The 72089-nt window shown below is 35.0% G+C and overlaps 1 protein-coding gene, 1 non-coding gene and 1 pseudogene across 2 annotated transcripts; all 3 read right to left on the reverse strand.

Annotated features, from left to right (window-relative positions):
• Window positions 1-29951: 29951 nt before the first annotated feature.
• Window positions 29952-30059, reverse strand: LOC112739466 (small nucleolar RNA R71). The gene has a single exon (XR_003170402.1). It is a non-coding gene; the product is annotated as a small nucleolar RNA R71 (small nucleolar RNA).
• Window positions 30060-37636: 7577 nt separating this feature from the next.
• Window positions 37637-42127, reverse strand: LOC112738404 (pectinesterase/pectinesterase inhibitor PPE8B). Its single transcript, XM_025788855.3, has 3 exons — window positions 41655-42127; window positions 40671-41213; window positions 37637-38467 (listed from the first exon to the last, which is right to left on the reverse strand). The coding sequence occupies exons 1-3, from the start codon at window positions 42004-42006 to the stop codon at window positions 37770-37772; spliced, it is 1593 nt and encodes a 530-aa protein (XP_025644640.1). The 5' UTR covers window positions 42007-42127; the 3' UTR covers window positions 37637-37769.
• Window positions 42128-43139: 1012 nt separating this feature from the next.
• On the reverse strand, window positions 43140-43876 carry LOC112738405 (probable NAD(P)H dehydrogenase (quinone) FQR1-like 1; annotated as a pseudogene).
• Window positions 43877-72089: the final 28213 nt, after the last annotated feature.

The raw sequence follows: 72089 nt of genomic DNA on the forward strand, positions 1-72089 counted from the left end.
CTTAAATTCTGCTAACTGCCTTGTTATAGAAGATAGTTGCTGATTGAGTTCAGCAACTTGTTCTTGAGGAGTAAAGTCAGTTGATACTGCCTTAGTTTCTTCTTTCATGGAGGACTCATTACTTATGTACAGATGATGATTTCTAGCAACTATATCGATAAGCTCTTGAGCCTCTTCAATAGTCTTTCTCATGTGTATAGATCCACCAGCTGAGTGGTCTAGAGATACTTGAGCTTTTTCTGTAAGCTCGTAGTAGAAGATGTCTAACTGCACCCACTCTGAAAATATTTCAGAGGGGCTTTTCGTTAGCATCCCTCTGTACCTCTCCCAGGCATTATAAAGTGATTCATCATCCTCTTATTTAAAGCCTTGGATGTCCAGCCTTAGCTGTGTCATCTTTTTTGGAGGAAAATATTGATTCAAGAATTTGTCTGATAACTGTTTCCATGTTCTTATGCTTGCTGTAGGTTGGTTATTTAACCACCTCTTAGCTTGACCTTTTACAGCAAATGGAAACAGTAATAATCTGTAGACATCCTGATCTACTTCCTTGTCACGTACTGTGTCAGCAATATACAAGAACTGTGCCAAAACTCAGTAGGTTCTTCCTGTGGAAGACCGGAATACTGGCAATTTTGCTGCACCATGATAATAAGCTGAGGATTTAGCTCAAAACTGCTTACTCTGATGGGAGGTATACAGATGCTGCTCCCATATGCAGCAGTAATGGGGTTAGCATAGGACCCCAGAGTCCTTCTGGACTGTTCATTTCCCTTTAGGTCCATGATGGATAAAAGGGAATTAATATGAATTGAAAATAAAATATATATTTTTTTATTTTATTTAAATAGAAACAAACCGAATAATTAAAATTAAATAAAAATAATAAGATAAAATAAAATAATTAGAAATTAAAATGTAAATTTCGAAAACTAAGAGAAAAATAAATTTGAAAACTAAAATAATTACTTAATTAAGAATATTTGAAAAACTTTGGATATGATTTTTGAAAAAGATTTTGAATTTTGAAATTTCAAAACTAAGATAAGATAGAATAGAAAGTTTTAAAATAAAAATATGAATTTTTAAAGAAAAATTCGAAAATTAATTAAAATAAAGAGAAAAGATATTTTTGAATTTAATGAAGAAAGAGAAAAACAGTAAAAATGACACCAAACTTAAATTTTTATATCAAAACAAAGGAAACAAACAGGAAAACTTTGAATATCACGATGAACGCTAAGAACAACTTTTGAAAAATTTTTAAGAAAACAGAAACACAAAGGACACCAAACTTAAAAATTTTTATATTCTGAGCACAAATAATTCGAAAAAAATTGAAAGAAAAATAAAATCATGCAATTGACACCAAACTTAAAATATGAAACTAAACTCAAACAGAAAAATTCAATTATTAGTTTATAAAAATTTTTGAAAAAAATTGAAAAAGAAAATAAGGATTCTGAAAAAAAAAGTTTCAACCAAAAACAATAATAGAAGACACAATTTTAGTGACTCTAAACAAAAAAAGATAAATTTTTCCTAATCTAAGCAAAAAAAATAAACCGTCAGTTGTTCAAACTCGAACAATCCCCGACAACGGCGCCAAAAACTTGGTGCACGAAATCACAATCACACATTTGCAATTCCGCATAACTAACCAGCAAGTGCACTGGGTCGTCCAAGTAATACCTTACGTGAGTAAGGGTCGATCCCACGGAGATTGTCGGCTTGAAGCAAGCTATGGTTATCTTATAATTCTTAGTCAGGATATCAGTAATGATTCTTAGTTTTAATTGTAAAAAGTAAATGAACATGAAATAAATACTTGTTATGCAGTAATGGAGAACAGGTTGAGGTTTTGGAGATGCTCTGTCTTCTGAATCTCTACTTTTCTACTGTCTTCTTCTTCACGCACGCAAGGCTCCTTCCATGGCAAGCTGTATGTTGGTGGATCACTGTTGTCACTGGCTACCATCCATCCTATCAGTGAAAATGGTCCAAATGTGCTGTCACCGCACGGCTAATCATTTGTTGGTTCTCACTCATGTTGGAATAGGATCCATCGATCCTTTTGCGTCTGTCACTACGCCCAGCACTCGTGAGTTTGAAGCTCGTCACAATCATCCCATCCCAGATCCTACTCGGAATACCACAGACAAGGTTTAGACTTTCCGGATCTCAGGAATGGCCGCCAATAATTCTAGCCTATACCACGAAGACTCTGATCTCACGAATTTGAATGCTCTGTTGTTAGGAGATGCAATCAAACACGTGAACCAGGAATCAAAGAGATACACACTCAATCTAAGGTAGAAAGGAAGGAGTTGTCACGCACGCGTTCATAGGTTGAGAATGGTGATAAGTGTCACGGATCATCACATTCACCATGGTTAAGTACGAGCGAGTATCTTAGAACAGAAACAAGCGTGATTGAATAGAAAATAGAAGTAATTGCATTAATCCATCGAGACACAGCAGAGCTCCTCACCCCCAACCATGGAGTTTAGAGACTCATGCCATAGAGGATACAAAATTCAGATGTGAAATGTCATGAGGTATAAAATAAATCTCTAAAAGTAGTTTTTATACTAAACTAGTAGCTAGGATTACAGAAAATAAGTAACTAAGTGCAAATAGTGCAGAAATCCACTTCTGGGGCCCACTTGGTGTGTGCTTGGGCTGAGCATTGAGATTTACACGTGTAGAGACTTCTCTTGGAGTTAAACGCCAGGTTGCAGCCTGTTTCTGGCGTTTAACTCTGGTTTGCAACCTGTTTCTGGTGTTTAACTTCGGAATAGGGCAGGAAGTTGGCGTTTGAACGCCAGTTTGCATCGTCAAAACTCAGAAAAAGTATGGAGTATTATATATTGCTGGAAAGCCCTGGATGTATAATTTCCAACGCAATTGAGAACACGCCAATTGAATTTCTGTAGCTCCAGAAAATTTACTTCGAGTGCAGGAGGGTCAGAATCCAACAGCATCTGCAGTCCTTTTTCAGCCTCTGAATCAGATTTTTACTCAGGTCCCTCAATTTCAGCCATAAAATACCTGAAATCACAAAAAAACACACAAACTCATAGTAAAGTCCAAAATGTGAATTTTGTATAAAAAATTAATAAAAACATAGTAAAGACTAACTAAATCATACTAAAAACTACCTAAAAACAATGCCAAAAAGCGTATAAATTATCCGTTCATCACTTTCCATGGCGACGCGTGCGCGTCCCTGACGCGTACGTGAGAAAAGCGAAGTTGCTCAGCGACGCGTGTGCGTACCTGACGCGTACGCGTGACACGCGAAGAAGACTATCGATGCGTACGTATGACTGACGCGTACGCATGACATGCGCCACGTGCAGAAAACGCAGAAAATGCTAGGGGCAATTTCTGGGCTGGTTTTGACCCAGTTTTCGGCCCAGAAAACATAGATTAGAGGCTACAGAATGGAGGAATCAGGCGAACACTTCTCATTACTTCCCAAGTTAAGCGTGGACCCTACGAAGCAAGTGGTCTCCATCCATCAATTGAAAACTTGCTCATTACTATAATTAATTCTGATTTAAACTTTATTTTTAACTTTAAAATAGGAAAAGATATTATTTTAGTTTTAGAAATTAGATTTTAAATTAATTAGTATTAAATATAAAAGGGAAAAGAAACTTCCCTGAAAGGGATCCCAACATTAGTTAACTTTTCATTCCACCTCAGCCAATTTTCAATCCTAGTTTTCTTTTCTAAATCATGAGCAACTAAACCTCCATTGTTAAGGTTAGGAGCTCTGTCTATTTGTATGGATTGATTCTATTGCTTTTCTATTTTAATTCATGTACTGATTTATAATTTAAGAATTATTTTCGCTCTTTATCTTATGAATTTGGGTGGAACGGAAGTATGACCCTCTTTCTAATTGAGTTCTTGTATAACTTGAAAAAGCTCTTTACTTGAACAACATCTTAAAAACAATTTCTTCTAAATTCTAATTATCAGGATTTAACAGGATACGTGACATATAATTCCCTTATATTTGGATAATTAGGATTTTTGTGGCATAATAACTAGAATTAAACTTCACCCTCTAATTGGAATTAATTGACCAAGGAATTGGAAGTTAATGAGAATTAGAGGAGACTAGAAAGGTCTAAGGAATTATGGTCTAGTCACATATAGTTTGCCATGAATTAAATCTTACATGATTAAAATAGTTAGTAAGAAAAGTTAATCCAGAAAAATAGATAACTCTGAAACCTTAACTGTTTCTCTATATTTTATTCCCAACTTATTTACCTGCCTGTCTTCAAACTCTGAATTTACTGTTTAATGCTCTTTGAAAACCAAAACACTCTTTTACTGTTTAATTCACCTGAGGTATTACTTGGTACGTCCTGGTGCACTTGCCGGTTAGTTTGTGGAATATAAATTCCGCACCAATGTACATACAGGTCCTAACCTCCGCACCTACTACAAAAAACCTATGCTGTACAATATCCTCGTATATATAGGGAGGGTCCATCTCGTAAAATATAACTCCGGTCTCCATCTGAAGGGGAGGAAGAAAAGGGGTAAGAACTGGGGGGTTCTTAGTAGGGTCGAGGGTAGTTAGTTTAGTCAGGGTTACCACAGTTCAAGTAATTCACTATGAAATATTTAAGAATCACAGAGAAGTATCTAATTACCACAATTCAGAGTAACAGTAATGAATGCATAAACACAGGAAGTGTTCCGAGGGTTACCTGAAACTGTAGGTCGATCTCGGATGAGATCTTCTGTGCTGGTCGGAGATGACGTGTCCGACTTGTGGATGGTGGCCGGAGATGTCGCGTCCGACTTGTTGGACTGGCAATGCGGCTGTTCCTTCGTCACCGGAGGGTGGTGGTACCTGCAAGGGACTCCGATGCTTAAGTTAGCAAGGGTATTAAGCAGGTTTTTAGTAGAATCAGAGTATGAGTTATACCTGGGTGCTCCAGTGTATTTATAATGTTATAAAGTGATCTTTTCTGGAGATAAGATAGCTATCTTATCTTATCTTTGAGTGGAGTTATCTTATCTTTAAGGGAACTGCCCTTATCTTTCTAGGCTTGGGCTACCTTTGGACTTGGGTCGTGTTCCTCTGTTTGGGCCCTTTTTGGGCTTCTCCTTGTGATTTGGCCGAACTCTTTAAGAAGAGGTCGGGTAATCCTGACCTGAAGAGGTCGGTTGACTTGTCGTCAATCAGCCCGGGTCATACAGCTCGACCCAGGGCATGAACAGTGCCCCTGCTCGAGCGTGGTCTTCCTTTTTGAGGTCGAGTCCTTTTTTAGGACTTCGATCCTTCTTTGGATAAGCCGAGCTCGAGCATTTTCGATCCCCTTTTTGTAGAGCTTCCATTTGAATGCAAAGCGTTTCTTCTCACTCATTTAATTTTGAAAAATGGACGCTTCTTGCTTTGGGAACGTGCGAAGGTTTTTAATAACCCATTAACTCCTCTTTTTTCCGTTTTTTCCTTTTTTTCATTTTGAATTGCCAAAAAAGAACTTTGCTTTCAGTTTTCTCTCTTTGCTTCCTAAAACCCTTCTGTTTTCTGGCTCGCTTGGGACTCTTCATTTTCGCTTGCCTCCCAGTTTTCACGTCTTCGCGCTTCTCCTTGTTTCAGGAGGTGACTGTTGGTGCTTCGCTTCTTTTGAAAGGTGATCGTCTGGTGTGGCCTCATTGTTGTTTTTAATCTCTCCGTTTTTTTTGTCTCCTCCCATTTGCAGGTTGGTTTTCTTTCTTCTTCTTTCTTTCTTCTTTTACTTCCTACGATGTTCTTTTTCATGCTTGCATTGTTCTGTTTTTTGGAAAAGTTTTGATCTTGCTTGAATTTATGTTGGAAAACTTGAATTTTTTCTGTGTCGTCGTGCTTGATTGTTGCTGTGATGCATGTTTTTGGAGTTCCTTCGACTTATGTACGATCCTTTTCGCCTTTTCTGATGATTGATGTTTTTAAGACTTTGCGTGTTGTTACTGTTTCTGATCGTATTCTTTGATTGCTGAAGCTTTTGGAATAATGTCTTGTTTCTGAAAAAGATTGCGCCTTTACTTGACCTGTTTGATGTTTGATAGTTTCCATTGATGACCTTTTGATTTGTGACTTTCTTCACGGAATGTATTTTGTTAAAAGAAGGTATTTTCTTGCTGAGAGATGTTGGGATGTAGTCTTTGTATCTTTTTTCTGAGTCTTTGATCTGTTACTGCCTCCAAAGGATTCCCCTGGACCTTAGGTTGCTACTGTCCTGTATGCCTTAGATCAAGTTATATCCGTTTTGTCCGAGCTGTTTTCTTGATGTGCTCGAGCTGATTGATTAGTAACCATTTTTTTTCCTACTGTAGGACTACTTAACCCATGTCTTCTCACAAAAATATTGTTGAGACCTCCTCTAAAGTTCCTGAGGGCATGTCTGACTAGCTGGACTCCCTCATCTTGATGTGCGTCTCGGTGGTCAATTTTGAATATTGTATGGAGCTTAGGAAACATCATCGGATTTGTAGTAGTAGGGATCAGGAGAAGAACTATGAGCTGATAGCTCCAGACTCTGATGAGAGGGTTTGCTTCCCTTCTCTGACCCAGGGGGAATGCCCCTTCTTTTATGCTTACGACTACTTTTTTAGCCAAATGAACATTACCCTTCCTTTTACTTCTTTTGAGACCGATTTGCTGTGGTCATGCAAAGTAGCTCCGTCCCAGCTCCATCCGAACTCATGGGGATTTATTAAGATTTTTCAATTGCTTTGCCAAGAATTGGATGTCAAGCCTTCTCAAACTCTCTTTATGTACCTCTTTGTTTTGACTAAGCCTAGGATCTCCTCAAAAAAGAAAGCCTCTTGGGTTTCCTTCTGATCTGCCCAGGGAAAGAAAGTTTTTTCCATGTATGATGAGTCCTTTAGGGACTTTAAGAATTATTACTTTAAGGTCCGAGCTGTTGAAGGAGCTCGGCCATTTTTCTTGGAGTCGAATAATGAACTTGCCTTCCCCTTATGTTGGCAAAAGAATATTGTAGTCTCTAGATACTCGTGGGAGATGCTGGATGAGGTCGAACAGGCCTTTGTGAATGTGTTGGAGGAGAATTGGGGGCAACTTCCTCATCTCGATACTAAGAGGTTTTTAAGGGATCCCTCACTTCTCCGAGCTGAGCTAGGTAATGGTCAACTTTATTTGTACTTGTTTGTCTTTGTTAATTTGCTTCTTTTCTTTCGATCTGTAACTTGTCTTTTGCTAATCCCCTTTTGTTTTTTTAGAGATGGCGAAGACTAATGATTCCATGAAGGCCTTTAGGAAGGCGAAGAAAGCTACAGCTGCCCAGAACATCTCGGCTAAGGCTGCTAGGGAAGGATCTTCTCAGGTTCCTCCTAAGAAGCCGATATCGAGCACTTCTGGGCCGAGGAGGATGATTCCTACTCCTCAGGTCCACTTGGTTAATCCTCCCCAGGCCTCTGCTGCTACCTCTTCTCCTACTACCGTCCCTCCTCTAAAAAGACAGAGGACTGTTGAGCCTTTCAATCTGGATGCCCCCGACTTTGATGCTGTCGGATTTGTTGATCAACAAATTGCTCCTTATAGTGTTGTTCTTACTAATGATGTATCCATTCTTCGTAATTTGGACTTCATTACCCAGAGCAGTATTAAAATGGCACACATGGGGGCAGCTTTATTTCGAACTGCCCAGGATCTTCCAGTTCGTGCGACAAAGGCTTTTATGGAGAAGGCCAAGTCGGAATATGATAGGATCAAGGGGTTAAAGGAGGAGCTCGAGGTAAAGGTGGCTAAGCTGGAAAAGGAGTTGAAAGATGAGAAGACTCGGGCTACTGCTACGGTGGCTTCTGCAAATCTAGCTAAGGAAATGGCGCAAAAGCATAAGAAGAGCTATGTCCTGACTTATGACGAGATGGTAGAGCTCAGGGAGAGGTTGGAGTCTGCTCAGGCTAATTATGCCAAACTTCAGGGCCATCTCGTGGGCAGTGTGACTTCTGCTTATGAGAATTTGAAGGATCAAGTTTGAGTTCTTGCTCCCGAGCTCGACCTGTCTCTCTTCAGTTTGGACAATATTGTGGAAAATGGGAAGATTGTCCCTTCCCCGGATGAAGATGATGATGATGTGGATCCACCTCCCGTGCCATCCACCAAGGCTTCTGCTGTCCCGACTTCTCCAACTCCTGCAGCTGAGGTCGACCACCCTGAGTCGGATCCTGATGTCCAGATCCTGAACTGTTCGGATGGGACCGTTGATGTTGTCCCCCTCCAGACTCGTCCTCCTTCACCTCGAGATGCCGCCACAGGAGAATCTTTGAAGCCTTTGTAGTTTTGCTTATGTATCTTAATGTGTATAGCCCGGTCTGTGGGCTTTTGAACTCTTATTTTGATAATTTGTGTTTGACTGTGACTTTGTAGTTGCTTTTTCTTTAGCAACTTTTATTGGAAAAACAAATGCTTTTTGAACTCTTGAGGTCAATCTTCGGGTAGCCTTCTGAGTGTTAATGATAGTAGCTTTTCTTTTCTTCTTGATGTATTTTGTTTACAATCTTTTGGCATTTCCAGGAATCTTTAAGAGTATTGGAGCTTTTGGTCTGAGCTCTTTTTTTATTTCCTTAGTGTTGGTTTCTTTCCAGTTTTGGTCGAAGTGATTTTTTAGGCAAGACTTATTTGACCGTTCTTTTTAGTATTCTCATAGAACACTTGTAATTTGATTTTGGGAGAGGTTGTAGCTTTCTTTGGGTTGAGATGTGTCCTTTCTAGCGCATGCCTTCTACCTATCGACTTCTTTCGTTGAGTTGTACGAGTTATTTTTAGTAATCCATTTTTAATTTGGATCTAACCGGATCTCTTTTTTATGGATTTACTACTTATAACTCTTGTAGCTTTAATCGCCTTGGGCCGACTTCTCCACGTCGGTCATTTCTAAGTTATTTCTAGTAATTCACTTGTGATAAGGGCTGATCAGGCCTCTTTCTATGAATTACTTTTTATAACTTTTTTGTCATTTTGATCGGTCTGGTCTGATTTCTTCATGTCGGTCCATCCCAAGTTATAACAATCCATTTTTTCTCAGACCTCGTCAGGCTTCTTTCTATGGATTGTTTTTTATAACTTTTTGTTTGCTTTGGTAGATTGGTCCGACTTCTTCATGTCGGTCCATTCTTAAGTTATTAGTAATCCATTTTTTAGTCAGGGCTGGCCAGGCCTCAGCTTATGGATTACTTTTTTTATAACTTTGTCGATTTTATCATGATCAGGCGATGAGTTTGATTGTCACCTTGCCGATCTGTAGCTTTACCTTTGATCAAGCAGTGAATTTAGTTTTCACTTTGTCGACCTTTGTCGATATCAAACAATGAATTCGATTTTCATCGTAGTCGGGCGATGAATTTATTTTTCACCTTGCCGACTTGTAGAGAGGCTTTGTAGAAAGAATCTGAAAAGTTTTATTCCAAATAGAAAGTAGACAAATAGGAAAACTATATACATGTGGGTGTTTACCCTTCTAGGTCAGGCAGTTTATAGATCTTGGCTTGGCGCCTCGTTAAAAAACTTTTTCAGGAAAAAGAGTGCACCTTGACCTAAGATCTTTATTACCTCCTAACTATAATAACTTCTTAGGTTACAGGCATGCCATGACCTTAGTAGCTCTTGCCCTCGAGTTCGGACACCCTGTAGTAGCCTTTTCCCAATACCTCTATGACTCGGTAAGGTCCTTTCCAGTTAGCCGCCAGTTTTACCTCTCCAGGTTGACTTGTTCCGATATCATTTTGGATTAGGATGAGGTCGTTATTTGCAAAATTTTGCTGTACTACCTTTTGATTGTATCTTGAGGCCATTCGACGTTTTAACGCCTCCTCCCTGATCCGAGCTCTTTTCCGTATTTCTGGAAGGAAGTCGAGCTCTTCCTTTCGAAGTTGGGGGTTAGCCTCTTCATTGTAGAAATTTGTTTTGGGGGACTCTTCTTCGACTTCCACTGGGATCATTGCCTCCATTTCGTAAGCTAGTCAGAAGGGTGATTCCCTCGTTGTTGAGTGTGGAGTGGTCCGATATGCCCATAGGACTTATGGGAGTTCTTCAGCCCAGGCTCTCTTTGCGTCCTGTAGTCTTCGTTTTAATCCAGCTAATATGACTTTATTGGCGGCCTCTGCCTGTCCATGAGCCTGGGGGTGTTCTACGGAAGTGAATTGGTACTTTATTTTCAAGTCGACCACCAATCTTCTAAAGCCTGCATCTGTGAATTGAGTACCATTGTCTGTGGTAATGGAGTAAGAAACCCCAAACCTTGTGACGATGTTTCTATATAGGAATTTTTGACTTCTTTGAGCAGTGGCGTTAGCTAAGGGTTCTGCCTCAATCCACTTTGTGAAATAGTCTATCCCTACGATGAGGAACTTCACTTGTCCTAATCCTTGAGGGAAGGGCCCAAGGAGGTCGAGTCCCCACTTTGCGAATGGCCAGGGTGAGATTATGCTGATGAGTTCCTCTGGTGGGGCGATGTAGAAATTACCATGTTTCTGAAATGGTGAACACGTCTTTACGAACTCTGTTGCTTCTTTTTGTAAAGTTGGCCAATAGAATCCAGCTCGGGGTACTTTTTTGGCGAGAGCTCGTGCTCTGAGATGGTTGCCACAGATGCCACTGTGTACTTCTTCTAAAACTTCCTTTGTGTTGGAAGTCGGCACACATTTTAACAGTGGTGTTGAAATTCCTCTCTTGTATAGAGTATTGTTTATGATGGTGTAGTATTGTGCCTCCCGTTTTAACCTCTTCGCCGTCTTCTTATCTGTAGGGAGTGTTTCTGTTTTGAGGTAGTTAATTATAGGAGTCATCCATCCTTGATCCAGACCTGTTATGGCTAGGACCTTTTCTTCTTCCGAGATTGATGGGTTCTGTAGTATTTCCTGGATGAGGCTTCTATTGTTTCCCCCTGATTTGGTGTTGGCTAGTTTTGAGAGTGCATCAGCTTGAGCATTCTGCTCCCGAGGGATGTGGCGGACCTGATATTCCCCAAGATGTCCGAGCTGTTTCCTGGTTTTGTCCAAGTACTTTTTCATGGTGGGATCCTTGGCTTGGTAGCTTCCTGCTATTTGTGAGGTGACTACTTGTGAATCGTTGAAGATGATAAGCTTTTGAGCTCCAACCTCCTTAGCCAGCTTCAAACCAGCTAGTAATGCCTCATATTTGGCTTGGTTGTTTAAAGCATGGAACCCGAATTTGAGGAAAAGTTCGATTTGGGTTCCCTGGTCGCTTTCTATTATCACACCTGCGCCACTTTTGGTTTTGTTCAAGGAGTCGTCTACATAGAGATTCCATTCTGTGGCAGTTCCCAGAGTGTCCGTGTACTCAGCAATGAAGTCGGCTAGATATTGGGACTTGATGGTCGTTTGAGTTTCGTATTGGAGATCGAACTCTAATAGCTCGACTGCCCATTGTAAAATTCTTCCGGCTAGATCCTTTTTCTGTAGGATACCTTTTATGGGCTAGTTAGTCCGAACCTTGATGGTGTGAGCTTGAAAGTAGGGAGGAAGCCATCGAGAAGTTAGTATGAGGGCATAGGCGAACTTCTCTAACTTTTGATAGTTCAGTTCTGCCCCTTGGAGAGCTTTACTAATGAAGTAGATGGGTTGTTGCCCATTCCCGTCTTCTCAGACTAGTGCTGAGGCTATCACCCGACTTCCTACTGCGAGGTACAATACAAGTGGATCTCCTTCCCATGGTCGAGTTAGAATAGGTGGTTGTCCCAAGAACTTTTTGAAATCCCGGAAAGCCTGCTCGCACTCCATTGTCCATTCGAACCTCTTTCACTTCCTTAAAGTGGCGTAGAAAGGGAGAGATCTTATGGCCGATCCGGCTAGAAATCTGGACAAGGCTGCCAGTCTTCCGTTGAGTTGTCGTACCTCTTTGACGCAGGTCAGACTTTTCATGTTGAGTATTGCCCGACATTTATCCGGGTTTGCTTCAATTCCTCTTTGTGTGAGCATGAAGCCCAAGAACTTACCAACTTCTACTGCAAAGGTGCATTTTGCTGGATTGAGTCGCATACCGTGCTTTCTTATAGTATCGAACACTTTGGTGAGGTTGGATAGTAGCAACTCTTCACTCTGTGTTTTTACCAACATGTCATCTATATATACCTCCATAAGTTTCCCGATCTGGTCTACGAAGACTTTGTTCATTAATCTTTGGTAAGTAGCTCCTGCGTTTTTAAGTCCGAATGGCATGACGACATAACAATAATTTGCTTTGGGAGTTAAGAATGAGGTTTTTTCCTGATCGGGTGGATACATTGAGATTTGATTGTATCCTGAATAAGCATCCATGAACGAGAGGTACTTGTATCCGGAGGAGGCATCCACTAGAGTATCGATATTTGGGAGTGGATAGGGATCTTTTGGGCAAGCTTTGTTGAGGTCGGTGTAATCAGTGCACATCTGCCATTTCCCATTTGACTTTTTCACCAAGATAACATTGGCTAACCATAGGGGGTACTTGACTTCTCTTATGAATCCTGCCTCCAGTAGAGCTTGTACCTGTTCTTCCGCAGCTTGGGATCTTTCTGGTCCGAGCTTCATACGCTTCTACTGTACTGGCCGAGATCCTGGGTATACTGCCAATTTATAGCACATTAGCTTGGGGTCTATTCCCGGCATGTCTGCGGCCTTCCATGTGAAGAGGTCGACATTATCTCTTAGAAACTGTATCAGGGGCTCCTTCACCTCTTTCTTTAGGGTTGCCCCGATATTTGTTGTTTTGTCCAGGGTATCTCCGATATGGACTTCTTTGATTTCGCCTTCAGGTTGTGGGCGAAGTTCTTCCCGATCTCGAACTCCCCCGAGTTTGATGGTGTGGATTTCTTCCCCTTTGCCTCTGAGGTTCAGACTTTCATTGTAACAGCATCGCGCTATTTTTTGGTCTCCTTTTATTGTAGCAATCCCTTTTAGAGTTGGGAATTTTATGCATAGATGTGGAGTTAAAACTACTGCTGCGAGCTGATTTAATATTGTCCGACATATCAGGGCGTTGTAGGCTGAGCTTACGTCGACTGCAATGTAGTCTATGGTGAGTGTCCTTGATCAGGTTCCTTTTCTGAAGGTTGTGTGTAGTGAGATGTATCCAAGCAGTTGGATTGGGGTATCTCCTAGTCCAAACAAGCTGTTCGGATATGCTTTAAGTTCTTTTTCCTGTAGGCCGAGTTTATCAAAAGCGGATTTAAACAAGATATCAGCCGAGCTTCCTTGGTCTACCAATGTGCGGTGAAGGCTTGCATTGGCCACTATGATAGTGATGACCATAGGGTTGTCATGCCCCAGGATGATGCCTGCCGGGTCGTCTTGGGAGAAAGTAATAGTAGGGAGGTTGGGCGATCCTTCTCCTCCCTCAACATGATATATCTCTTTGAGGTGCCTTTTGCAAGATGATTTTGAGATCCCTCTTCCTGCGAATCCTCCATTTATCATGTGAATATGTCTCTCTGGGGTGTGAGGTGGTCGTTCTCTTCGTCTAACTTCTTCGTCCCTTCTTCTTTTCCGAGGCTCATCCGATTTGCTAGCTAAACACCGATCTAGTCGTCCTTCTCTTACCAATTTCTCAATAACATTTTTCAACTCTAAGCATTCATTGGTAGGATGTCCGTAGATTCGGTGATATTCACAGTATTCTATTTGATTTCCTCCTCCTTTCTTACTTTTGAGTGGACGAGGTGGCGGGATCTTTTCAGTATGGCATACTTTTTGGTAAACATCCACAAGAGACACCCGGAGAGGGTTATAGTTGTTGTATTTTTTAGGCTTCTCGCCATATTGATCTTCTTTTTTCTTGGATTCTTTATCCTTATCCCGGGAGGAGTAGAAGAATCCAGATTTTGAGGTTTTTCCTAGCCGAGAGTTTTTCTCCATGTTAATGTGCTTCTCAGCTTGTTCCTGTACTTCATTTAGAGATGTTGGATGTTTCTTTGATATGGAGTGACTAAAAGGTCCTTCTCGTAGGCCATTGATGAGACCCATAATGACTGATTCTCTTGGTAAGCTTTGTATGTCCAGGCACGCTTTGTTGAACCTCTCCATGTAGCTGCGAAGACTCTCCCGATCTCCTTGCTTGATCCCTAGTAGGCTCGGGGCATGTTTGGTTTTGACCTTCTGGATGAAAAATCTGGCAAGAAATTTCTTGGCCAGGTCGTCAAAACTTGTGATGGATCTGGGGGGTAGAGTGTCAAACCATTTAATGACTGTCTTTGTCAGGGTTGTTGGGAAGGCTTTGCATCGAATGGCATCAGAGGCGTCCGTTAGATACATTCTACTTCTGAAACTACTGAGATGATGGCTGGGATCTGATGTGCCGTCGTACGGAGTCATGTCAGGGGGTTTAAAGTCTTTTGGGATTTTGGCCTTCATGATCTCTTTAGTGAATGGGTCTTGGTCCTTGCGGGGTTATCTTCATGGCTGGATCGGGTAGTATTAGCTTTGAGATCGGCTTTAAGCTTTAGGAGCTTGTCCTCTAATTCTTGGCGTCACCTAGCTTCCCTTCGTAGGTCTCTCTCGGCTTTCCGTTGATATTCAACCTCTTTTTCGAGTTGTTTGAGGTGATATTGTTGAGCTTGAAGTGCCTCCATGACTCCTGTGCTTGGTAAATTCTTGTCTTTATTAGGCTGAGAAGTATCGTCTGGTGTAACATCCGCGTTCTTGTGTGGCATTCTGTTCTCTAAATCAGAGTTGTGGTCGTTGTCAAGGTTGTTCGCCATGATGATGGGATAACTTCCAGGTTCCCCGACAATGGCGCTAATGTTCCGAGGGTTACCTAAAACTGTAGGTCGATATCGGATGAGATCTTCTGTGTTGGTCGGAGATGACGTGTCCGACTTGTGGATGGTGGCCGGAGCTATCGCGTCCGACTTGTTGGACTGGCAATGCGGCTGATCCTTCGTCACCGGAGGGTGGTGGTACCTGCAAGGGACTCTGATGCTTAAGTTAGCAAGGGTATTAAGCAGGTTTTTAGTAGAATCAAAGTATGAGTTATACTTGGGTGCTCCAGTGTATTTATAATGTTGTAGAGTGATCTTTTCTGGAGATAAGATAGCTATCTTATCTTATCTTTGAGTGGAGTTATCTTATCTTTAAGGGAAACGCCCTTATCTTTCTAGGCTTGGGCTGCCTTTGGACTTGGGTCGTGTTCCTCTATTTGGGCCCTTTTTGGGCTTCTCCTTGTGATTTGGCCGAACTCTTTAAGAAGAGGTCGGGTAATCCTGACCTGAAGAGGTCGATCGACTTGTCATCAATCAACTCGGGTCATACAGCTCGACCTAGGGCATGAACAGGAAGACAATCAGAAATAATTTCACCATATCAAGTAAAATGCAAATGCACAACAAGGATGATGCATGTCTAGTCCTATCGCAGGTGATGAGCTCATTTGTCGGTTTCGACCCGCACCCGACGCAATCCGACTCGCAAGTCAGATAAGGCATTTCAGCGGCATAACCTCTGTAAGGTCTCAACCTCTTGCAGGCGCTGATTCTCCAGCTGAAGTATGCCGAACATGACCTCTGCAAGTACTTGCAGGCGCTGATTCTCCAGTTGAAGCATGTGCCACTTTCTCCTAGAAGCCATTCCATATACACGAGCATTCCCATACAATTACTCACACATCAAGCCCACGGCTTAACATTTTCACATCAACACTATAACTATTTACTATCCATCACCCTCTTGTGACCTTTTAATTATTTCATAATTACACATGCCGGTTTGTCTTCTCTCTTTCTTTTTAAACCAAAACTAATCCCGCTTTTATTTTTAACACAAATTCTTTAACATTTTTCGAGATGTCGCCAAACGGAATCCTTCAATAAAAACTCAATTACTTTTGAAGTTCACTAAAACTCCTCCAAATAAAATTCTTGAGTCAAATTCAAAACATCAGCCCCTTTTTATTTTCAAATCAAACTTAAACATAGTACCTTTCTTAAATAATTTAAAATCATAAAATAATTCTTTTCTAAATAAATCGAACTCAAAATATATACTTTTCTTAGATAAATTAAATCCGACATAAAACTATTTTCTGAATAAATCGAAAATCAATTAATACAATTTCTCAAATCCAATCTTTTCCTTCTAAATAAAATTTCAAATAAATTCTTAAGGTTTATAACAAAATTTTGGCGGCACCTCCCCTAAAATCTGGATTCTGCCACCCTTCTCGGGTTCCATCCAAACTATTTTTCACACTTTTTTCAAATCATTTCCAATAAATCAAACCGGAAACTTTTAACATTTTCAAATTATCCTACCGTAATCTAGAAATCACAATCATCAGAATAACTCATTTCTTGGCTGCACTTAAACCCTCCAAACCTCAAACTTTTCACAAATATCAATATAAATTCAACCGACAAGTAACCACGACATCAATTCACTTATCAAATACCAATTTAACCGGTGGAAATTTATCAAAACCCTACCTTCGTACGAAATCAAAATATGCAAAGTTTCAGAGGAGCCTTCTAACCGAGCTGCTGAAGGGAAAAACGTCCGGAATCCTCCGTGCCTCCTAGAACTCCAGTTGGCCAAACTCAAGAGGTAGGGGAGCTACATCACCGTCAACTTCTACCGGACAAAAGTAACGCTAACACGTAGAGGAGGAAGATACAAACACTTTACCTGATTAGATTTTTTATTGGGATTATGAATTAAGTGAAATCAATGGAAGAAAATGGTGGAGGGTTACGGTTTCTTTGATGAAAGCTCTCGGTCACTTTCCCCTTTCTTAATGCAATATGTTTAACAAATTAAGGGAAGTGTTTTTGATCTTAATGGAAGGGTGAGTTGTCAATAAGAAGGATTATGTGTCAATGTTATATTACTAGGTGATTTTGGATTGAAATCTCTCTTTTCTTTCTTTCTCCGGTTCGGTCATATTGAATTAGAAGAAAGGCATGTTAATCATTAATGGGATAACATTGCTTAATGTAATTCACGTTTCTATTCCTTCTTTTCTTTTTTTCTTTTTTCCGGTCATTAATAATAATAATAATAATAATAATAATAATAATAATAATAAGTTAAATATGTATAAGTTACTAACATAAATGACATTAGTAACTTAGGAATTAAAAGATATTTAATGGAGCTTTAGTAACTCTAAGCTCATCAAAAATTAACAATAATTAATCTTTTTATTGGTAAAAATTAGACTTGATAATAATAATATCAATATTATTATCTATGCTTCATATAATTAGAGCAAGTAAAATAAATAAATAACATAATAATAAAATTATATTACCATTTATTTTACTTCGGGGTTCGAAGTCGACTCGTCAAAATAAAACTAATCGCTTTAAAATATTATTTTAAGAAAAACTCGCATTAGTGCAAAAATTAGAGTTGTTACACGGCGTATCTCTGGAAAGCAAATCTCGGTGACTCACTACCATATCTCTGCTTATCTTTCTTTCTTTTTGTATTTTCTTTCTTTCTTTCTTTCTTTCTTTCTTTCTTTCTTTCTTTCTTATCATTCTACAATATAAATTGTCTTCGCATTCTTCCCTCGCCTTTCCCTAAGTGTCTTATGAAAAAGAATTATAAAGTTCTTTAATTAAGTCTACATTCTCTAAAGCTTTTAAGATTACTCTGCTTGCTTGTTCTAACATATAATAATATTACTAATATCTTTATTAGATAATATTATTAATAAAAAATAATAACAATAATATAAATAAGATATTTTAAATAGTAAATAAATAATATATATATATATATATATATATATTTTCTTAAAACTGGATTTATAAAATCTTACTTTTAAACTTTGAGTAAATACACAATCCGGTCCTTGTCCATTTTCATGAAGGACAAAGCGATCCCTGTCCAAAAAAAAGGGACATTTTGACCCTCAACCTTTTTATTTTGGGACAATACGATCCTTCTGTTAAAAAGTCCGTTAAAAATAATAACAAAAATTAGTTTTTGTGGAGGGTTTTATTCTTATTTTGTGGGGGTTTTAAACCTCCTCAAAATTTTTTTCAACAATTTAACCAATTACTACCACTACCTGCTTCATCCTCATTATTATCACTCTTACATCTATTATTTTTATTGCTTTATCATCATCATTATCTTCTCTACCGTCATCATCACCAATACCAATATTATCAATATTAAAGTTCTCTTCTTTTATTTCTTATTCGATGTTCTTTTTTTCTTTGAAAGGTATTTGTACTACAATTACTTTTTTTTTGCGACATCATTTTTATCAATGGTTTTTCTTCACTTAATCACCATCGGTGAATGAATTTTTCAAAAACAAACTTATTAATAGTTTGTGGAGGTTTAAAACCCCCACAAAATACAAATAAAACCCCCATAAAACTAATTTTTGTTATTATTTAACGGATTTTTTAACAGGAAAATCATATTGTCCCAAAATAAAAAGGTTGAGGGTCGAAGTGTCCCTTTTTTTTTGGACAAGGATCGCTTTGTCCTTCGTGAAAATGGACAAGGACCGAATTGGGTATTTACCCTAATATTTATAAAAATACCATTTAATTATCAGCTTGTAATTTATTTTCAAATAAATACTAATTCAATGAAAATCAGAGTTAATTAAATTAATTCTTCTTTATTTATAAAATAAAGTTCAAAATCAAAATATTTAAAATATAATATATAAAATTCTTATTATTTTTCAATTAATAAAACCTCAAATTATAATTAACAAATTATCCAATTTAATATAAAGATCTCTAAAAATACAATTCTGAATAAATATAATAACTTATAAATAACTTTTGATTCAATTTTTAAAAATCCGGAGTCTTATAATTTCTACATCAATCACATTCATAATCATGCATACACATGCTTATATATCTTCACATCATAAATTCAATTTATCATTCAACCAAACATCCAACATATCACAATTTTCACTGCACCAAACAATCAACCGCAATAATTCAACAATAATCCTAAGTTCACTAGCCTAGGACTTCATGTCACATTACATATTATTTACCCAAAACTTAAATTCATACCTTAATGTCACAAATTTTAAGCTCCCAAACTTTTCCTTCCAAATTTTCAAGCCTCAATTCCATAATTCTACCAAGTCAAGCTCCGATTACTCAATGTAACACCATATCATACAATTTGGTACAATGTCAATTCTAGGGCTCATATAAATTGATGAACCAAGAGGAAAAAAGGGGTCTTAAAGATTTAGTTGTTTGTTAGCATTTTTATTAGGGATTTAAATGTCCTATCACTAACTTGTAATGGGTTTAGTGGTCATACTATTAAAATGGTTAATCGATTATTTAGATGCTTAGTCTGATATTGGAGCAATGATACAAAAAAATTTATTTCCGCATAACTATCGTATACCAGGTTGTATCAAGTAATAAAACTCACAAGAGTGAGGTCAATCCCACGAGGATTAAAGGATTAAGCAATCAATAGTCAATTGATTATTCTAGTTAGACAAGCATAATTGGAGTGATGAACAACAAGAAATGGAAATGACATAAAATTAAAAGAAAGCAATAAAGAGCAAGAAAGTAAAGAACATAAAAGTAAAGTGCAGGAAAATAAAATGATAGAAAGTAGTTACAAGGAATGAAAAATACAAGAAAGTAAAGTGTAAGAAAGTAAATAACGGAATGGTAAATTACTAGAAGTAAAAATAAAAAGAAAATCATTGGGATCAAGAGATAGTGCATTCTCAAGATCAACAATTCTCATTTCCTCTTCAATCATTGCAATTATTAATCTCTTGGCAAATCATAAGTAATCAAACTCCAATCTCTTGGTGATTTAATTTCTCTTAACTTGATCAATTGCCAATCTCTTGATCTAATTGGTCATGAGAAGAGATGAAGAATGGTCTCTGATTTAGAGCCACAGAAATTTCATGAATCAGGTATTGGAAAGGTCATATGTCACGTACCAATCCCAAACCCAATTTTATAACCATTGTGAGAAAGAACTTCAAGCACAATTCTATGTTCTCTCTCTCGAGGCTCCCATAGAATCCAAGTTAGATTCAATTTCTTTCTCAAGATAATTGAACCCTTGTGATGAAGAACGAAGATTCTTTCTAAAGAAACAATAAAAGAAGAATTGAAGATGAAGAATGAAAATAAATCAACGCATTAAATTGCAATAGAGCTCTCTTTCCCAATGGAAAGAGTTAGTGACTCATAACTAAATATTTACAGTGTAAGAAAGTGGAGGAGAAGAGAAATGTGGAGAGAGAGTCTGAAGGCCCCTCCAAAATGTGTTTCTAGCCAAGAGTTCTCCTCTTCTATGATGAACTAAAGCCTATTTATAAGCTAGCCTAAATTATAAATTGAAATTAAAAAAATTACAATCAAATGAAAATTAATTATTCTAGATGTTTCTTGAGGCCTTGATTGGTTAAAAATTGTGGACTTTGCTTGCTTGAAATTTGAGTGCACTTGAAGTGAGTTTAATTGATGCTCCAGGGTCCTTTAGCATTATTTGCACTAACGCCTTCAGTAATTGGCGTTACTAACGCTTGTCACGCATACACGTCGCCCAAACGTGAGCGTCGTTACTGTTTTTGGCACTTATCACACGTACGCGTGGCCTGCAAAATTTTCCAATCTTTTTATCGCGGATGTTAGTGGTGATAACGCCTTCATATTCTAGCATTGGCAACACCTTTACAAACCCTCCAGGAGTTAAAATTTCTTGGCATTGCTAACTTGAATCCCAAGTTGCCAACTCCTTTATAGTTCAAATAAGGAAGGCATTACTAACTTAAAAATTAAGTTGGCAACGCCTTCAATGTTGAAAGAAGGAAGGAGTTGTTAACGCCCAAGACTAAGTTGCCAACGCCTTTATTATTCTCCAAGGTTGAAGTTGCTGAATGAAGGAAGCATGGCGTTATCAATGCTATTCTCAAGTTGCTAACGCCTTTGTTTTCTTTGTTGAGTGTTTTTGGGCCATATATGGTTGGAAAGCTCTTGATTCCTACTTTCCAATGCCACTGAAATCACCTCATTTGGAGCTTTGTAACTCCATTTATCCTTGATGGAGTATGAGGGGTCAAGGTTGCAAATCTGAAGCTGAAGAACAAGTTGCCAACTTCAATTCCAAGTTAGCAACTCCTTTGTATTTTTTTAGTCCTTCAATCTTGGCTTAGGCATTGCCAACTCTAACAACTTCAAGGCTCTGCTTTTGAGCTTATTTTGTACTTTTTGCTTCTTTCTCTACTATTTTTCTACAAAATTAATCAATTCAAAGAGATCAAAGTAATATATGACTTAAGCACAAAATATTCCATAATTAAGCTTCATTTATTAATTTTTTATGTGAAAACGCATAGAAAAATACAACATGATGCACATGCATCAAGCAATTGTTTCATTCATATCTATTTAGCTAAATCCAGTCCAAGCAGAAAATCCTAGCCCCAATGTCACTACTCAAAATGTGGAACCAACTGGGACTGTGACTAATGGAGCTGTCACTAATACAAATATTGCAAATAATTCTGATGATGCTGTTCAACATGGGACTGAAACAAATTGATCTGACACTAATGTAACTGATGCAACTATAAGTTCTTTGTGGAGGATATTGTGCCTACTGTATTTGTTTGTTTAATATCAAATGGATGTGGATCGTAGTGAATTTTTTTGTGAACATTGCAGGACCAATTGGATGATGTTGTAAAAGAGAAAAAGGGAGGACAAGAAGGTCCATAGGGTTCAGACCTTCTGGTCAAGTCCAATCCCAGTTCAAGCCTCCTAGACAAACCCAAGTCCAATATAGACCTCCTGCTCTAATTCAGAACCAAATTAGGCTTCCAGCCCAATCTCAAGGCCATAGTAAGCCCCTTTCAACAACTGCCCAAGAAAAAAATTCAACTCAAGTCCAGTCAATCTCCTTTATTACTAAGCCACTAAATCCAGCCTTATTCAGAAAAAAGCAATCAATTATAAGACCTGAACAACCTCTACCACAATAATCAACAAGCTCAATTGATGGTATTTCTGCAGAAACTCTGGCTGCAACAAGTTCAGGAACAACTTCAAGAATATTTCACTTTATTCCCACCCCTAGATTTAAGCCTTAGTTGAAGTCTTTAATGGATGAAACTGTAGTATTTTGGATATGATCGATTAGTATTTTGGATATACTTTCTTTGGACGTAAATCCTATTTTGAATTAGGCACAATATATTGTGCAATTATGATAATGTTGTTATGTAGATTTTCTTTTAATTTAGTAACACAGACAAGTATTCAGTCTCTTTTTGGATGAACCCCTATAATTGAAAACAATCTTTTAGAAGTTTAGATAATATAACAATTCTTTTATGCCTATTATAGTTATTTGATTTCTTTCATTTCATCAATGTGAGCATTAAATACATTAACACTAACATCCATCATAGATCATACAATGATTCAAAAATAGTTATTCATTTTTCGCATTCATAATAATATAATTACAAATACTACTACATTCATGCTTCAACTATCTAATTTGATTCATTTAGAACCCTTACCTCACACATTCACAATAATTGCAATTAAAAACCAACTATAAAATCCACAACATTCCTAAATCCACTACCAGTAATTTTGCTTGGAGTCTCCTTATTTCAACAATCTATTTTCAATCCTAGAATTCTATCCTCCAAATCAATTAATCTATCCTCACTCCCTGCTTAAAACTTTGAACATTCATATCTCCAGTAACATCATCCAACCATCTAAAGAACTTGCAATATGGCAAATTGTCCTGTAAATAAAACCAAAAATATACCATGAATGACAGCTATGAATTTTAATTCAATGAAACACTCAAAACTCAAATAATAAAAAAAATCCTAATTAAAACTTCCCTATAGTTTGGGCACCCTAAGAACAACCTAGCAACAGCATATAGTTGTCAGTTACACTTGGGCACGATTTTATTGCTGAAGTCTCTTCCATGTGTTGAGTCATCTCTACAATTCCAACCGTGAACTTCATTCTTTTTTCTTTGGCACCTCGTGCTTCTGGAGCTTCTGATACTATTCATTCTGCGTTGTGTTAGGATTTTGTTTCAGAGTGAATAATTGGGGATTTTGAAAAATTAGGGTTTTGGGTATTTTAAATTCAAACAACATAGAAGGACCAATTTGTCCTCGGTATTTAGAGTAATTCTAATGTGGCATTTAACGGACACCTCAACAAATTAACAGTTTGATGAGCGAATAATTTATACCCTTTTGGCATTATTTTTACATAGTTTTTAGTATGTTTTAGTTACTTTTTATTATATTTTTATTAGTTTTTATGCAAAAATTATATTTCTGGACTTTATTATGAGTTTGTGTGTTTTTCTGTGATCTCAGGTATTTTTTGGCTGAAATTGAGGGACCTGAGTAAAAATCTGATTCAGAAGTTGAGAAAGGACTGCAGATGCTGTTGGATTCTGACCCTCCTGCACTCGAAGTAGATTTTCTGGAGCTACAGAAGCCCAATTGGCGCGCTCTTAATTGCGTTGGAAAGTAGACATCTTGGAATTTTCATCAATATATAATAGTCCATACTTTGCTCGAGATTTAATGGCCCAAACTGGCATCCAAACGCCCACTAAAGACCCTTTTCTGGCATAAAACGCCAGAACTGGCACCAGAACTGGAGTAAAACGCCTAAACTGGCACCCAAGCTGGCGTTTAACTCCAAGAATGACCTATGCATGTATAAAGCTCAATGCTCAGCCCAACCACACACCAAGTGGGCCCCGAAAGTGGATTTCTGCACTATCTGCACTTAGTTACTTATTTTCTGTAAACCCTAGTAACTAGTTTAGAATAAATAGCACCTTTATCACCTTTATCATTTTTATCATCTTTTGATAATCTTTTGATCAACTTTTATCATACTTGGAACCTCTTTGGGAGGCTGGCCATTCGGCCATGCCTAGACCTCTTTTCACTTATGTATTTTCTACGGTGGAGTTTCTACACCCCATAGATTAAGGTGTGAAGCTCTGCTGTTCTTTATGAATTAATGCAAGTACTATTATTTTTCTTTCAATTCACGCCTACTTCTTCTCCAAGATATACTCTTGTACTTAATTCTGTTAAGTCAGAATGAAGGGGTGACTCGTGACAATCACCCACTATCTTCGTTACTCGCTTAGCCAAGATTCGCGTGCCTGACAACCACAAGCGGTCTACATGATGTTCAACGTAGTCATTGGACGACAGCCGAAGTATATTCTCTTGGGTATCTAATACACGGAACGAGTCCGTGAGATTAGTATCTTCGTGGTATAGGCTAGAACCATTAGCAGCATTCCTGAGATCCGAAAAGTCTAAACCTTGTCTGTGGTATTCTGAGTAGGATCTGGGAAAGGATGACTGTGACGAGCTTCAAATCTGCGAATGTTGGTGCAGTAACAGTGTGTAAAAGGATAGAGAGATCCTATTCCGACGCTAGCAGGAACCGATAGATGATTAGCCGTGCGGTAGCTGTACCTGGTATTTTTCATTCGAGACGAGAAATTCGACAGTTGATTAGCCGTGCAGAGATCGTACCTGGTATTTTTCATCCGAGAGGATCATACAGCTTGCCATGGAAGGGAGCATGCATGATTGGAAGAAGACAATAGGAAAGCAGAGGTTCAGAAGCAACAAAGCATCTCCAAACGCTTATCTGAAATTTCCACCAATGAATTACATAAGTATCTCTATCTTATTTTATGTTTTATTCATCTTTTAATTATCAAAACCTCATAACCATTCGAATCCTCCTGACTAACATTTAAAAAATGACCATAGCTTGCTTCAAGCTGACAATTTCCGTGGGATCGACCCTTACTCACGTAAGGTATTACTTGGACGACCCAGTGCACTTGCTAGTTAGTTGTGCGGAGTTGTGAAAAGTGTGAATCACAATTTCGTGCACCAAGTTTTTGGCGGCGCTGCCGGGGACTATTCGAGTTTGAACAACTGACGGTTCATCTTGTTGCTTAGATTAGGTAATTTTATTTCATGTTTAAACTTTTTATTTTTAATTTCGAAAAATTCAAAAAAAATACAAAAAAAATTATTTAGTTTTTGAAAAAAAATAATAAAATAAAAAAAATATAAGTGTTCTTCAGAATTTTTAAGAATAAATTCTAGAGCTTCATGAAATATATTGAAACCTGGCTGGCTGTTAATGAGTCGAATTCACACCCCATATAAAATGAATCCATTTTTTGGCAAGCGCACCAAATATCGTCAAGTAATAACCCACTAGGAGTGGGTCGAATCCCACAGAGATTAATGGATTAAAGCAAACAATAGTTAATTGATTATCCTAGTCAGACTATTCAGATTGGAGTGATATTCAAACAGGAAATGTAAATTGCATAAAAGTAAAAGAAAGCAATAAAGTGCAAGAAAGTAAATGGCAAGGAAAATAAAGTACAAGAAAGTAAAGTGCTGGAAATTTTAAGTGCAGAAAATATAAATAACCATAAAGTAAATAAAAGAAAGAAAGATAAAATAAACATTGGGATCAAGAGATATTGCATTCTCCGGATTAATTAATTTTATCTCATCTTCAATCATGCAACTCATTGATCTCTTGGCAATCATGATTGATTGAGCCCCAATTCCTTAGTGACTCAATCTCTCAAATCTTGATCAATAGCCAATTCCTTGGTCTAATTACTCATGAGAAGATATGAAGCTTGTTCCCTGATTATACCACACATCATTATAGTTCCAAGTAGAGGGAGGATTATATGTCACCATATCCAAACACCAAAACCCAGATTCTACTCAAGTGTGAGAAAGGATTTCAAGCATGGTTTTATGATTCCTCTTCCAAGGTTCACATAAAACCCAATTGCATTTAATTTCTCTTCCAAGATAATTGAATGCTAACATGAAGAACGAAATCCCTTCTAGTAAATCAAAGAGAGATGAAGAGAAGAAGAAGAATAAAAACAATCAATCCATTGAAAAACAATAAAGCTCTCTTTCCCAATGGAAAGAGTTAGTGATTCATAACTAAAAGATATTTACAAAAGTAAGAAAGAAAAGAGAAGAAATTGATGGTGAACAGAGAGGGTCCTAAGACTTCCCCCCAATCCAGCCATGAGTAATTCTATGAAACTAAGGCCTTTATATAGGCTCTCCTAAATTACAAACATAAATGAAATTAAAAGCAAATTACAATGAAATGAAAATAAATTATTCTAGATTCTTCTTGTGGCCTTGATTGATTGATAAGTGTGGCTTGAATAAGAGTTGTAGTGAGCTTGATTGAAGGTTGGGGGCTACAGGGAGAAGTTGGCGTGTGGTTTCAAGTGCCACTCCCACTTGATTTTGCCCTTTGGAGTATGACCCACTTTGCAATGCTGAATTGATAGAGTTGTTTAGGCCTCAAATTGAATGTCTACTATAAAGTGTTATATATTTTTCAAAATTCCTAGATGTTAGCTTTCCAACGCTTTTAGAATCAACTCATTTGGACCTTTGTAGCTCAAGTTATGCCTATTTGAAGGTGGATAGGTCAGTCTGTCAGGTAGCCCGGCGTGCCACGCCCACTCTCTGGCATGCCACGCTCATATATTATGAAACTGGCGTGCTACGCCTTCAATGATGCTCTCTAGCCATTAGAACTGGCGTGCCACGCCCAGAACCCGGCGTGCCACGCCCATATGAAAATAGAGCTGGCGTGCCACGCCTTCGATGTCAAGTGGCACGCCCAGATTTTGTATTGCTAAATTAATGGCCTTTTTCACCTTCATTTTTAATGTCCACCCTAAAGTGTTATATATGTTTGGAAAGCTCTTGATGTCATCTTTTTAACGCCACCAAGATCACATCATTTGGACCTCTACAACTTAAGTTATGTTCCTTTGAAGATGAAGAGGTCAGGCTGGTAACTCTGCAGTGACGTATTTTGCTCCCTGTGTTTTCGTGGTCAATATCTTCCTCAATTCCAGTGTCCATCACAAAGTGTTATATATGGTTGAAAATCCCTGGATGTCTACTTTCTAATGGCACTGGAATCATCTCATTTGGAGTTGTGTAGCTCAAGATATATTCATTTGATTGAGAGGAGGTTAGGCTGGCATATGCCCCAGCGTGCCACGCCCACTTCTTGGCGTGCCACGCCCATAGTGGGACTCAAAATTACTCCTCTGGAACTTAAGTCTGGCGTGCCACGCCCATAGCACCAAGTGGCACGCCCTCTTTGAGAGTTGGCTTCACAAACTTGGCGTGCCACGCCCAGAGCTCCAAGTGGCACGCCCATGTAAAATTCTTCAACCTTCTTTGCTGGAATGTTGGCCTGGCGTGCCACGCCCAGAGCTTCAAGTGGCATGCCCAGCTATACACGCCTAGCCTTTTTTTGTTGTTTTCTTCCCTTTTTGTTGCTCTTTTCACCTGAAATTCAGCATAAACCCATTTCAAAGCAATGTACCATAATATTTATCATTTAGTTCATGAAATTGCATTAATTCAATGAGATTATGCTCTTTTTATGGTTCTTTTAGATAAGAAAAAGGATACATGATGCACAGTCATCAGCTGTTAAGCCATGTCTAATCTTTTGGACTGAGGTTTCCACTTTCCATTGCAAAAAGGACATGCTTGTATGTGTTGTGTTAAAGCTTGGCTGGCCATTTGGCCATGTCTAATTCTTTTGGACCGGAGCTTTAGAATAACATTGCATGAGCCTTTGGATTCTCATTTAAAATTCTATGCTGAAGCTTGGCTGGACATTGGCCATGTCTAATCTTTTGGACCGAAGCTTTAGAATAACATTGCATGAGCCTTTGGATTCTTATTTAAAATTCTATGCTGAAGCTTGGCTGGACATTGGCCATGTCTAATCTTTTGGACCGAAGCTTTAGACTAACATTAAAGGAATCCTGGAATTCTTATTAAAAATTTTGAATTTCTTTATTTTCTTTTTCAAAATAATTTCGAAAAATATACAAAAAAAATTAATAAAATCATAAAAACCAAAAAAAAAATTGTGTTTCTTGTTTGAGACTAGTGTCAAATTTTAAATTTGGTGTCAATTGCATGTTTTTAATTTTTCTTTAATTTTCGAAAATTCATCATGTGTTCTTCATGATCTTCAAGTTGTTCTTGATGAATTTCTTTGTTTGATCTTTAAATTTTCTTGTTTTGTGTCTCTTCTTATTTTTCTTGTGCATTTTCGAATTCATAGTGTCTAAATATTAAAAATTTTAAGTTTGGTGTCTTGCATGTGTTTCTTTTCTTAAAAATTTTTAAAAATATGTTCTTGGTGTTCATCTTGACATTCAAAGTGTTCTTGGTGTTCATCTTGACATTCAAAGTGTTCTTGCATGCATTATTTGTTTTTATCTTAAATTTTTATGTTTTGTTTCATTTTGTTGTTTAATGAAGAAAGAGAAAAACAACAAAATAATATTTCTTCATTAATTTAAAAAAATTCAAAAATAATATATTTCCCTTATTTTACTCATAAATTTCGAAATTTTGGGTTGACTTAGTCAAAAAAATTTAAAATTTAATTGTTTCTTGTTAGTCAAGTCAAAATTTCAATTTAAAAATTCTAGCTTTTCAAATCTTTTTCAAAATCAAATCTTTTTTATGTTTCTTTCATGTTTTTCGAAAATTCTTCAAAATTTATTTTCAAAATCTTTTTCTTATTTTTATTTCATAATTTTCGAAATCTTTGCTAGCATTTAATGTTTTGATTCAAAAATTTCAAGTTTGTTGCTTTCCTGTTAAGAAAGGTTCAATCTTTAAATTCTAGAATCATATCTTTTAGTTTCTTGTTAGTCAAGTCATTAACTTTAATTTTAAAAATTAAATCTTTTTAATTTCCTTTTCAATCTTTTTCAAAATAAATTTCAATCATATCTTTTTCAAAATTTAATTTCAAAATCTTGTTCTAACTTCTTATCATTTTAAAATTTATTTTCAAATCTTTTCCAATTAACTACTTGATTTTTTTTGTTTGATTTTAAAAGTTTACTATTTCTTACCTTTTTCAAAACTACCTAACTACTTTTCTCTCTCATCATCTTCGAAAATCACTAACCTCTTTTTCAAAATTCCTTCTTAATTAACTAATTATTTTAAATTCTAATTTATTTTATTTCTTTTCTTAAATTTTGAATTCTAATTTATAATTAAAATAAAAACAAAAATATTTTTCTTTTCTTATAATTAAAATTCGAATTTCTTCTCTTTCTCATCTCTTTCTATTTATTTTATTTAATTAATAACACTTCTCTTCTTCTTAAAATTCGAACCCCCTCCCTCTCTCTGTGTTCGAATTCTCTTTATTCTCTCTCTACCTCATTCCTCTATTCTTCTCTTCTTCTACTCACATAAAGGAATCTCTATACTGTGACATAGAGGATTCTACTATTCTCCTTGTTCTCTTCTTTTTCATATGAGCAGGAACAAGGATAAGAACATTCTTGTTGAAGCTGATTCTGAACCTGAAAGGACTCTGAAGAGGAAGCTAAGAGAAGCTAAAGCACAACACTCTGGAGAGGACCTTACAGAAATTTTCGAAAAAGAAGAAGACATGGCAGCCAAAAACAACAACAATGGTGGAGATGCAAAGAAGATGCTTGGTGACTTTACTGCACCATCTTCTGACTTCTATGGAAGAAGCATCTCAATTCCTGCAATTGGAGCAAACAACTTTGAGCTTAAGCCTCAATTAGTTTCTCTAATGCAACAGAATTGCAAGTTTCATGGACTTCCATTGGAAGATCGTCATCAGTTCTTAGCTGAATTCTTGCAAATATGTGACACTGTTAAGACCAATGGGGTTAATCCCGAGGTCTACAGACTTATGCTTTTCTCCTTTGCTGTAAGAGACAGAGCTAGGACATGGTTGGACTCACAACCTAAAGAAAGCCTGAACTCTTGGGAAAAGTTAGTCAATGCTTTCTTGGCCAAATTATTTTCACCTCAAAAATTGAGTAAACTTAGAGTGAAAGTCCAAACCTTCAAACAGAAGAAAGGTGAATCCCTCTATGAAGCTTGGGAAAGATACAAGCAATTGATCAGAAGGTGTCCTTCTGACATGCTTTCAGAATGGAGCATCTTATGTATATTCTATGATGGTCTGTCTGAATTATCCAAGATGTCATTGGACCACTCTGCTGGTGGATCTCTTCATCTGAAGAAAACACCTGCAGAAGCCCAGGAACTCATTGAAATGGTTACAAATAACCAGTTCATGTATACTTCTGAAAGAAATCCTGTGAATAATGGGATGACTTAGAAGAAAGGAGTTCTTGAGATTGATACTCTGAATGCCATATTGGCTCAGAACAAAATATTAACTCAGCAAGTCAACATGATTTCTCAGAGTCTGACTGGAATGTAAGCTGCATCCGGCAGTACTAAAGAAGCCTCCTCTGAAGGAGAAGCTTATGACCCTGAAAATCCTGGAATGGAAGAAGTGAATTACATGGGAGAATCTTATGGAAACACTTACAATCCTTCATGGAGGAATCATCCTAATCTCTCATGGAAGGATCAACAGAAGCATCAACAAGGCTTCAATAATAATAATGGTAGGAGAAATAGGTTTGGCAATGGCAAGCCATTTCTATCATCTTCTCAGCAACAGACAAAGAATTCTAAGCAAAGTCTCTCTGACTTAGCAACCATAGTCTCTGATCTATCTAAGACCACTCACAGTTTCATGACTGAAACAAGGTCCTCTATCAGGAATTTAGAGGCACAAGTGGGTCAGCTGAGTAAAAGAGTTACTGAAATCCCTCCTAGTACTCTCCCAAGCAACACAGAAGAGAATCCAAAGAGAGAGTGCAAGGCCATCAATATGTTCAAAATGGCCGAACCTATAGAGGAGGGAAAGGCAGTGATTTCCAGTGAGGAAGTCCTCAATAGACGTCCACTGACCACTAAGGAGTTCCCTAATGAGGAACCAAAGGAATCTGAGGCTCATACAGAGACCATAGAGATTCTACTGAACTTACTGTTACCATTCATGAGCTCTAATGAGTATTCTTCCTCTGAAGAGGATGAAGATATTGTTGAAGAGCAAGTTGCTCAGTATCTAGGAGCAATCATAAAGTTGAATGCTAAGTTATTTGGTAATGAGACTTGGGAGGATGAACATCCATTGCTCATCAATGAACTGAATGCCTTGGTTCAACTGAAATTACCTCAGAAGAAACCGGATCCCGGAAAGTTCTTAATACCATGTACCATAGGCACCATGACCTTTGAGAAGGCTCTGTGTGACCTGGGGTCAGGAATAAACCTCATGCCACTCTCTGTAATGGAGAAACTAGGGATCTTTGAGGTACAAGCTGCAAGATTCTCACTAGAGATGGCAGACAAATCAAGGAAACAGGCTTATGGACTTGTAGAGGATGTCTTAGTGAAGGTTGAATGCCTTTACATCCTGCTGATTTCATAATCCTAGACACTGGGAAGGATGAGGATGAATCCATTATCCTTGGAAGATCCTTCCTAGCCACAACAAAATCTGTGATTGATGTGGACAAAGGAGAGTTAGTCCTTCAATTGAATGAGGACTACCATGTGTTTAAGGCTCAAGGATCTTCTTCTGTAACCATGGAGAGGAAGCATGAAAAGCTTCTCTCAATACAGAGTCAAACAGAGCCCCCACACTCAACTTCTAAATTTGGTGTTAGGAGGCCACCATTAAGCTCTGAATCTCTGTGAAGCTCTCTAAGAGCTCACTGTCAAGCTATTGACATTAAAGAAGCGCTTATTGGGAGGCAACCCAATGTTATTTAATTATATTTATTTATTTTCCATTGTCATGTTATGTTTTCTTTAGGTAGATGATTATGTGGAGTCACAAAAATAACTGAAAAATTAAAGCGGAATCAAAAATAGCATCAAAAATAGTACACCCTAGAGGACAGGCTTACTGGCATTTAAACGCCAGTAAGGATAGCAGAATGGGCGTTTAACGCCCAGTCTGGCAGCATTCTGGGCGTTAAACGCCAGAAAGGGGTGTCTGGCCAGCGTTAAATGCCAGAATTGGTAGACAGACTGGCGTTTAACACCAGAAAAGGGTGTCTGATGGGCGTTAAACGCCAGAAAGGGGCATCAGCATGGCGTTTAACGCTAGAAAAGGTAGCAGAGTTGGCGTTAAACACCAGAATTGGCACACAGTGGGCGTTTAAATGCCTGGTGCAGGGAGCAGAATTTCTTGACACCTCAGGATCTGTGGACTCCACAGAATCCCCACCTACTCCACCTCTTCTTCTCTCCTCTTGACCAATCACATCAACACCTCTTCCCCAAACACCATTCACCTATCAAATCCTACCCTCTTCCCCATAATCTCTTCACCACTCACATCCATCCATCATAAAATCCCACCTATCTCACCATTCAAATTCAAAACATTTCCCTCCCACACCCAACCCCTCATACACGACTTCCCTCTCTCTCTTACCCTATAAATACCCCTCCTTACGACCTTCAATTTCACACATCTTACACACTTAAACCCCTTTGGCCGAATCCACTCCTCCCCTCCATCTCCTCCATTTCTTCTTCTTCTCCTCATTTCTTTCTTCTTTTGCTCGAGGACGAGCAAACCTTCTAAGTTTGGTGTGGAAAAAGCTCTGATTTTTGTTTTTCCATAACCATTAATGGTACCTAAGGCCGGAGAAACCTCTAGAAAGAGGAAAGGGAAGGCAATTGCTTCCATCTCCGAGTCATGGGAGATGGAGAGATTCATCTCAAAAGTCCATCAAGACCACTTCTATGAAGTTGTGGCCAAGAAAAAGGTGATCCCCGAGGTCCCCTTCATGCTCAAAAGGAGTGAATATCCGGAGATCCGACGTGGGATTCAAAGAAGAGGTTGGGAAACTCTCACCAACCCCATCCAACAAGTCGGGATCTTAATGGTTCAAGATTTTTATGCTAATGCATGGATCACTAAGAACCATGATCAAAGTGTGAACCTGAACCCAAAGAATTGGCTCACAATGGTTTGGGAGAAATACTTGGATTTTAGTCCAGAAACTATAAGGTTGGCATTCAACTTGCCAATAATGAGAGGAGATTCTCATCCTTTCACTAGAAGAGTCAACTTCGATCAAAGGTTGGACCAAGTCCTCATGGACATTTGTGTGGAAGGAGCACAATAGAAGAGAGACTCAAGAGGCAAGCCGGTTCAATTGAGAAGGCCTAACTTCAAACCCGTGGCTAGGGGATGGTTAGAGTTCATCCAACGCTCTATCATTCCTACTAGCAACTGGTCTGAAGTTACTGTAGACCGGGCTATCATGATCCATAGTATCATGATTGGAGAGGAAGTAGAAGTTCATGAGATCATATCTCTAGAACTATAAAAGGTGGCTAACAAGCCTTCCACTTTGGCAAGGTTAGCCTTTCCTCATCTTATCTATCACCTATACAATTCAGCTGGAGTTGTCATAGAGGAAGATATCCTCATTGAAGGGGACAAGCCCATCACTAAGAAGAGGATGGAGCAAACATGAGAGCCCACTCATGGACCTCAACAAGAGCATGAGGAAATTCCTCATCAAGAAATCCCTGAGATGCCTCAAGGGATGCACTTTCCTCCACATAACTATTGGGAGCAACTCAACACCTCCTTAGGAGATTTGAGTTCTAACATGGAGCAACTAAGGATGGAGCACCAAGAGCACTCCATTATCCTCAATGAAATCAGAGAGGACCAAAAGGCTATGAGAGAGGAGCAACAAAGGCAAGGAAGAGATATTGAGGAGCTAAAGCACTCCATAAGATCTTCAAGAGGAAGAACTAGCCACCATCACTAAGGTGGACCCGTTCTTTAATTTTCTTGTTCTTATTTTTCTATTTTTTTTTCGATTTATATGCCTTATGTTTTGTCTATGTTTTTGTCTTTATTACATGATCATTAGTGTTTAGTGTCTATGTCTTAAAGCTATGAATGATTCCATGAATCCCTCACCTTTCTTAAATGAAAAATATTTTTAATTGCAAAAGAAAAAGAAGTACATGAATTTCGAATTCTATCTTGAAATTAGTCTAATTATCTTTATGTGGTGGCAATACTTTTTGTTTTCTGAATGAATGCTTGAACAGTGCATATTTTTTATAGTGAAGTTTATGAATGTTAAAATTGTTGGCTCTTAAAAGAATAATGAAAAAGGAGAAATGTTATTGATAATCTAAAAAATCATAAAATTTATTCTTGAAGCAAGAAAAACCAGTGAAAAACACAAAGCTTGCGAAAAAAAATGGCGAAAAAATAAAGAAAAAGAAAGAAAAAGAAAAAGCAAGCAGAAAAAGCCAATAGCTCTTTAAACCAAAAGGCAAGAGCAAAAAGCCAATAACCCTTTAAACTAAAAGGTAAGGGTAAAAAGGATCCAAGGCTTTGAGCATTAATGGATAGGAGGGCCCAAAGGAATAAAATCCTGGCCTAAGTGGCTAAATCAAGCTGTCTCTAACCATGTGCTTGTGGCGTGAAGGTATCAAGTAAAAAGCTTGAGACTGAACGGTTAAAGTCGTGGTCCAAAGCAAAAAGAGTGTGCTTAAGAGCTCTGGGCATCTCTAACTGGAGACTCTAGCAAAGCTGAGTCACAATCTGAGAAGGTTCACCTAGTTATGTGTCTGTGGCATTTATGTATCCGGTGGTAATATTGGAAAACAAAATGCTTAGGGTCACGGCCAAGACTCATAAAGTAGTTGTATTTAAGAATCAACATACTGAACTAGGAGAATCAATAACACTATCTAAATTCTGAGTTCCTATGGATGCCAATCATTCTGAACTCCAAAGGATAAAGTGAGATGCCAAAACTATTCAGAAGCAAAAAGCTACTAGCCCCTCTCATCTAATTGAAGCTAATCTTCATTGATAATTTTGGAATTTATTGTATTTTCTCTTCTTTTTATCCTACTTTATTTTTAGTTTCTTGGGGACAAGCAATAATTTAAGTTTGGTGTTGTGATGAGCGGATCATTTATACCCTTTTTGGCATTGTTTTTACATAGTTTTTAGTATGTCTTAGTTACTTTTTATTATATTTTTTTTAATTTTTATGCAAAAATCACATTTCTGGACTTTACTATGAGTTTGTGTATTTTTCTGTAATTTTAGGTATTTTCTGGCTGATATTAAGGGACCTGAGCAAAAATCTGATTCAGAAGTTGAGAAAGGACTGCAGATGCTGTTGGATTCTAACCCTCCTGCACTAAAAGTGGATTTTATGGAGCTACAGAAGCTCAATTGGCGTGCTCTCAATTGAGTTGGAAAGTAGACATCTTAGGCTTTCCATAAATATATAATAGTTCATACTTTGCCCGAGATTTGATGGCCCAAACTGGCGTCCAAACGCCCACCAAAGACCCTTTTCTAGCGTAAAACGCCAGAACTGGAGTAAAACACCCAAACTGGTACCCAAGCTGGTGTTTCACTCCAAGAATGGCCTACGCACGTGTAAAGCTCAATGCTCAGCCCAAGCACATACCAAGTGGGCCCCGGAAGTGGATTTCTGCACTATCTGCACTTAGTTACTTATTTCTGTAAACCCTAGTAACTAGTTTAGTATAAATAGTACATTTATCACCTTTATCATTTTTATCATCTTTTGATCATCTTTTGATCAACTTTTATCATACTTGGAACCTCTTTGGGAGGCTGGCCATTCGGCCATGCCTAGACCTCTTTTCACTTATGTATTTTCTACGGTGGAGTTTCTACACCCCATAGATTACGGTGTGGAGTTCTGCTGTTCTTCATGAATTAATGCAAGTACTATTATTTTTCTTTCAATTCATGCCTACTTCTTCTCCAAGATATACTCTTGTACTTAATTCAGTTAAGTCAGAATAAATGGGTGACCCGTGACAATCACCCACTATCTTCTTTACTCGCTTAGCCAAGATCCGCGTGCCTGACAACTACAAGCGGTCTACATGATGTTCAACATAGTCATTGCATGACAGCTGGAGTATATTCTCTTGGGTATCTAATACACGGACCGAGTCCGTGAGATTAGTATCTTCGTGGTATAGGCTAGAACCATTGGCAGCATTCCTGAGATCCGAAAAGTCTAAACCTTGTCTGTGGTATTCCGAGTAGGATCTGGGAAGGGATGACTGTGACGAGCTTCAAACCTACGAATGTTGGGCGCAGTGATAGTGTGCAAAAGGATAGAGAGATCCTATTCCGACGCTAGCGGGAACCGACAGATGATTAGCCGTGCGGTAGCTGTACCTGGTATTTTTCATCCGAGAGGATCATACAGCTTGCCATGGAAGGGAGCATGCATGATTGGAAGAAGACAATAGGAAAGCAGAGGTTCGGAAGTAACAAAGCATCTCCAAACGCTTATCTGAAATTCCCACCAATGAACTACATAAGTATCTCTATCTTATTTTATGTTTTATTCATCTTTTAATTATCAAAACCTCATAACCATTCGAATCCGCCTGACTATGATTTACAGGATAACCATAGCTTGCTTCAAGCCGACAATCTACGTGGGATCGACCCTTACTCACGTAAGGTATTACTTAGACGAACTAGTGCACTTGCTGGTTAGTTGTGCGGAGTTGTGAAAAATGTGAATCACAATTTTGTGCACCACAGTCCACGTTAGAGGGGCCGTTAGTCTTACTAACAGAAGGATGTAACGTGTCCACATTTCGTTTGAGGGATCTATTATTACTTTTTTTTCTTCAGGGTCTAACTTGTCTAAATGCGAAATCCTCAGGGACCTAATTTTCACTTTACCCAAATATATTATCTGTACTAATGAGATATTTAATAAAACACACACGAATAAAAATAGTGAGGGGACTGATTTAGTGCACGGCATTCAATTTTAGGGACTAAAATCAGTTACTTAATGTAAAGTGAGGGACTAATTTGGTGCATCTACAATGATTACATAATGGACGACACGTGAATGAATACTGTTGCAACACGTGGCACAAACAAACAAGTGGCCAAATAGCATTGTGACACGTGGCACAACCATCCACATCAGGATGCCACGGGTCACTGGTCACCGCATCATCATACCATTACACATGGCTAAACCATGGAGTGACATAAGTCACTAACAGCCCACTTCATCAAGCCATGTCATCGCGTTGTTAATGAAAAATGGATCAGGGACTAACGTGGTGCACTTTTGTCAATCTTAGGGACGTAATTAGTACAATTAGAATCTTAAGGACGATTTGAGTGCACGATGCTAATCTCCGGAACTATTTTAGGGTTTAACTCTCCCAATCTACATATATGAGGAGTACTAGGAGGCCAGCAAGTTTTGTAATTTGTAGTTAGCCATAAATTAATTATCATTGGTATTTCTAATGATGTAAGATTTTATCCAATGATGTAAAATTACTTACTTTTTTTTTGCTAATTAAGTGTTGGTCAAATTTTAATAAAAGAGCTCACCCCTAAATTTTCTCCTACATATATTTGTATATAATTTTTCATTCATATAAAAAATTCCACCCCCTACTATTTTACAAAATAGAATATTCATTATTACGTTTATAAACTGTGTTATTTTGTCAGTAAATGTGTTATTTACATATAATTTTTGTATTATTGTTAGAATTTTTATGTTATTTTGTAATAATAGAAGACACCAAAAAAATTGTATTAATAGAAAAAGGGAAGAAAAATGAAGTTTTGTATTATTTTGTATTAAATGGTAAAACTTGGGGGGAAAAAACAAAAGAACAAGACAAAACACTTGTGCAGGTAGTTTTTCTCTTTATATTGAAGTGGGAAGACACGGAAACGTAATTAAACTCCTAAGCCAGCAGTGAACACCACACCCGTTGAAGGTAACCAAAGATTTCCCTCAATAAATTGTGTGACAGTGAAGTTACTAGCCTGGCTAGAATCATTCATGACATGGTACCCGGGCCATTTCACGCGGTTAGAAAGCCCAGATCCGGGCCCATGATTCATGTACTCGGCATAATACAACGTGTCCAAAGAAACATTGCCACTCCACTCAAGCCACCCTTCCGGCCTCAGCACATCACTAATGAAAGATTGCATCACAATTGTCCTTGAATATGGCTTCCATGGCCTACCAAGGTACGTGTGAGTAGTGTTGATCAACGGCGCAAGGTCGGAGTCTGCTGTTATATTGGAAAATTGTATTGAGAAACCGGTTGGCTCGGTCGGTTCTTTCCGGCCGTGCGCCGTAATGGTGTTCTTTTGATCCGGTAGGCCTTTTTTAGCGAGGATTTGGCAGTTCTGGAAAATCGCAGTCGCATCGCCAAAGATGAAGTCAACGGTGCCAGTGATTTTGCATTCTCTGTAAAATTGACGCATTGTGTGGGCGTAGAGGCTGTCTTGGTAACCAAAGATACCACATCGGTAGTAAACGCTAAGGTCCGAGTCGGATCTTAGCGCCACTGCTTGGTGCTTCGCCGGCCCTGCTGTGTTCTGGAAAGCGATGTCTCTTGCTATGAATCCTCTACCATTCACAGCTGCACATGTATCATTCCACACCATAATCAGTATATAAAAAAATTTGAGAAAAAATAATTGTATTTATATAAAATTGATGGATACAAATTATTAAATAATAATTTAGTTAAGGTTAAACCTGATGTGCAGTTCTCTTTATAAAAAAATATGGTTAAGTATCATTAAACATATTAAATTTTTTATTAATTTTTAACTACTTTACACGAAAACAACTGCCTGTTAATCTGTTCCAAAATAAAATTGTATAAGTTCTGGTATCAATTAATTGTCCATTGTACCGAATTAGAAAATAGACGGCACAATTAATTGAAGTGGAGGAAGGGGTGTGAGATTTGGGTCAGAGATTTCAGATGTTAAACAAGGCGTGTGGACTTGAAGCATTATTAATGTAATGTAGGTACAGCACATGTGCTTATTAAATCGTGGTTGGAGAATTGGATTAAGTTATGTTTATATGTTAGTTAGGGTTTAATAAATAATATGGCCCTACAATGTATGTACTGCTTATGAATATGTAATCGTGGACTATATCGAATGTTCCTGAGGATGTTATTAAGTTATTTCGTGTTGCTTCTGGTGTAGGCCATTCCATTGATAATCCATTACATGATGAGTTAAGAGTTTAGGCGAAATAGAAATCTAAGTTAATGTAAGATAGTTTCTCGAGTTCTCGTTGTCTACACAATACAATGCAGGCAGTAGACATGACCTGTGACCTCCGGAATAGAGGTCAACTTTAGGTCTCAAATAGCCACGCAAAGCAAACATATTTTTTCCACCATATTATTATTAGATGGACAATGATGTGTTACATGTACCTAAAATTTACAGTTTTATACCATCACTAAAATATTAATTAAAAAAATTGTGACAACTTTAATAAAAATAAAGACTAAAGTGACAATAACAGAAAAAGAAAACATGAGGTTGATGATATAAGAAAAAAGTGATAAAAAAGTAAAAAGGAATTAGAAAAAGGGAAAGAATGAATGAGTGTATATTTGTACTTTGAGTAAACCGTTTATTTTGTTTTATCGTCCTCAAGACTGTGGTCATAATAAAAATTGATATTCATTTTCAAAAGTAATAGTTGTGTTATATTACATACTGTGTAATTTATTTTGATCCTTTTGTGACAGAAAAAGGAGGGGGGGGGGGGGGCGAATAATGTAACTCACAAAATGTAACTTTTAATGACCAAATTATTCTAAAAATTTTGAAAATCAATTTTAGTTTTTATTACTAACACACAAGTATGAATTGGAGAAATTGAACCGTGTAGAAATACTTTTATATACTTTTACTATATATAATGAAAATTAGAGAGGAGTTTGGTACACAAAATTGTATTCATAAAATATATTTTATCATCTATATCAACAAAAAAATATTTTGTTCCTAAAATTTGAATCCAAACCATTTAATTATGGTGTAAAATTAGATTAGTACACTACTATTAGTTCATAAATTAAAGAAAGTATATAGGATATATCCTTATTTCTACAAACATAAAAATAAACAAAAGAATAGAAATGACAATAAATAAATGAGCAGAAAAGTAATATGTAGTAATAATTTCTTGTTTTATATAGGAAGATAAAAATCATGAAACATCTCCAACCGTACAAGTCATATCCCATAAAAGAAAATTGTATGATACATTGTTTGCTATTTACGTACTCATCACTTTATTGATATATGATTAAGTTATAACAAGCCACAATATAATAGTATAATAATAAAAAGATTATTATATGTACACAAACATTCAGTAATTAAATTAGTTATTATATATTTATACATAAATATATAAATTATTTAATTTATTTTTAATATATAAATAATTAATTTTTTAACTAATTTTTTTTGTACACATCACATAGACAAAATAAAACTCTAATAGAATTTTAATTAATATCTACCTAAAGAAATAGAATGATGAATATATATAATATGTGATCATATCGCTAATATAAATATGGAAAAGTATAATTTTTGAACAATGTGAATTAAGAGGATTAAAAGAGTAAATTTAATTAGTAGCATTAAATTAAAATATAGTGTATTTTCATTTGATTAGTAGTTGTTCATATTGTTCAAAATTTTTATTGTTCCCTAGCATTTCCCTATAAATATTAAGACAGGAGAAAAATTTAAAGGAACAAAATAAAAAATATATAAAGAGAAAAGTTTCGGTCTTACCAAAAGTGGCTGACCGGAAAGTGGTCCAACCATCAACAAAACTGCGGTTACCGGTAATAACGGTGTTATTCATGCCATCTCCAATAATCATAAGATTCCACTTCTTCTTCTTAATCTCAACATTCTCATTATAAACACCCTTCTTTATGTATATCACATACCGACTCATACTATAATTAGGTGCATCTTTCACAGCATCCATTATCTTTGTGTAATTCCCAGTGCCATCGGCGGCCACCACCGCGTCGGCGAACACGCCCACGCCCTTGTTGTTCGCTTCCAGAAGCTTCTTCCTATCTCTTGGTTTGACCCATGCAGGGAACTTCCCATGTTTGGTGGAGAAGGAGTGATCCGGAACCGGGTCCACTTGGGTTAGTAGGTTCTGAACCAGTGAGATCATTTGGACTAAGCCAGTGGAAACTAGACCCTTAACCATGCTATTAGTTCCTTCGAATCCGTCCATGCATGTTTCTGGATTCGCCAGCGTTGCACTTAACCATGTTCTTAAATCTGAGCTTAGGTTCCCAGTACTGTTATGCTTCCCTATAAAATAATAAATATACTTTAAACGAATAATATATAATAATATTATTACTATACCCATTTTTTCTTTAATTTAATGTCACATGGATTTCCGACATTTCAACAAGATGAATTAATCAGAAGTAATAAAAGAAAATCAGTTCAAAAAATATTATTATCCGGAAACTCCTTTCAAATTTAATTTATTCAATGACAATAAAATTAGCGTTTAAATAGATAATTAACTTGTTTTAGCATGCTCGATTAAGTGAAAAGTGTAGAGTGACGTGGCAGCAATGCAAACAGGAGTTGAAGCTTGAAATGAAATCCCCTGTTTTCAACTACGGATTTGTTTTCCTATTTGAACCCAACAAATTCATATGATTTACAATTTAATTTAAACATAATGTAACTGTAACGGCACTAGAGACGGATGTGATGTTGCTCTGTACTGTACTGTACCTTGGGGTTTCTGAGTGGCGGAAACAGACCAATCAAGCTCATCAGAGGACAAGTCAAGCAAATCGACACAGTCAGAAACGGCATTAGAGACACGAAAATCATCACCGAATCCGCCATTGTTGAACTCAGCTAGAATGGACATAACCCCTTGCAACACATCAACCACATCTCTCACTGACACAACAAATTCAGAAGGAGACACTTTGAGACACTCTGATCCAGCGAAATAAGCACCGCCATCAGCACCACCAAGAAACGCCACCGCCACCAGAAAGAATAACACAGAAGATGTGATAGTGAAAGAAGAAGTAGGTGTACGAAGTAATGGCATTTTTCTTGAAGCAAGAGCCATTGGAATAAGAAAGGACTGAGAGTATATAGATATAATGCTAAACTAAGGGGATTTGCAAATATTTAAAGGGAAAGAGAGTGTGTGAGAGAGAAGGAAGGAAGCCAATAAAGGATAGAAGGTGTTGGTTAGCCTTGGCAGGTGAGGAAATTTAAGAAGGTAAGCAGCAATGTCAAAGTTTCCTGAGTTATGTTTTGTGTGTGTTTGTGACGGAGTCAACTGCCTCTCTGGAAGATGGAAACAGTGTCGTAAAAGGAAGGGAGTAAGGGTTACTCAATGGTCAAATTCTTTTGAAAGTTAATAGATGGCCAAAAATAATGATTATTCCATCACAGTCAAAATATTAATTCTAAAGGTATAATTAAATCAAATTAAATATTAAAAATAATTTAAATTCTTTTAAATTTTAGAAATAAAAAATATATTTTATTTAATAAAATAAAATAAAAAATTTGAGTGATCTAAAATATTTTAGTTTATACATAACTACAATTTTTATTTTTAGAGTAAAGTGATAATTAGATCCTCGAAAATATTGACTTTGGACTAATTATTCTCACAACTAGAAAATTGCTTAATATAGATAGATTTGGTCTTTATTACAGACGAATTTTTGGTTACTGACGAAATTACCAACGGATTTTGTTCTTCTGTAAAAATCTCGTCGGAAATTATTTACCGATGGATTTTTTTCTGTCGGTAATTTACTGACGGATTTTTACCAGTTACCGACAAATTTTTTCTCTGTAAATTCTCCCCTCTATTTCCCTGGAACATAAGACTTTTCGATGGATTTTTCGTCAATAATTAGAGACAAGTTTTTCGTCGGTAATTAGAGACAGATTTTTCGTCGGTAATTGAAACCTTGAAAAACTATTCTAAATTCTGAATACAGACAGATTTCTGTCTGTAAATCCGTCAGTAAGGTAAAATAATTTTTTTAAGATTTTTCTATTGTAAAATAAACCTGTTTTTATGCAAAATAAATATAAATTTAATAAATACAAATTTTTATTGATGGTATAAATAGAAAAACACACCAGTGACTACGAAGCGCTTTCTTTCTAATAAGAAGCAATTATTTCCATGCAATAATACAAACTGAATACATTATGTGACAAGTAACTACTAGTGGACTCATCAGGATTCAATATCCTAATTTACGGATAGCTTCATTATTTCTTGAGCTTCTTAGTAATGGTGGCAATATACTTGCCTTGGTGGAATGCTTGCTCCAACTCAAATTTAGTTGGTTGTCTTGATCCATCACCACCAGCATAAGTTCCGGCATCGTACGTACGGACTGTCACCCTTCACTTCATTCATTTCAAACATGCCGCCGCCAAATGTATATCTGATCAGGACAAACAGCATTCCATGATGAACCAACTGAGTGAAAGCGGTGAGCCTGCCATTGATTCCACAATTTTCTTATCATTATTGGAACTTCATTCATGAGTCCTATTTATTACCAATTGATAATAATTTCAATAATGCTATGTGCACATCAAAATCATTTATCAAATTAGTCAAATTTGTATTTTATATTTAGACAAATATTTTATATATATAGTTGATTTAGTAACTGATTTTTGATAGACACGTAACATGGTTGTAATAGTTGAAAATGAAATTCTTACGATGTAGTCTCCTGTCCGCCACCTTGAGAACCGGTGCTATAGAAGATTCCAACGGGCCTGCCAGCGAGCTGTTGTGTCTACTATAGGCTTCCAGTTGCATCTAGAAAAGATTTGAACTGAGCAGCCATCATTTCGAATCTTATTGGGAAGCTGAACACGAAATCGTCACCCTCCGGCAGCTCTTTCGGGTTAATGAGCGGTACATCACTCTTCGGTGGTGCTCCCATTTTGCCAAGCACCTCTTCCATGTAAAACCCATGTAATTAGTAATTAATTAACCAATAAATTAATTATTATTTAAAGTAATAAGAAAATTAGATTTTATAATTTAATGAGATAGAGCTAATTAAAATAAGAATTTTGACACTAATTTTAAAGAATTTGGTCCAAGATTGGGCCGAATCGATTAGACCGGGACTAAACCAAGCCTAAAGCCCATTATATAAAAGCCCAAAACAGCATCTCTTCCCTCATTTCTCCATGGAAGCATGCTGAACAAAGAGAGGGGGGGGGAGAATGACGCCAACCCTTGCCAAAAATTTAATTCCACGTAATTTTCAATCCGGAGCTCCGATTGACAAGTCGTCAGCGGTCACGCGTTCGTCTCAAAATTCTCTACAAAACTCATCAAGCAATTTGGTAAGAAAATCACGTTTTCTCACCCAATTCTCCCCTTTTTAGTTCGTGATTTTAGATTTTGGTAATTGAGAGATTTGTGATTTTGATGGTTTAGGGGTATTCTAGCGGTAGATAATCACTGGGTTTTGCCCAGGTCATCCGTGGGTAAGGTGAGAAACTCATATCCCTTGTGAATACTTTAATTTTGTGAAGTTTGGGTATTGATTTGTGGTTACAATGGAATTGTATGTATTAGATTAAAATTATGTTGAATTGGAGATGGAATTGATGAAATTGGATGCTTGGGAGTGAACATTGGAAGCTGAATTTTCATTGGAGAGGTTTGGAGCCTTGGGATTTATGGAACAGTAGTCAATTGTAATGTTTCGGGATTAACGGAGAATCGACCAAGGTATGGTATTAGTTTCTCGTATATAACATATACGGTATCATGAAAACTTAGGCTAGATGACTATAGGATAAGTTGAATTGTGTTTGGAGTATGTTTAATGATTTTAGTTGTCAATGTATATTAAAATGATGAGGTATGGTTAGATTGATAATTTATTGATGTGAATGTGGTTGGTGTTGGTAAAATAGATTGATGAATGATGAATTTGATGCTAATGGATAAGGATTATGAATGTGAACATATGAATATTGATAAATTGATAATTGTGTTGTATATTTGAGAACTTGTGAAATGAAGTGGTTTAAAATTGAGGCATGGTTAGTTGTGATTTAATATTTAATAGTGCATGTCATGGCCTTAGTAGGGTAGAGAGAGTACTTGCAAGAACTTCGATACTTAAGTTAGTAAGAAAACCACTAAAGGAGTTCTGAAATTGGATGGTTCATACCTGAAATAAGTATTTATAGAGAGTTTGGAGGTTGGACCTTGAGTACTTTGTATGTCCATGATCTCTTTAGGAGTTCATTTTGGAGATGTTGGCAATTATTATATTAGTTGTTAGGTTATGTTGGTAACCACCAAATCATGCGCTTGGAGAACTTGTCTCCTACTCAAAGAGAGATTCTTGGATTAAGATTGTGTTTGGCTTGAGGCCAAGTCGAGTTGGGTCCTAGCAAGACAAGTCTTTCCCGACCTGTTTGACAAGCGAGTATCTGATCGAAATGGGCTTTATTATCATTAAGCTTAGGTCAAATTTTTGCAGGCCTTTTTGGGCCAAGCGTATATTGGGCTCACAATTTTGGGATCTAGGCGTCGAGTCTTATTTGTAAACTTTATGCTATTGGACTGAAACAAAGTGTTGTGCAATTACATGTTGAGTTGTAATTGAATTTGTTGCCAAAATTGTGCTTGCATGTAGTAGAAGTGGTCATGGTTGACCACGTCTTTTATTACAAATCCGAGTTTATGATTTGAGAGTCTTTAAGTTTGAGTCACTTTCTTAACGATGTCAGATTTGTTGTTGTCATTTCTCATTTGGTTATCATTCCCGATCTCCATGTTTAGTCCTTAATATGCCCAAATTTAATTAGGAGTTGGATTATGCCCCAGCAAGGTCGGATCCGAGTGTATGACCGCAAGTAGAAAGAGATAAACTCATGGTTGTCCTTGGACAACATGCATGTCTCTTGATTTTTCACGCATGTGACATCGTCTTGTGCCTAAGGAGTTGTAGTCATCATGAAGCTGCTTGCTTACTAAGATACCCTTCATTAATGTGGTTAAAAGGAATTTTTTACTAGGGGTATCAAAACGTGTCGAGTCTATTGGGATGACTTGCTGAAACTGCCAAAAAAAAATAGGCCAAATTGAGATTTTGAACCCATCAATCTAAAAAAAGGGCAAACCCGCCCCGCCCGCTAAACCCACGTGCTTTGTAGTTTTCGACTTAGCAATGTTAGAGTTTATATCAACTCAACTTATAAGGAGGTAGGTTTTTCCATGGTAAAGGTGTTCTTGAAAATTCTCAACATTGAACAATGTAGTAGTAGTTGGATACGACTTCACCTTTGTAGTTTTATTATACTTTTTTTTGTTGGACTCTTTGTGTCTTGTAGGAGATAAGGTTAAAATTTCGTCCTTCTTAGTTCTTTCTCAATTTGACACTAAGAGTCTCTGCCACATTAAACTACATGCTACTCTTCTTTAAAGACAATGCTGGAAAAATAATCTAGCATATTTTCTCTAGGTTCGTTTAGTTTAGGGGTTCGTACTTCAAAATCCTTTTTGCTCGTCTTCTATCTATTGTCGTGGGGATTCTTGTCGAAATTTATTTTCAGCAAACTTCTATAGTTGGACAACTTCGTCTTTAGGTTGGACTAAGTGGCTACTATATTCACATATCCAAATCATGATATTGGTCAGATGACATTCAGGTTGTAGAAGAACAAGAGTTTGGGATGTCACATGAGATATGACCTGGGTGATTTTGATGAGTGTACTTTATCATGGGTGACTTTAATTTGAGGTAGAGGCAGTATGACGATCTTGTGAATAATGGTGGTTGTCTGTCTATTGTAATTAAGTTTTTAGATTTCGGCAACAGCACCAATGTTACGATAGGGATATCCAAGATTGACAAAGAATAATGATATTTTAGACATTGGTTATTTGGGAAATTTTAGGGTTGCTCTATGTCATGGCCTTGGTGAGGCAAGGGGTACTTGCAAGGACTCCGAGACTTAAGTTAGTAGTGAAGTTATAAGATTAAATGTGATGGTGTTTTTGTGTAAAAACGAATTTCCAAAACACCTAAAACAAACCGGCAAGTATACCGGGTCGCATCAAGTAGTAAAACTCACTTAGAGTGAGATCGATCCCACGAGTATTGATGGATCAAGCAACTTTAGTGGGTGATTAGTTTAGTCAAGCTAACATTTAAGTGAAATTGGGTGAGACTTGAAGCAACAGAATGTAAATGACAAGGAATTATAAATTGCAGAAAGTAAATGTGTAGAAACTTGAAGTGCAAGAAAGGTAAATTGACAGAATCTTAAATAGCAAGAAATGTAAATTACAAGAATCTTAAATGACAAGAAATATAAATTGCATAAATTGTAAAGGGGGTTGGGTGCAGAATATTTAAAGAGAGCAACAGATCAAATTCAGAACAATTACAGTAAAGGTAAATGTGCAGGAAAGTAAATTGAGAGTTGCAGCAAATCTAAACAGAAAGGAAAAATTTCAGTGAAGGATCAAAACAGAAAAGTAGTGCTTAATTTGCAGCAATTTAAAAGTGGTTCAAGATCTCAGAAGTGGAAGAGACTAGAAAACAAGTCTAGATCTCAAATCCTTCCTTGATCCAACAAGAACAATTGCAAAATGAAAATGGAAGAGTAAATTGCAGAAGAGGAACAAGAGAAGTTGCAGATGGAGAATGAAAACAGAATTCCTTCCAATCTCAATCTAAAAATTCAAAACAGAGAAGAAAACTAAGAAAGAAAGCAAAATAAAAACTAAAGAGTGCACAACTCCCTATTGGAGCTAGCCTCCATACAATTGAGCTCCCCTAACAAAGATGGAAATAATGCCTTATATAGGCTTTTTGCAAAATAAAATGAAATTGAAATAAAAATAAATTAAATGAAAATCCTAATTCTAGCTTGTTCTTGTGTCTTGGAGTGATGATGTGGGCTTTGCTTGCTTTGGATTTGAGGAGAAATGGGTTTGGTTGGCCTTGATCCAATTTAGTGAGGAATTGAATTTAAATGGAATTTTGGTTGAATTTTTAGCCTATGGATGTTGCTCCTAGGGCAAAGCTCGGCTCTTGGCAAGAGCTTTGACCAAGAGCTTTGGTTCCCTTCCTTGCCAAAGTGTGCGCACGTTCCTTCCTTGTGACAAGAGAACAAAGCTCTTTGCAAGAGCTTAAAAGCTCTTGGCAATAAGAGCTTTACTTGTCCTTGAGGTCCATGGTTCAAGTCTTGGGTGAAGCACTTGCTGGCCATTTTCCTTGGCACAAGAGTAGCGCCTAGTGTCTTCCCTTGGTATCCCTCTTCGAATCCTGGTGGAAGCACTTTGATTTATTTTTGTTTGTTTTTGGCTCTTAAAAATGCCTTTCACTCGTGCCTCAATTCTATGCCAAATATAGATTGCTATACATCGTTGGAAAGCTCTGAATGTCAGCTTTCCAATGCAACTGAAAGCATATCAATCGGACTTTTGTAGCTCAAGTTATAGCCCTTTGAAGGAGGCATGATCATGCTATGAGCGCCCAGATTTTAACTTAGAGAAAATTTGCTTCCAATGCTCATTTTCCTTGAGGCAAGTCCAAAAAAGCTCTTGACAAGAGCTTTTAAGCTCTTTGGCAAGAGCTTGGCTTTTGATTATTTGAAGTAAAGCTCTTCACAAGAGCTCTAAAGCTCTCGGCAAGAGCTTTGTGCTCTTGCTCCTTGTTTTGAGCCACGCTTTTCTTCCTTTGGGTCACGCTTCTCTTCCTTGATTTGATCATGGGCCACGCTTTTAAAAGCGTGGCCTAAGCCTCCAAAGTGTGTTCCAACTTCAAAGTGTGCCCCAAAGCTCTTTTTTTCTCCTTTTTAACTTATTTTGTGCTTCTTTGCTTCTTTTTCTTCTTATTTCCTACAAGATTTATAAAATTAAAAGATCAAAGAAATATACCATTTAAGCACCAAAGAATGCAATATTTAAGCACTAATCATAAATTTCTTGTATGAAAAAGCATAGAAAAATATGACATGGTGACATGTCATCACAACACCAAACTTAAACCTTGCTTGTCCCCAAGCAAGAAAAGAATCATGCAATTAAGATTGACAATCCAAGGTAGGAAGAATAGCAACTCAATGTTCATGGTTAGCTAGTTTTCTAGGCATGCTACAATCACAAAAGAGATGTAAATGATTGATGCTTCTATCTAGCTCAATTTATAAAATCTTTTCCTTATTTTTCTTCCTTGAAACAAGCTTTTGATTTTCTTATTAGCTTCTCCTTTTGGGTGCTTTTCCCCATGAGTTAATAACAAAGCTACGATTCTAAATGCTTTGTTTTCAAGTATTACCACTTGATACATAAGCACCACAAGCATTTGAATTAGAGGACTTCATTAAGCTCATTTTTCTTTTCTTTTCTTGACTCTCTAATCATTGATGCTCAGAATCTTGAGCTTTGAGGGAGTGCTTTTGCACTTGAGCCTAGCCTTGACTTCTAAGTGTTTTGTTTTCAAGCATTTGGCTTGATACATAAACACCACAAGTACTTAACAAATAAATTTCCATTGGTACTCAGAGCCTTCAGCTTTCTCATTCTTTCCCTTTTTCTTTTCTTGCCCTTTTTTGCTTTTTTTCAAGGTTTTCATGATTTCAAAATATTTCACAAAATGTCCTAGATGAAAACTTCAATTAAATAAAATCCAATGCAATTGAGCAACAATTAATCATACTAGCTTTCCAATACTTGTATGCACATGCTAAATTCTTCTTTAATGCCTTGTTTGTTTATGATCATGATACTTTACTGCTTTTGAATTCACAAAACTCAAGTTGATAGTCATAATGCCACAGCAACATGTTACAAATCAAGATTCAAGCTATGCTTTATTCATACACACATGTAAACAGAAAAGATGAAGACAATCATGCAATTTAAGTGCTGGAAACAAATGAGGAGAAAAGGAACTCTACAACCTTGTAGTTCATCTTCATTATTGTTGTCCTTTTTCCTCTATTCTTCCTCTTTCCCTTGCCAAACTCAGAATGCTTGCTCATCCTCAAGCAACAATTAGAACAATGGCTATGGGGCTAAGATGGATCATGATTGTCTTATACAATGGAATGTTAGTAGCACATGTGTTTTAAGCAAGTAAAATTAAAGATAATAATCAAGACACAAGAGACAGAGACATTTTTGATTGCATAGATAAGAAGGTGTGCACAATACATTGCATAAAAGATAAGTGGCACACCAAACTTAGTGTGACACTTTCACTTGGAATTGATGCAAGTATCTTGTAAGGATTATAACCAAATTTTGTTGCCTAGCAACACCAAACTTAGAATGCAAGACATGTCCATTTTATTTGAATTAAAACTAAGCAAGTGAAACTGTTATTTGTTAAGTACAATCACCAAGCCAAGAATCTGTCATGAATAAAGCTCTCTTGGTAATGTACTAACAAACACAGTAAGTAAGCAAACTAAAATGAAAGCATTTAAAAACAGAAAAATGACTAAATAAAGTAGAATGAAAAAGTGTCAAATTAAAAGAGAAAAATAAAACTGCAGAGGCATTATGATTATGCAGACAAGTAGTGTTGCTTGAATGAATTGCATAGAAAATAAGTGGCACACCAAACTTAGAATCTTGGTGTGTCACTTTCAATTTTTGATTTGATGCAATCATCTAAAAAGATTGAAAACAATTTGTTGCAAGGCAACACCAAACTTAGAATGTAACCATATGCCAATTTATTGAATTTAAACAAAACAAAGAACGAAAATAAAGCAGAGAAGAGAAATTATACCTACGGTTGACATGTTGTTCACTTTCTTCCTCTTCTTCCAGTTTGTTAAGAGGAATGACCTCAAGGGGGGAGAAGATTCAGCTAGTGTCCCTTGCCTTGGTCTTTCCTCAGCAAGCATCCTTTTACAAATGGCTTGATTGATCTTGCTTGCTGGATTAGGGACAAAATTTGTGCTCTTGCTAGTTGCCTTCACTTCCTTGAATTTAAAACTTGGTTGCTGTGTGATTATTGGAGTTTTGTATTCATCCAAAACCTTTTGAATTGGTGGTTCCATGAGCTTTTTCTCTATGTACTTCTCTGCTTCACTTGAGTTTGGAATGACTTCCTCACTTTCTTGCTCCTCCACTCCTTTCTTTACACCCAACATTTGACTTAATAGCTTTTTCATTGAGGAGGTTTGTTGATCTTCCCAACATTTCTTCATCTCCTCTTCATATTTTTCAATCACAGATTCAATTGTTGAGAGTTTTTGGGTCAGGGAGGTTTGTGAGAATTGTGAGTCTTCATGTTCCCTTGTCACCTCAAGTGCAGTTTCATTTTCAACCACCTCATTCTTCATTGAAAGTTCACTTGATGCAGTAGCCTCCTCATCTTGCTCTTCTACTTTATCCTTCAAATCCATCAATTGGTCTTCATTTTCCTTGCTTAATAGTTCTAAGCGTTTATCTGTGTCCTTCAATTGCTTATCAGTCTCCTGAGAAAGGATTTCTAGTTTTCTCTGGGATTGTTGATATTCCTCCGCCATTCTGTTGAACCTAGACTCAAGTTCTGAGAGTCTTTGGCTCGTGGAGGTTTGTGTTGAGGCATAATCAAGTGATGAAGAACTTTCAAATGAGAAATCGAGACGTGAGTGTGGATGCTCTTTCATTCCTTGGTGATACTCCCAGCCACCATTAGAATAATGACTTGAATCATTTTGTGGTGGTGGGAAGTATCCCATATGATTCTCTTGCTCATCTTGTGTCTCTGAAGCAAATCTCCATGAATTGGAGTGCTCATAATTTGTATTTTCTTGGTGATATTCCCAGCCACCATTAGAGATTGGTGATGGTGGGTAATATCCCATAAAATTTGTTTGATCATAAGATGAGTTGAACTCCATTTAAATTTTGGAACACACAACACCAAGGAAAATTGAAATTACTCATATCAGAGATGAGAATTTCTTAGTGAGGCAAAAACTCAAACACCTTGGTTTCAATCTAAAATAGAAAACAAAAATAAAAAAAATGCTTGATCTAGACTTCTCACCCACTTAGTCATTGTTGATCTAAATCAATCCCCGGCAACGGCGCCAAAAACTTGATGGTGTTTTTGTTGAAAAACGAATTTCCAAAACACCTAAAACTAACCGGCAAGTATACCGGGTCGCATCAAGTAGTAAAACTCACTTAGAGTGAGGTCGATCCCACGAGGATTGATGGATCAAGCAACTTTAGTGGGTGATTAGTTTAGTCAAGCTAACATTTAAGTGAAATTGGGTGAGACTTGAAGCAACAGAATGTAAATGACAAGGAATTATAAATTGCAGAAAGTAAATGTGCAGAAACTTAAAGTGCAAGAAAGGTAAATTGACAGAATCTTAAATAGCAAGAAATGTAAATTGCAAGAATCTTAAATGACAAGAAATGTAAATTACAAAAATTGTAAAGGGGGTTGGGTGCAGAATATTTAAAGAGAGCAACAGATCAAATTCAGAACAATTACAATAAAGGTAAATGTGCAGGAAAGTAAATTGAGAGTTGCAGCAAATCTAAACAGAAAGGAAAAATTTCAGTGAAGGATCAAAACAGAAAAGCAGTGTTTAATTTGCAGCAATTTAAAAGTGGTTCAAGATCTCAGGAGTGGAAGAGACTAGAAAACAAGTCTAGATCTCAAATCCTTCCTTGATCCAACAAGAACAATTGCAAAATGAAAATGGAAGAGTAAATTGCAAAAGAGGAACAAGAGAAGTTGCAGATGGAGAATGAAAACAGAATTCCTTCCAATCTCAATCCAAAAATTCAAAACAGAGAAGAAAACTAAGAAAGAAAGCAAAATAAAAACTAAAGAGTGCACAACTCCCTATTGGAGCTAGCCTCCATACAATTGAGCTCCCCTAACAAAGATGGAAATGATGCCTTATATAGGCTTTTTGCAAAATAAAATGAAATTGAAATGAAAAACAAATTAAATGAAAATCCTAATTCTAGCTTGTTCTTGTGTCTTGGAGTGATGATGTGGGCTTTGCTTGCTTTGGATTTGAGGAGAAATGGGTTTGGTTGGCCTTGATCCAATTTGGTGAGGAATTGAATTTAAATAGAATTTTGGTTGAATTTTTAGCCTATGGGTGTTGCTCCCAGGGCAAAGCTCGGCTCTTGGCAAGAGCTTTGGCCAAGAGCTTTGTTCCCTTCCTTGCCAAAGTGTGTGCACGTTCCTTCCTTGTGACAAGAGAACGAAGTTCTTTGCAAGAGCTTAAATGCTCTTGGCAAGAGCTTTACTTGTCCTTGAGGTCCATGGTTCAAGTCTTGGGTGAAGCACTTGCTGGCCATTTTCCTTGGCACAAGAGTAGCGCCTAGTGTCTTCCCTTGGTATCCCTCTTCGAATCCTGGTGGAAGCACTTTGATTTATTTTTGTTTGTTTTTGGCCCTTAAAGATGCCTTTCACTCGTGCCTCAATTCTATGCCAAATATGGATTTCCATACATCGTTGGAAAGCTCTGAATGTCAGCTTTCCAACGCAACTGGAAGCACATCAATCGGACTTTTGTAGCTCAAGTTATAGCCCTTTGAAGGAGGCATGGTCATGCTGTGAGCGCCCAGATTTTAACTTAGAGAAAATTTGCTTCCAATGCTCATTTTCCTTGAGGCAAGCCCGAAAAAGCTCTTGGCAAGAGCTTTTAAGCTCTTTGGCAAGAGCTTGGCTTTTGATTATTTGAAGTAAAGCTCTTCACAAGAGCTCTAAAGCTCTCGGCAAGAGCTTTGTGCTCTTGCTCCTTGTTTTGAGCCACGCTTTTCTTCCTTTGGGTCACGCTTCTCTTCCTTGATTTGATCATGGGCCACGCTTTTAAAAGTGTGGCCTAAGCCTCCAAAGTGTGCTTCAACTTCAAAGTGTGCCCCAAAGCTCTTTTTTTCTCCTTTTTAACTTATTTTGTGCTTCTTTACTTCTTTTTCTTCTTATTTCCTACAAGATTTATAAAATTAAAAGATCAAAGAAATATACCATTTAAGCACCAAAGAATGCAATATTTAAGCACTAATCATAAATTTCTTGTATGAAAAAGTATAGAAAAACATGACATGGTGACATGTCATCAAAATGATTCATACATGAGGTGGATATTTATAGAAAGCTTGGAGGTTGGGATTTGAGGACTTTGTACATGATTGAACACCTTTTTAGGAGCTCTTTCTAAAAATATGATAGTTATTGGCATGAGAGTTAGGTAATGTTGATAACTGCCAGATCATGAAGCTTCAAGAGCCTGGTCTCTAAGTCAAAGAGAAAGATTTCCGCATTGAATATTCATGGTTAGCTTAAAGCCCAATTCAAGTCAGGTCCTAGCAAAGTAAATTTATCCCAATTCGTCTAGCAAATGGGATCTGATCAAATGGGTAGGCGGTAGTCGTCCCTCTTCCTTTTTCTCCCTCTTCTTTTCTCAGTTTCCTTCCTTTTCATATTCTTCTCTTCTCTTTCTCCTGCTCTCGTCCTTCATTAATACTTTTTTTCTTTATTTCTTCCACCAACCGCACTCCTCTGTATCGTCCTCGCTTCTCTTTCTTATCTCTTTTTTGTTTTTTGCATTTCTTTCCTCCCTTTTTAATTTATTAGGTTTTAGTTTGTTTGTTTCTGGTTTTTACTTTTCAATAAATCTTTGTGGTATTTTTTTATGAAGGGTTTTAATATGACGGTACATATCTATCAAATAAAAAAATATACTAAAATTGATTTTTTGTTTGTAACTACTTTTAGATTAGAAGAGAGTTTGAATTTCAAGCAGAAAAAAATAGATAATTCATAATGTTGCAAAATTTTTTGCATAAATCTAAAAATTACAAAAATTTCACTACAAGAAAACAGCTCTATTGCCATGCTTTTAAAGCGTGCTGAAAAACTGAAAAAAGCGTGACGATATCTTTTTAACACGCTTTTTGAGCTACCACCATGCTTTTGAAAGGGTGACCTCTGAAAGGATGGCGGTTGCTCTATCGCCACGCTTTTAGTGACCTATCGCCACGCTTTTTTTTGCCACGCTTTTTATAGATTTCCACGCTTAAAAGCGTGGCCGTATGTGGGAGATAGGCCACACTTTCAAAGCGTGGCAATAGAGAGATATGGTCGCGCTTTTAAAGCGTGACGATAGAGAGATATGGCCACGCTTTTTAAGGGTGGCAATAGCGAGAGATATGGCCACACTTTAAAAACGTGGCAATAGCCTTATCAAATGAAAAAAAAATCCTTTTTTCTGATTTTACTGCACAATATAAATTTTTAATCCTTTTTTATTACCAAAACCTATAAATATAGTATACAATTTTATTACAAGACAAATCAAACAGTAATTAGTGACATATATAATTTTTGCTATAATTGTTTTATACATTAGTAAACTAATACTCAAATACAAAATAAATCTCGAGTTCAAATTCCAAAACTAAACACTGTAGAAAAATTACAGAAACAATACAACTTAAACCCTAAGTTCTTTGTTGTTCCTCCTTCCTCTAGCCCTCTCAAACTTCCTTTCCTTAGATCGTACATAAAGCTTGGTATGGCTGTGAGGAACTCTAAGAGCAGGATCAAAGTGTTTCACAGCTTCCCTGGAATAGCAAAATCAACAAGGGAACAAAAAATATGTTTAGAAATTTCCTTAACTAGCAACTAAAATTCACTCTCTCAACTAGAATTACATAGTATATCTTTGATAATCATAGTAGAAATCCACCTCACAATAACTTAAAGTAAGAAAAAACATGACTAGAAGATAATCAATTATAGGAACTCATGGTGTCAGAGAAAACATACATGGATCAGCAGCTATCTATAAATTTTGAAACTTCAAAAATAGAAAACTCACGAATATATCAGCAAAATTTATAACTCAATAACCATAAAAAGAGAAACTATTTTTACCTTGTAGGGCCTGTCAATTAGGTACTCGTTACACATGCAAAAAAAATTAAATATATAAAAAGTAAAACCCAGTGAAAAAAGTATGTTACTTGAAGTAGAAAAGAAGGAAGTGCCAATGAAGTCATGAAGCAGAAGCAGAAGCATTACCTATTTGTTGAAGGAACAAGAAATTGAGATGTGTGGTGTGTGATGTTATAAGAGAAGAGTGTGTGTTGGAAAGCTTGAAAGAGTGTCAGACATATGGTCTCCAACTATCACATTAATATTCAGAATCAGAGATACCAACAAGTACTTAGTCCAAAAATGCTCATAAACTTAACTAATCAATATAAGTACCACACGCTTCACATTAATGTATGTACAATATTTTACAACGCACTCATAATTATGATCTAGAACTAGAAGCAGTACCTTACGGAACTCCCCAGTTGTGTGATGAGCAACATCCTCCTCGAGAAACTTTTTATAACGAGCATGATAAGCCTTCCTTGCGAAAAGCAATTGGTCAGAGGACCTGGTACAAGCTATTTCCATCAAAACCTGATTGCTTGAAGCCCATCTTTTGGTTGCTTCGTTCGCCAAAAACGCATCTCGCTCAGCAGGATCAAGTGTCCAAAGAAGTACCAACCTCTGGAAGAATAATATTCAAAGTGAATCTCAGTTTCAAACAATATAATGTATATATTTTTCCTGTAGCCAAGTTTTGTTATCAGCTTTAATCATCAAACTTGTTACTTCCTCCACTCCCTTTTCCCTATTAATGTAAAAATCTAGTAGATCTTTGGATCAATCAATTTGAACCTAGAACCAATGTAATTCAAGGCCAGACACATTGATCTAAGGATGTATCAAATTTTCATAGTAACAGACAAAAGGAAATGAAGTGAGTATTATTCATGCTCCCATGATCAGATTGATACCTTCTTGACTTGAGAACCCAGATATTAACTAAAAACTCTTTTCAAATTTCAATCAGCAAATAGACTTAATGAAACCAATTTCTTTTGCCATCTATATTGACACATCCTCAGTCAGATCTACCAGCAACACAAACCAAAAGATTAAAAACAAATGTCTCCATAATTCTATGGTACTGACCTCGAAGTCATTGCTAAGCTCCTTGTCCAAGGCCTTGAGGAGATCTTCTCCATAAGTCTCAAAATAAGTTTTTCGAATCAGCTTCCTCTGAGCAGCATTTCGATGACCCAAGATCGATATGATCAAATCCTCGTTAGTTCCCCATCCTACAATTACATTTGATCAATTGCAACAATTCATCAGAAAACACATCAAATCATAGTTTGCACAACTGATAAACCAAATTACAAGACTGCATTAAAAAAAATTAACACACAAACTGAATGATCTTTACAATAATCACACAGATCAAAGTATCATGTATTTCTCTCTTGAAAGTTTCCATGGGAAGAGAAACAGGTGCCTTTTGCTTAGCGTCGAGTTTCTCGGCAAGGTCAGCATAAAACTCGAAGCAACTAGCAACATCATCCTAACATAAAATCAAGCGTGAATTAGAGAATTACAGTAACAATCAGAGAGAATCATCTGAAATTGAAGCAGAATTAAAGTACCATGTCCCAGGCAGCTTCATTGAATGGTTTTCCGCAATCAAGGGATTCAAGCTTAGCGAGGTGATCCTTTCTCTCGACGACCTTGGCAACGATGGTGCGGAGATAGCGGGCTCAGTGAGCGCCGGAAGCAGAAGGCCATTCGTTGCCTTTGTTGCGGTTGAGTGCTCTTCTAGCGGCGGCGACGACACAGTCAAAATGTGCATTGACTGTGCAAAGCAAGCGAACCTCTTGGTGTTAGGATTTCGCCATTGCAATGTAGCTGTATGACAACGCCATATGCATGCAGTGATGAGGACTTCGAAGGTGGTTGAAGATTGAGCAAGATGACGAGGGAGGAGGCAGAGAATAGCGGTACGGAGGAAGGAAAGGCGACCTCCGTTGGCTGACCGACACCGTGAGTAGTGAGCGCAGGGAATGCGAGCGCCAGCAGAGACAGGTTAGGGGAGACGACGGAGGGAGCGCCGGCAGAGGAGAGAGTGCAAGCGCCGATGATGAGCTCTGTTTGAGTTGGGGATGAGCAACAGAGTCTGAGTGTTAGAGTTTCAAAGCATTAGTGTAGGTGTCAGGGGAGAAGAGTAGAAGAGTCTGATGAGTCTTCTTGTAGCTTGTTGGGGAACTTTTTCGCCACGCTTTTTTAAGGGTGTCAAGATCATAAAATTTTTGCCACGTTTTAAAGTGTACCTGTTTCTCTCTATGGCCACGCTTTTGAAGCGTGGCAAAAAAAACGTGGTCAAATCTTTAATCAATTGTTACCCTCATAAAAGTGTGGTCATAGATCATTTTCACTACGCTTTTTAAGCGTGACAAGAAAAAACGTGGCCAAATCTCTAATCAATCACCACCCTTATAAAAGCGTGGCCATTAACTACTTTTGGTCATACTTTTAAAGCGTGGCAAAAAAAAACGTGGCCATAGACTTTTTTCTTGTAGTGTTTAAATTTGTCTTTATATCTATACGTTAAGATTTGTTTTACTCAGAATATTGAGCTCACTTCCAGTTCATAATTCAATATAAAACATCTGTTGTCTTTTTCATGTCATTTGGCTATTTTATGAATATATTTTTTTTTTTAAATAATAATAATAATACACAAACAACCAGGAAGAAAATGCGTTTTGTACACCAAGTACAAACAAGTGTCGGCGGTCTTCACTAATGAAAAAGTATGCAATGTATATGGCTGTGTTATTGGAAAATGGATCTTCTTATGCTTCTTCTTTATGGTGTTAAAATAGGAGTGCAGTACACATAAATTGCATAATTAAGTTTTGTTCAGAATATAAATTAAATTTGTTTTTTTTAATGTATTTAGTAATATAAAAAAATTGAAAATATTTATTTTTTAATAAAATTTTCGTACTAGCTAGTATAAAGTTCTCTATTCATATACTATTATTGTAGAAAATCATCCAAAAAACAAACGGTAATAATGCTAGGAAAAAAAAAAAGTAATTTGAATTTGTCTTATTTAGCATTTATTAATTGTTGTGATAATTAATAAATGTTAAATAAGACAAGTTTCAACTGTTTTTAGCTAATTTTTTTTTGTTACCAAATATTTTCGAAAAAAAAACCACTATTATAGATAGATATATAATTGCTTGGACAAAACATTTTACATTCATGAAAATTAAACTAAATTTTAAATAATTAATTTTCATGAGGTTATTTGATTGAAATTTATTACAACTTTATAGTAGAGATCAAAGTCAGAAACTTTTAAAGTAAAATATTTTGAGCTATGATCAGTTAGTTTAAGGTATTTATTGCATAGTTTACAAATAAAAGAAAAGTTAGATTATTTAAAGTTTTTATATGTATTCCTTTTAATACAAGGACAATATGATATAATGAAAGTATCCATTCCTTTACTCTTCCATGTGAACCAAATCAGGGCGGAAAGTTACAAGCTCCGGTAGCATCTTGTTCTTTGTAGCCATCCACAGTGACCCCTACAGCTGCTGCCAAATCAATTTTGCACTCTTTTCAACTTCGTCTCTATAGAGTATAGAGATTTGATGATCGCTCTCTTTTCTATTTGTCAACATCGTCAAACTACATGTTTTCTTTTGTTTTTGGGCTTTTTTCCCCTGCCGCAAGAAATTAAAGTACGTTGGATATTTTAATGTACAAGGGACCAACGTTGCAGAAAAATAAAGACACGTAAACCCATTTTTTGTGTGAAAATAAATACGGACAATAGCTTTCTTTTAACTATTTTTTTAATGGAAATCAGATTAATTGATTAAATCGTTACTAATATTTATACTTTCATACAAAATAATCGAGTTAAAGTATCATGCATGTTCTTCACAAAGAAGCATGTGAGCCTCTTGTTTTCAGTGACAACTTAAATTAACACGTTTTTTTTTTTTTTTTTTTTTGTGATGCAGCTAGATTGCACAAGCAAAAGTTAAGCTTCATACTCACATAGAGATCATAATGGTACGTAATATATATTGGCAAGCTTTATTTTTTCTTTAAAAAAAAAAAGAAAAGAAAAGAGACCGACAAAGAATGTCATTCACCTTCTTTGTTTCTCTATGTACATTTCTATATCTTTTGAATATGTATCTGAATTTTTCTCAAAGTTAAACATCTTGACTGAGTGTTATTCACTGTAATTATGTCACTTGATAAAGACATTTTATCTTACTCGACCAATTAAATTTTGAAAATTAACCTGAATTTTATTTATTTGGAAATAAAATAATTTAAATATTTTATTATGAATAAAAAGCATTGATATTGATATTATTACTACTAATATTTTTATCCGTAATAACATTACGAGAATATAAATCTTTTAAAATTACATTAATTCTGACATTATAGATTATGACACAAAAAAATTATAGTATTAAACTACTTTTACAAAAAGGTTGTAAGGAATCGGCTATAAGAAGACTAGGATCTCTGTAGATAAAAAAATTAAATAATAAATTTTTTAGTTATTATTTTCATATGAAAGAGTTTAATTTTTTTACTAATAATTAATTTTAACATTCGTTATCTAAAATTTGAAAGAATTTAACGTATATACTATTATATTTGATTAGGTGTTAAGTCTGTTGCACAAATAGAAATAATTAATTTTTATGCTTGCTATTTAAAAATAATATTTTTCTCTCTATATATAAAAATATAATTAGATATTAGCATAAAAAAATTTATATTGATAGTTATAAAATTAACTAATTTTTTTTAAAACAATTGAATTTTGATTCTAACTTTTAATCACAACATTAGTATTTTCTCTAAATTATATGTAATAGATATTTGAAGAAAAAAAAAGTGAAAATATAAATTCTAGTAAAAATTTGAAACTAAATAAAAAATATGCATATAATAATATTTTTTATTTAAATTATATTATGTTGTTAATTTTATTTTTGTAGAACAGAAAGGTAGAGAAAAATAGAGAATGAGAGAAAAGAGAGAGAAAGATAAAAAAAAAAGAATAAAAGAGAGAGTTTGTTAATTTTGGAAGATAAAAAAAAATTATTTTTATTATAATAAAAAGATATCTTGTGATATATTTTAATTTGTCAAATTGTTAATATAAATTATAAATTATATATAGAGTGGGAAGAATAGAGAGAAATAAAAAAAAAAGAGAGAGGTAGATAAGAAAATATAAGGAGGAGGTTTACTAATTTTGGAAGAAAATATTTTTTCTAAATTTTAATAAGAAAGTGTTATGTGATACATTTTAGTTATTAAATTAGTTAGTAATATATAAATATAATATATAGTATAGCTCTATTTTAATTTGAATGTAATTAGAAAATAATATATTATATATTTTGATTGTCAAATTTATAATTAGTCATTAATAATTATATATAAAAGAGATAGAATAAGTAAAAGAATAAAAAAAATAAAAAAAAAGAGAAGAGAGAATTTTTTATTTAAAAAAAAAATAATTTTAATTATAATAAAAAAGTAATATATAAAATGGGCAAATCACTTAAATAAGACAAGGGGAGCAAATAATTACACAAATCCGCCAAATCAAAAATTATTTCATGAATTAACCAATGCATATTTTTATATAGTTTGAATTAGGTTGTTTCGAACTTGATTTATATATAATTCCAATCACCTTGATTCGAATTACACACACACCCACTAATTCGAATCAACCTGATTCGAATTACACACATACAATAATTCGAATCAAAGATGATTCGAATTACACCCTGATTTATTAAAAAAATAATAATTTATTAAAAAATTTATTAAAAAAAATAATTTAAAATTAAAAAATATATATTTTATTTCATGCATTAAAAAAAAGCTAACAAAATATTTAATTACGAAACTTCTTTAAAATATTAATGAGCTATCAATTCGAATTTCATACAATACTCTTTTGTCCATTTTTAATAGCTCATGAATATTTTTTAATAAAATTTTTTAAATTATATGGTGAGATATTACATGATTCGAATTATGCATGGGGAAGTTCAATCACTCTTATTCGAATTATATGGTGAGCAATTCGAATTCTATACAATACTCTTCTGCCCATTCTTGATAGCTCATGAATATTTTTTAATAAATTTATTTTAATTATACCACAAAAAAATATTTTATTCTATGCAAAATAATTTAAAAAATGGCTTAAAAGATGTTATGAGTACTATAAAAATTTGTAATGACTTAGGACATTAAAGAAATACTCTACATAGTCGATAATAATTTAGAAATTAAAGAAAATATATTTTTATCATGTATTTACCTAAATCACTAGAATATTACAAACTTTTATAGTACTCACAACATCTTTTAAGCCATTTTTTTAATTATTTTGTATAGAATAAAATATATTTTTAATTATTTTGGATGGAAAAAATATTTTCTTTAATTTCTAAATTATTATTGACTATGTAGAGTATTTTATTTAAAATTTGTGTACATGTATGTATTTACCTAAGTCATTAGAACATTACAAATTTTTATAGTACTCCTAACATTTTTTAATCAATTTCTTAAATTATTTTGCATAAAATAAAATATTTTTTGTGGTATAGTTAAAATAAATTTATTAAAAAATATTCATGAGCTATCAAGAATGGGCAGAAGAGTATTGTATAGAATTCGAATTGCTCACTATATAATTCGAATCAGAGGGATTCGAACTTTCCCATGTGTAATTCAAATCATGTAATATCTCACCATATAATTTAAAAAAATTTATTAAAAAATATTCATGAACTATTAAAAATGGACAAAAGAGTATTGTATGAAATTCGAATTGATAGCTCATTAATATTTTAAAGAAGTCTCATAATTAAATATTTTGTTAACTTTTTTTTAATGCATGAAATAAAATATATATTTTTTAATTTTAAATTATTAATTTTTTAATAAAATTTTTAATAAATTATTAATTTTTTAATAAATCAGGGTGTAATTCGAATCACCCTAATTCAAATTATTGTATGTGTAATTCGAATTAGGTTGATTCGAATTAGTGGGTGTGTGCGTGTGTGTAATTCGAATCAAGGTGATTCGAATTACATGTAAATCAAGTTCGAAACAACCTAATTCAAACTATATAGAAATGTGCATTGGTTGATTCATGAAATAATTTTTGGTTTGGTAGATTTGTGTAATTTTTTGTTCCCTTTTGCTTAATATAGTGATTTATCCTATATTTTAATTATAAAATTAATAATATATAATAAAATTTTCGAGCCTGGGCAGGCCAAGATTTGAATACCATGGATTCGGTACGATTAGACGATTAGTAATTGAAGCGGACATGCATTCAATTTAAAATGGCAATAAAGAGTGATAATTGATAAAAGGTCACATATAGTAGGCATTAATGTTGACAAATGCATGAAAATGGTACAGAGGGGAAAATTATCCGGTGATTTCCAACACATCCGCATGATATAGTACTTCAATTGTTCTCAAGTAATTTATGCGACACAACACGCGTTATATAGTTCAGAATATGACGGGAATAGTTTGGACCATTTTACTTAATGCACTCCCCTACACCTTACCATCAAAATTTGAAAACAATCACACTAACATCAATAAATATTCACAAAATTCTGTTTCTAAGCAAACACACATCATGTAGTGGTTGTTTGGGTGCTATGTATACAAGTTAACTGTAGGATGGTTAAAATGTCAATTCGTTCATTCATTTAAACGAGCCGATTTTGTCCATAAAATTTTGTCCGTTATTTTAGATTAAACTGGTGGAATCCGATTAAACCAATAAAAATAATGGATTAAATAAGTTATTTGTTGATTTTTTTTGTATTTTTTTTTTAAAAAATATTTTTAATTAATATTTTTTTTATCTGATTCGAAAATTCGACTACCAACTAACAAAATACTATTTATTTAAAATTTAACCTAAAAATAATATTTTTTGTTAAAATATTTTTAAAAAATAAAATAAAAAATTAAACGATTCGATCCGTTTAGTTTATTAGGCTGACTCCAAACTAAAAAATTATGACCCATAAACCAAACAAATTTAAGCATACTAATTCAATTAGTTTAATCCATAAAATTAATCAGATCAAACCTAAACGGATCAGATTATTGACCAGCCATAGTTACTTGTAACGCCCACTAGATAGATAACTTTAGGGAATGGTCACCTAATTTAGGAGCTCGATTTTAACATCATGTTACTCATTATTTATGTAGATGTCCGTGTGAGATGTCTGATAAATTTCACCGATTATTCTATCTTTTTTTTTTATTATTAAGTACTTATTTTTTGTCCTACCATTTTTCACAAAAGATTAAGTGAGTAAATAGTAATTATAAAATAACAACGTAATATTTATTATGCAATACAATATGTGAGACATTATTAATCTTCTTTTACTTCATCACGTCCAACAAGAACAACAAAGGCCAGTCTTAGTGTAAGTTGACTCTATTGATCAAATAATATTATTAAGTCTTATTATGTATATTGTGTCAAAAAAATAATTTATTTATATGTTTAGATATTTTTTATAACCTCATTTAAAATCGTGATAGGTCTCTCTCTATCTTTAGAGCGTTTCTAATAAAAGACTCCGCTTAATTTTTTTTGTCTCACGTAAAGAAAAATATTGAATACCATTAAATTTATTGTCAGATTTAATATTAGACATTAGTGGCGAATTTATCGCAGATTTATCAATGAATTTAGCAATAAATTTGTCGGATAAAAAAATTACTGTCGGATTTAGTTTTCCAATGATAAATTTACCGGTAATAATTCACTACAAGAAATATTGTTAAAATTGACAACTAAGCCATCGATAATATTAAAATTTGACAGCAAAATAGAGGACGGAGGTGGTCGCTATTAAGCTTGTCGATTTTTTAAAATTCCAATAAAATCGACGGCTTGCCTAGCCATTCGATAATAATTTAATAAAATCGACAGTATTTCCGTCTATAATATGAGTTTGAGAATTTTACCTTTTTACTAAAGTCGACAACATTGCCGTGGATATTATTATATAAAATCGACACCATTTCTGTCGATATTTGATTCAATAAAATCAACACTATTTTCGTCTATAATATGAACTTGAGGATTTTACCTTCTTAATGAAATTGACAACGTTGCTGTCGATATTATTATATGAAATCGACGTCGTTACTGTCGATATTTGATTTAATAAAATTGACGAAATTGCCATCAATTTAATTATTTAGATACCGACAAATTTTTTGTCTATATTTTTTTTTTGTCTATTTTAAATTTAAAAAGCGACAACTCTATCGTTGATTTTAATAGCTATATTTTTTTAATTATTTTTTCTATTTGAAAAATAGTAAACAATTAATGCAAATTAACTTTTAAATATAGAAATAAAATTTATACAGAATATTAGATAACAAGACAAATAAATTTTTAAATATAAAAATAAAATGTATACTAAATATTAGATAATGAATTTACAAACTATCAAAATAATAAATAATCCTCTAATGTAAAGACTCAAGACAAGATAAATAACTAAACTTAGACTTATATTCGTTTAAATTGCAATCCATTAATAATACAAAATATTCAAAATAAAGTAAATAACCTACTCACACAAAGATTCAACAGTCTGTTATCACTCTCTTTTCTCCCTTTGGTAGCGGTCTTCAAGCTCTTTATATTTAGCGGCATGTTGTTCAACTTCCTTATTGAGTATTGTGATTTGTTCTCTAAGATCCAAAACATCAGTGCTAGTGCTGGTGGTCGTGGTTGGCCCATCAACTCGAGGTCGCACTATGGAAGTGTCTTTTACCTCACCCATGCCATATACTCTACCTCTTTATTTTCTACCCATTGTCTCAATCCATATGCTTTTCTTAGAGACAGGCGGTGGATCAATTACACCAGCCTCTATATCAACTTGTCGCTCTTACTCAACCTGAAACATATGCTCTTGAAATATATCCTACAATGAAGATATGTGAAAAAAATAAGTGAATAAAAGTATCAAGCTAAGTTATTTTTTTTCACACATTCCAATTTAAAAAAAAAAAAAAGAAAAATCAGTTACAATGAATAAAGGTAAGTTACATTTGTCTCTCTACTTTACTGCGGTAAAAATCCCTTTAATTAATACTTTCTTTTTTATCTGCTCTACTGTGGCAGACGTTCATTAAAACTTTTTCAGTCACTGCTCTCTGCTCTTCTATGGCAGAGATCCTCTTACTTAACACATTCTTCTCTTTTTGTTTTTTTTTTTCTTTTCTTTTATTTCTCATCTTTCTCTTTTATTTTCTTACTTCTTTTCTTTCTCTCTTCTTTTTTTTCAATCTTTTAATTTCTTATCATAACTCAACTTCACATTCTTTCCTCGCATTTTCCTAAGTGTCTTATGAAAATATATTATAAAGTAGTTCAATTAAGTATGCGTTCTCTAAAACTTTTAAGATTACTCTATTTGCTCTTCTCTAAATTATTATAATATTAATAGCATCTTTACTAGATAATATTCTTAATAAACTAATAATAACAATAATATAAATATAATATTTTAAATAGTAAACAAATAATATTTATATTTATTCTTAAAAAACTTAACTTTGTAAAGCTTTTATTCTTAAAATCTTATTATCTACATTTTAAACTTCAAACTTTTAAATATTTCATTTTTAATCCAATATTTTTATAAAATTATATTTGAAACCTCACTTATCTCAATATTTATAAAAGTAATACTGAACTATTATAAAATACCTATTTTACTCTTGCACTTTATTTATTACCCAAAATACCCGAAAACTTATATAGTTACAAATTGTACCTCGATTTTTATATATAAATACAATGTTACCCTTCAAAAATAAAGTTTAAATACTAATCTTACTTTTATACCAAAACCGAAACTCTTAAATTTTTTTTAAATATTACTTGTATTTTAATTCGTTTTTGAGTTTTTCGGTTACTAATTTTTTGTAACTTTTAATTTAATCTCTCGGCTATCATACCTCACCAATTTATATTTTATTCTGAATGATATTCCAGCCCAAAAATTACCAAAGCACTCCAGCTAGCTGTTCATACATAGCCGAACCAAAATCTTAAGTAAACAACAATAATTCAACAAAAATTTAACATAAACTTAATCAAACTCAAACAATAATCAATCAAACCAACATTCATTCATCCATTTCACTTTTAATGATTATAAAATTATCAAACTCTACCTCCATACAGAAATTAAATAATTATAAAATTAATTATTTTTAATAAAATAATTTTTAAAAATAAAAATCTCTAATTTATAAAATGAATTATATCTTATTTATATTTATATTTTTAGAATTTTGGGTTAGTGTACACTTTCTCATGGCATTATCTTAAAGTGAAAAAAAATTATTTAACAATGAAGATTTTTCTACTAGTAATATATTGATCCAACAACTTTAGATACCTTTTATTTTTTTATTAAGGAAACAACTTTTTATTTTCTTCCATTCAAACAAAGTCGAACTCTTTTTTGTCTCTTGTTTGGAAGGAGAATTCTCAAATAAAAATTGTTTTTAAATAGAGTAATATGATAAAATAATGAGAACATAACACCACATAAAAATACTAAATTCGTCAACTAAAATAAATAAAAATGTAACTTTTATATTACAAAATATTTTTAGTTGCATTTAAAAGAGAAATTAAGACCGGAAGATAGAGACTAAATTGTCTCTGTATTGTATTTCAGTAACGAATCTAGAAAATTTATGTTGGTGGGGCAAAAATAATATACATTACTATTAAAAGATATATTAATTTAAATTCAAAAAAATAAAAGTGCACATTAATTATTCGAATAAAAAAAAATCAAAAATTACGTATAATAAAATAAAATGAAAGATATTTTCTAAAATATTTTTTATTATTATTTCTATAAATAAAAAATATATATTCTAAATTAGTAAATTGATCAATTGATTTTAGAAATTTATATGCAACATAATTGCATATAATAAAATAGAAGAAAAAATAAACAAATAAATAATAAGGATCACTAAATTGAGAATAAAATAAAATATATAAATTTATAAAGAGAATAAAAAATTAGATTAATACCTAAACTATAATTGCTTGAATTATAATTTGTAATTGCAAATATCAAAAAGAAAAATAATAAAATTAAAAGATAAATAGAGAATTTAAATTTTACCTTTTGATGAAGAAAATATGACTACTAGAAAAGAAATAGAAAAAAAAAAGAATGAAACTAAGATGAGGATTTAAGAGAATAAATGAGTAATGACGGCTGAGATTTGAGAATGAGAGAAGACTAAATTTGATTAGGTTAACTAATAGTCAAAATGATAGAAAAATAAAGTGAATTTGAGGCTTTAATAAATAATTGAGCTAAATTTATTTGTAATAGGGTCATTTAAAATTTAAAATAGATATATATATATATATATATATATATATATATATATATATATATATATATATATATATATATATATATATATATATATATATATATAAGAGTGGGGCAAATGCCCCCTATTACTCTATCTGGGTCCATCCCTATTGTATTTGGTGTGAAATATATTAGATTGAATTATATCTAAGTATCAGTTTAGTTTAAAATAAAATATGAAGATTGAAGGGTAGATTTAAAATTTAAAAAGTTAAATAAGAATATTTTTGAAAAAAAATATTATTAATGTTTCTATCTCTATTTTCAAAATATTTAGTCCCCTCCGTTCCACTTTTTAGAGATATTGAAAGGATTGAAATTCTCTATGTCGAGATTAAAATTTTAGTTTCAGTTTTTGACTACTAAAAACAATACCGAATCTTAATCCTCTATCTAAGTTTTAATATCTAAAAACAAGCACTATCTTAGATACTAAGCAACCGTCTCAACCCTACAAACCTATAGAAGGGAAGATGCCATTATTATGGGCAGATGCAAATTCATAATTGACATTTGAAGCATCAAAACCAAGGGAATCATTTACCATTTTGAAAATCATCATCTATTTTAGGACAAAGACAATCAAAATAAATTCATCTAACAACATACTTAGAACCAAAATTAGCATAATGAATGAACAGGTACAACATTTAGTCAAACTAAGGTAACACCAAAAGTATTTACAGCACCCTGATCTTCTGTATCCTTAAATGAAATGCCAGGATTTAAAACCACGTGCATGGTTTCAGACAAGGTTTGGAAAATTAGATCGGTTATCAATCCGCTCTAGCTACTAGTTTATTGGTTCACTAATCTAACCGGTTTAACCGATGGTTCAACCGAAAGAATCGTTTCAGAATAAAATAATAAATAAATTATAAATAAACATCATAAAATATAATTACAGTCTAATATAAATCTTAAATATCTTCTAAATTTAAAATATTATATGAAATGTCAACCAAATCCATATGATCTTATCAAAATACAAAGTTAAATAGTGAAAAAAGCAATGGTGCAAACAGCAACAGTACAACTAGAAATAATCATTAATCACTTCTAAATTAATTTAAAACAGTATCATAACAAATAATCACCCTTAAATTAATTCAAAACAGCAGCATAACAAAATCACTAATCACAAATCACTTATCACAAATTCAAAATTCAAAACACTCAGTGCCATAAGTCCATAACAAAACAGCAGCATAAGTGCATAACAAGTTAACAATAGCAGCTTAACAAGTCACTAATCAGTAATCACAAATTCCAAACTCAAATCAGCAGCATTACAAAAGAACCAAAATATCACAAATCACAAATTCAACCTCAAATTCCTGAAACAGAGTAACACAGACTCAACTTTCCACTAACCACAAATTAGTAAATTAGTAATCACAAATTCTGAACTCAAATCAGCAGCATTACGAAAGACCCAAGAAATCACAAATCACAAATTCAACCTCAAATCCCTAAAACATTTTCATAAACCTCAAATCAGTAAATCACAGTTTCACTAACCTTCCACTGGCAGCAGGAAGACGACGGCGGGATGACGAAGACACGACGGCCAGACGATGGCGACACCACGGCGCACTAGTTGGAGGCCTCGAGCAGCAATTTCACATGGGAATGGAAGACGTGCTGAGCTAGAAAGGGGAAACACCATGAAGAAGTAGAAGGAAGAGGCCGCGGAGATGCTGACACAGACGAACAGCGACGGCGGTTCCGTCCAGGAAGCTGGATTTTTGGGTTGGGAAGGAGCTAGGGCTTGCTTGCCCTTGCTGTGTGTTTCGTCCAGGAAGCTGGAATGAGCTGGGTGTTTGGTGGGATGAGGGACTGAGGGGTAACTCGCGTGTGGGTGGGCGGTTTTTTTTTCCTTAACAAATCAAAATGACAACATTTAATACGAACTGGTCAGTTTCTGGTCCGGTCCAACTGGCCGGTTACTTGCCGGTTCAATGGTTTCCTAGCGATTTTATTAACAGTTTTAACAAGAGGATCGAACCATTTTTTATGCCGGTTTCCAGTTGAACTGGTTTGATCGGCCGGTCCAGTCCGATTTTCAGAACATTGGTTTCAGATGACTTCATAGAAGTCAACCGTTGACAAGCAACTTATTTGCAAAGACCAAGGATTGACCATAATCTTTTGCATACATGATACTATCTCGTCATATAGGACATAATTACCAAGATTAAATCTATTGCTGTTGGTCTTCAATATAACAAGATATTGTCATAAAATGCCCAGTTGATAATAAGATATAATAGCACCAGTGAGAATCATGAAAATTAATAAGTATTTTAAAAGAACTAATAACATTTGCAAAGCAATTACCACACATATATATCAACTAATAACTACTTCTAGTTCTATAAAACTTTGGTTCTTAATCTTTACTGCTCACATTCCTATGCATACAGTAACATGCTACACATGTTGTATCATCTACAGTTCTCAACATTATGGTTGCAACTTTTAACATGATAAGATCTAATCAGTAATCACTATAACTACTACTAGTAGGAATTACCATTCTTGTATTCAAGCCATATGATTCAAGCTCCATTGAACTCTTCTTGTCTGTCTTTGTAATCATTGGTGTCACATTTTCTAGAACCTGCAGACCGAAATTGTTGTTTATATTTCTATTGACAACTAAGTCCATAATTTAATAACTCGCATATACACACTTAATTTTTCCATTCACTTCTTCCATAATGAAACATTTGCAAGCTAGTAAGAAATAGGGTGAATTCTACTCTATCCTTTCTAAAATAAATGATAAATTACCCCTTGTGACATATACAGTGATTATTGATAAATTATTCTTCTGCTAAAGCTTCAAGATTCACGTTATCTTCTCTTTTCTTTTCAATTGACGCTATGTTTCTCTTGAAACTTGATAACAGTGTCAGTTTCATCATCCCCACCAAATACACCTCTTCTTCTCCAATTTTAAAACCATAATTTCTCTCAAATCCAATCACCATTTTCAATCAATTAGGTTAGGATTTTGAACTTCTTCATATGCTTTCAATCTCTAATTTCAACGAGCACATCTATTAATTTTTTAGCTCTCTCCTTCCTAAAATTTTCTTTCATAATATTTTTCTCAAAATTCAGCCGGATCAACAATGATACTCCTCTTTAAGTAACCAACCCCCATAACCTTGTATAACTATATAACAAAAATAAACCAAAATATTAGTTAGTCATAAAAACAATGAGTCAATAATTACCATCTTAGGATTTTTATTATTTGAATAATGATTGAAAGATAATTTAAGAACAATTAAAGATACAAAAAAATAAAATACCTTGGTACCCCCTTTCACGCACCAATTACCATCCTTTTTAACTAATATATCACAAACTTCTATTAGTTTTGCAGCTCTCTCCTTATTAGGATTTTCTAGCGATCATATTAGAGATAGTGATTAGATTTGACGATCTCATTCGAACCTTGGAACTCTGGTTGAAAGATAATTTATCAATAATCACTGTATATGTTATAAGGGTTAATTTATCCTTTATTTTAGAGAGGGTATGGTAGAATTCACCTATTGATCCAAATTTGTTGGAATAGAGTTTAAACAAAGAGAGAGAAAAAATTTTTTTAAAAAAGACATGACAATTCAAAATAGTTTAAAATTGTTACTCAAAATAATCATATTTTGTTTGCATAAGTCATGCCAAAAATGGGTTACAAGTCCAAACTTTGATCTTACAAAGCATAGATTGACTTGCAAAAT

Source organism: Arachis hypogaea, chromosome 13 (genome assembly GCF_003086295.3).
Source record: "Arachis hypogaea cultivar Tifrunner chromosome 13, arahy.Tifrunner.gnm2.J5K5, whole genome shotgun sequence".
In the NCBI taxonomy this organism is placed as follows: Eukaryota; Viridiplantae; Streptophyta; class Magnoliopsida; order Fabales; family Fabaceae; genus Arachis; species Arachis hypogaea.

Coding starts and splice junctions, on each gene's coding strand:
- LOC112738404 (XM_025788855.3), bottom strand. CDS start 42,006: ATGGCTCTTGCTTCAAGAAAAATGCCATTACTTCGTACACCTACTTCT. Junction 41,214..41,654: donor CGCCACTCAGAAACCCCAAG/GTACAGTACAGT, acceptor ATTATTTTATAG/GGAAGCATAACAGTACTGGG. Junction 38,468..40,670: donor TTTCCGGTCAGCCACTTTTG/GTAAGACCGAAA, acceptor ATACATGTGCAG/CTGTGAATGGTAGAGGATTC.